General features: G+C 36.5%; 9 protein-coding genes, 1 long non-coding RNA gene and 2 pseudogenes across 24 annotated transcripts; 7 read left to right on the top strand and 5 right to left on the bottom strand.

Moving 5' to 3' along the window:
* The first annotated feature begins 1,018 nt into the window (after positions 1-1,018).
* LOC125602816 lies at positions 1,019-2,508 on the top strand (annotated as a pseudogene).
* A 536-nt stretch (positions 2,509-3,044) lies between these two features.
* On the bottom strand, positions 3,045-5,631 carry LOC125602814 (AT-hook motif nuclear-localized protein 14-like). The gene is made up of 6 exons (XM_048774225.1): positions 5,111-5,631; positions 4,604-4,656; positions 4,307-4,435; positions 3,888-4,034; positions 3,471-3,792; positions 3,045-3,349 (listed from the first exon to the last, which is right to left on the bottom strand). Exons 1-6 carry the CDS (start codon positions 5,541-5,543, stop codon positions 3,306-3,308), a joined length of 1,128 nt encoding a protein of 375 aa, XP_048630182.1. The 5' UTR covers positions 5,544-5,631; the 3' UTR covers positions 3,045-3,305.
* Positions 5,632-13,318: 7,687 nt separating this feature from the next.
* Positions 13,319-16,480, top strand: LOC125602813. 5 transcript variants are annotated; one of them, XM_048774221.1, is made up of 13 exons: positions 13,415-13,498; positions 13,592-13,697; positions 13,812-14,046; positions 14,129-14,188; positions 14,283-14,375; positions 14,447-14,611; positions 14,704-14,804; positions 14,895-14,960; positions 15,082-15,238; positions 15,736-15,807; positions 16,038-16,084; positions 16,209-16,329; positions 16,404-16,480. In XM_048774221.1, exons 3-13 carry the CDS (start codon positions 13,942-13,944, stop codon positions 16,470-16,472), a joined length of 1,056 nt encoding a protein of 351 aa, XP_048630178.1. In that variant the 5' UTR covers positions 13,415-13,498; positions 13,592-13,697; positions 13,812-13,941; the 3' UTR covers positions 16,473-16,480. The 5 variants fall into 5 exon arrangements, with proteins under 5 accessions (XP_048630181.1, XP_048630178.1, XP_048630177.1 ...); XM_048774220.1 differs by having other exon boundaries at positions 16,038-16,105; XM_048774224.1 differs by lacking the exons at positions 13,812-14,046; positions 14,129-14,188 and adding an exon at positions 13,319-13,390 and having other exon boundaries at positions 13,421-13,455; positions 16,038-16,105.
* A 1,343-nt stretch (positions 16,481-17,823) lies between these two features.
* On the top strand, positions 17,824-20,110 carry LOC106454646 (CBL-interacting serine/threonine-protein kinase 22). The gene is given in 10 exon segments (XM_048774231.1): positions 17,824-17,869; positions 17,914-18,015; positions 18,085-18,112; positions 18,392-18,454; positions 18,486-18,567; positions 19,239-19,658; positions 19,660-19,841; positions 19,843-19,988; positions 19,991-20,030; positions 20,032-20,110. Coding segments are annotated over 10 exon segments (1,188 nt in total).
* Positions 20,111-20,415: 305 nt separating this feature from the next.
* On the bottom strand, positions 20,416-22,184 carry LOC125602821 (CBL-interacting serine/threonine-protein kinase 22-like). Its single transcript, XM_048774230.1, has 4 exons — positions 22,085-22,184; positions 21,986-22,013; positions 21,531-21,612; positions 20,416-20,856 (listed from the first exon to the last, which is right to left on the bottom strand). Exons 1-4 carry the CDS (start codon positions 22,182-22,184, stop codon positions 20,416-20,418), a joined length of 651 nt encoding a protein of 216 aa, XP_048630187.1.
* On the bottom strand, positions 21,005-26,835 carry LOC125602812. Of its 11 annotated transcripts, none has more exons than XM_048774212.1 (21): positions 26,721-26,835; positions 26,656-26,690; positions 26,414-26,519; positions 26,062-26,323; positions 25,917-25,976; positions 25,730-25,822; positions 25,494-25,658; positions 25,301-25,401; positions 25,109-25,209; positions 24,865-25,022; positions 24,296-24,367; positions 23,997-24,064; positions 23,771-23,891; positions 23,631-23,696; positions 23,425-23,547; positions 23,194-23,353; positions 22,426-22,489; positions 22,085-22,353; positions 21,986-22,013; positions 21,531-21,706; positions 21,005-21,222 (listed from the first exon to the last, which is right to left on the bottom strand). In XM_048774212.1, the coding sequence occupies exons 3-16, from the start codon at positions 26,476-26,478 to the stop codon at positions 23,207-23,209; spliced, it is 1,602 nt and encodes a 533-aa protein (XP_048630169.1). In that variant the 5' UTR covers positions 26,479-26,519; positions 26,656-26,690; positions 26,721-26,835; the 3' UTR covers positions 21,005-21,222; positions 21,531-21,706; positions 21,986-22,013; positions 22,085-22,353; positions 22,426-22,489; positions 23,194-23,206. The 11 variants fall into 11 exon arrangements, with proteins under 11 accessions (XP_048630169.1, XP_048630166.1, XP_048630167.1 ...); XM_048774209.1 differs by having other exon boundaries at positions 22,085-22,339; XM_048774210.1 differs by having other exon boundaries at positions 22,085-22,284.
* A 7,659-nt stretch (positions 26,836-34,494) lies between these two features.
* Positions 34,495-37,034, top strand: LOC125602818 (AT-hook motif nuclear-localized protein 14-like). Its single transcript, XM_048774227.1, has 6 exons — positions 34,495-35,003; positions 35,462-35,514; positions 35,683-35,811; positions 36,085-36,237; positions 36,353-36,650; positions 36,773-37,034. The coding sequence occupies exons 1-6, from the start codon at positions 34,574-34,576 to the stop codon at positions 36,814-36,816; spliced, it is 1,107 nt and encodes a 368-aa protein (XP_048630184.1). The 5' UTR covers positions 34,495-34,573; the 3' UTR covers positions 36,817-37,034.
* A 586-nt stretch (positions 37,035-37,620) lies between these two features.
* On the bottom strand, positions 37,621-39,132 carry LOC125602817 (rubisco accumulation factor 1.1, chloroplastic-like). Its single transcript, XM_048774226.1, has one exon. It carries the CDS (start codon positions 39,055-39,057, stop codon positions 37,738-37,740), a length of 1,320 nt encoding a protein of 439 aa, XP_048630183.1. The 5' UTR covers positions 39,058-39,132; the 3' UTR covers positions 37,621-37,737.
* Positions 39,133-43,964: 4,832 nt separating this feature from the next.
* Positions 43,965-45,962, top strand: LOC125602820 (annotated as a pseudogene).
* Positions 45,819-46,985, top strand: LOC125602819 (protein LIGHT-DEPENDENT SHORT HYPOCOTYLS 1-like). Its single transcript, XM_048774228.1, has one exon. It carries the CDS (start codon positions 46,233-46,235, stop codon positions 46,809-46,811), a length of 579 nt encoding a protein of 192 aa, XP_048630185.1. The 5' UTR covers positions 45,819-46,232; the 3' UTR covers positions 46,812-46,985.
* A 5,584-nt stretch (positions 46,986-52,569) lies between these two features.
* Positions 52,570-53,890, top strand: LOC125602815. Its single transcript, XR_007335055.1, has 2 exons — positions 52,570-53,252; positions 53,347-53,890. It is a non-coding gene; the product is annotated as an uncharacterized LOC125602815 (long non-coding RNA).
* Positions 53,891-54,423: 533 nt separating this feature from the next.
* On the bottom strand, positions 54,424-57,186 carry LOC125602822 (protein NRT1/ PTR FAMILY 2.8-like). Its single transcript, XM_048774232.1, has 2 exons — positions 56,467-57,186; positions 54,424-55,427 (listed from the first exon to the last, which is right to left on the bottom strand). Exons 1-2 carry the CDS (start codon positions 57,009-57,011, stop codon positions 54,587-54,589), a joined length of 1,386 nt encoding a protein of 461 aa, XP_048630189.1. The 5' UTR covers positions 57,012-57,186; the 3' UTR covers positions 54,424-54,586.
* Between the last annotated feature and the right edge of the window lie 2,603 nt (positions 57,187-59,789).

The following is a 59,789-nucleotide window of genomic DNA, read 5'->3' as shown; positions in this document are numbered from 1 at the left end:
ATTCTATGAAAGATATTTTATATTCACAAATTCTATATAATAAAACCAATTAAATGTCGAATATTATAATTTAATTATTTGTATATTACACTTAAAATCAATTTTTTTATTTTAGAAAAATATATCTTAAATAGAAACATCTAAAAATGAAAATTTTAATAAATAATAAAATACATAGTCTCAACATATTAATTATTTATAGAGTTTTTATTAATATTGGATATGATCATTTATTGTTAAATGGCATTACGATTGCTTCAATCAATAAGCTATGAAAATCCACCTCCCAATGTTTTATGAAGTATTACATATATTACATCCCATTAAGAGTTTTATAGAAACGAGTAAAATCAATGACTTTTTGTCTGCATACGATTGCTCATCAAAAGCTAGATGCATCCCTCTAGTAATTTATTATCCATATACACAAGGCTATAGTAAACGAAAAAAACTTTTGCAATGCGGAGTCGTAGATAACAGTTTGGACCTTCCACATATCAAATACCCTTCGCTACAAGTACTAACATAAGCAATCGATTGCTTGTGACATGGAAAGAGGATGGAACAAACATGTGTGTTGTTTCCAAAGCACCCTTGATCTGATGGCAAATAAACTATTTAGACCCAAAAGAGTTTCATCGATATCAGATACATAATACAAACTTTCAGAGATACATAGGGTTTACATAGTTACATACCGGATCCTCGAAATGATATTTGAGTATATACTAGCAAAAAGATCATAAGAGTGTTAAAAAAAAAACTGATCATAAGAATTAACAATATCGATACTAGACAGTCAATCTTCAGTAGACGTCTATCTTTTTTGGAGATTTGAACTCCCTTCCTCAGCTGGTGAAACAGAAAACATCTATCACTCGCTCGTTTCCGGATTGGTCAAGAAAAATAAGGACTAACTATTGGCGGGAAAATCATAACGAGAAAGGAATATGCGATAACCGATCGGTTTAAATCCGGTTCAAAAATCTAATTTAATGTATATACCGCGTCTTATCTCTTTCCATCATCATCTTCTTCCTCTGCGACTCTGTTCTCACCACACACGAGCACACACAACCACCATGCTTTCCCTCACCGCAACCACTCTCAAACCCTCAATACTCTCCCTTTTCACCCAACCCAAACCCAATGGCTATCTCCCCACCCAATTACCCGACCCGCTAACCGTCACCCTTCACCGTCAGCGCCAACTTAATCCCCGCTTCGAACCGCCAAGCCCCAGCAAAAAGAACCTTTACCAACCCTTCCGCCCTCCACCGTCCCCAATCCCTCCAAAGTTCCGATCTTTAGACACCGCCGGCAAAATCGAGGTCCTCGCCGACCGCATGGGCCTCTGGTTCGAGTACGCCCCCCTCATCTCCTCCCTCTACACCGAAGGCTTCACTCCCCCCACCATCGAGGAGCTCACCGGAATCTCCGGCGTCGAGCAGAACTGCCTCATCGTCGGCGCCCAGGTCCGCGACTCCATAGTCCAGTCCAACGCTAAACCCGAGCTCATCGCCGCTTTCGAGACCGGAGGCGCGGAGCTTCTCTACGAGATCCGTCGTCTCAGCACGGTCCAGCGTGTTGCCGCCGCTGAGTACATCGTCGAGCACGGTTCGACACCAAAGGAGCGCACGATCTCGCTAGAGCTATTAAGGATTACCCTCACCGCCGCGGAGACAAAGGGTGGGAGGAGTTTGATTACAACTTGCCAGGGGATTGTCTCTCTTTCATGTTGTATAGGAAGAGCAGAGAGCATAGGAGCCCCTCTGAGCTTAGGACGACGCTGCTTGAGCAGGCGTTTGAGGTCGCTGTGACTGAGAAAGCCAAGAAAGCTGTGGGAGGGAGTTGCATGGATACAGCGATGAGGAGAGAGCTAAAGAAGAGGAGGTTAAGATCATTCGCGTTCCAGTGGTGAGGCTGAAGTTCGGAGAAGTGGCGGGAGCGAGTTCGGTTGTTGTGTTACCCGGTGGCGAAGCTGAGGAAGGAGTGGGGAAGATTAACGAAGCTCCGATGGAGTTTGAGTCGGGTGGGGAGTTTGGTGTTGTGGAGGCTGAGAAGGAATGGAGGAGATGGGTGGTTTTACCGGGTTGGGATCCGGTGGTGGCGGTTAGGGAGAGGGGGTTGCGGTTTCTTTTAGGGATGATAGGAAAGTGTTGCCGTGGAACGGGAAAGAGGAGGCGATCATGGTGGTGAGGATAGGGAGAAGAAGACGGTGGAGGCTGAGGATGGGTACTATCTGGTTGTGACTGGAGATGGGATGAAGTTGGAGAGAGGTTCGGTGTTGAAGGAGAGAGGAGTGGAGGAGTGTTTAGGGATGGTGTTTTGGTGGTGAGGCCGCCTAGAGATGATGATGATGAGTGGCAGATAAACGATGATGAATGGGACTAGAAGAGTGATACATTTGAGAATACTAGTGTTACCAAGTAACTTCCATTAAAACTATACTCCATGTTTTTGGCAAATATGTAATTTTGGTTTGATTATGTCATTGTTTTTCTTTCAGCCTCTGTTTAAATAAGAATCTGCATGTGATCCTCACCATAGTTTAGACTTGAAGCTACATTTTTGCGTAGCTAAGAATAAGTAGGTGGTGATAGAGATAACATTGCAGCTTCTACTTGCTTGATATGGCTGATACAAGTATTAGTGGTGCACTATTCTTACACGGTCAATAAGTGTAGATAGTTCTTGGTTACTTAATCAAGCCGATCCTTTTAGATCGTAGACTCTGTTAGGAGAGTGTCTATGAGCGTATGAAACGTTTGAGCATAGTCATCGCCAGTGCTCAGGCCATTTTGATTCTCCGCCAGTAACAAGGGGACGTTCCTGAAATATATGTAAGCAGCTCTTCATGGTCAACACTTGCCTGCACATGATTCCTGAATATAGACATGGTGGTTCTCCCAGTTTGGGGATTTTTGCTCCCTTGCCTAAACATTTAAAAACAATTTATATAGAACCGTTTGAAAAGAGTCTTTCTTTTAATTTTCACAAGAGAAAGAAAAAGGAACTAAACAAGTATAACTTAAACCAAAAAAAAAAAACTGATTATAAGAAAAAAAGAAACAAAATAAAAAAAAAAGGATGAAGTGAAACAGAATCCAGAAAAAAGATGTCAAAGTTTACTAATATTACACTGAACCAAGAAAACAAAAAGCATCACAGTCTAGTTTTGCCTCTCTGCCATTGCAATAAAAAATATCCTTGGGACATTGTATGATATGATTGATTCATGCTCAACTTCACTTTCATCATAAACCTCTACACACCTTCTTCAGAAACTAGTGTACTAGCTGCCATTACTCATAATCTCCATTTTCTGATGACCCATTTCCTCTCATTCCTGACCAACAACATCACAATAGTCCAAACACAAACAAAAACAGTCTTACTAAGCTAAAAGCATTGCTAAAAAGGAAAAAAAAACAAAATGAAAATAAACAAGTGGTTAGCTTTCTTATTACCTGACAAATCGTAACCAGCACCGCCCCATTCAGAAGGCCTGGCATGTGACATGTGCATGCCCTGAGGTGGTTGCATCATGAAATGAGCTCCACCACCCAACGCACCACCACTAGTCATAGTATGATGCTCATTGTTTAGATTTCTTCCGGAAGATTCCATACTTGGATGATAGACATGCAAAGATTCCGTGCCGCCAGAAGGAGAAGGCAGCAAGCTTCCACTTCCTGAAGCATCATCTCCTTTCACATCATTTCCTCCATCCTTCTTTTTCTCTAGCTGAAATGTCCCCACGATCACCTGTAAAGGAAAACCAGAGACTATCTCATCAAAGGTGCAAAATAATCAATGAATCTCCTTTCTAAATTCAGTATCTGGTATTAATTTAGTGGTATAGATAAAGAGGAAAGGTACTGAACTGGCCCAGCAGCCTTAAGGAGTCCCCCAACTCTTCCACCGATGATCTGACCATCTGAACCAGATAAACAAATGCTAAGGCCACCAGTTTTCCCACCGTGTTCGCTCCGAATATAAGATCCACTCAGTGAGAGGATCTCGTACTGACCCTGAATACAAGTTTGGAATTCTGAAACAAGTTAATAAAATTATATGCAACTCTCACGCATGTGTGTAAGAATCTTTAGCTGTAATGGAAGTTTGATTATAACAAAGTGAAATTAAATAGTCCCTAAAAGAGACCAGTTTTATAGGCTCTAAGTTACAGTGAACAGATAATTAACTCATCATCAGCTCAGAGAACAAGATAGCCCTTCCCAAAGTCCAATCCTTTTTTTTTTGGCGAAACCAATTCAAGAATTAGTAGGAACAAGAGAATCACCTGATAAGATACACTGGTTCCTGTCGCGATGTGAGACAAGGATGCACTAGAGATGGCGCCAGATGCAGAAAGAATGCATATCTCATGCTTGCTTTGCTCAGCGAAAAGTATAATTTTCTGAGCCACATCCTATCAAATTAATCCAGTTTGTAATATACCATCAGTGAAACAGCAGAATACCTTATGAACGAGCTCTATAGCAAAACCTGAAGCTAGATTGCGTTTAAACCAATAGTTTTAACCAAATCATAATATCAAAACCAGACCTTCAAATTAGTACCATAGAACAACACTCACCTCACCAGGAGTTATACTAACAATGTGTGGAGTAAAACTTTGCCCAGTTTTCCCTGCAACAAGAAATAAAAAAAACTAATGTGAAACTCAAAAATAACAACAACAACAACAAGAGAACACCACTCTAGAAGGTAAACTGATAATCAAAGTGATCTTAGAAACAAATAACTGCTGCAGATCAATGTTATTTGCAAAACTGAAATGATGTGTACCGCCACAAGCTCAAATGAACAAAGGCCAGCAAAATGATACAATATAAGAATCTGCCAATTCTTCAATGTTTATGGAAGCAAAGAGAGTGTTTATGGAAACTCACGAATATAAAGAAGAGCTTTATTACCAAAACTAAAGTTATTTACTTCGCAGATCAACCACCCTAGGAAGGAGAATCTAAACTAGATATCACACAGAACTCGAGCAATTTTACGATTCAAGATCAATTTCACCCATAAAGTTCATTACTTTACACAAAAGCGAAAAGGGTTTTCAAAAAGAGAGAGACTTTACGCACCGACATAGCCGAGAGGCCCTTTCTCGACCCGGATTTAGACGGAGGCGATACGCCGGCGGCGGCGGCTTGCTCCCTCCTCTCTCTAGCGGAGGAATTGCTCGCAGAAGACGCCAGTTTCTTAGCGGCCAGGGCCTGAGCAGGCGTATCGTACTTCCTGGGACGGCCTCTCTTCCTCTTGACGGGATCAATCGGAGCCGTGACGGCGGAGGACGGAACGGAGTGAGGGTAAACCGGGAGAGAGGAGGAAGATCCATCGTTCGACGGTGGCGGGGATGTCAGATTACCATTGTTGGTGGAGGTGGTTGGCGGTGCGGCGGAGACGGTGGTGGGATTGTGGTGGTGGAAAGGATGGTAGTAAGGAGGAGTGAGATGGTGATGGTGATGCTGCTGCTGCTGCTGCTGGTGGTGGTGCCTTTCGTTAGGTTCCATTGCTTTTTTAGATAAGAGAGGAAGAAAAAAATAAAAATTGTATTTTTTTCTTTTCTTTTCTTCTCTTAATTTTTCTTTTTCTTTTAGGGTTTTTATGCTTTACAGATTTTTTATTTCTTTTCTATGATGAAAAGGTTGTTGTGTTGTCGTCTTCTGGGGTTTTGATGTGTTCTCAGCCGTTGGATTGTACTTTTGACTTCGGTATGTTGACTTTTTGTGTGTTTCTTCTTTTTGGTTTAAGTTTATTAATTAGGGGTAAGCTGATCTTATCATTATATCTTCTTTAATTCTTTTACTTTGTCATTTCCAGTAGGCCTACCACCACCACCTACGGATAGGGTGGCTGGACCATTTCTTGTTTGGTTCATTTCGATTCAACTCAATTCAGATTTGGAGGTACAAAAAAAGTGTGTGGACTGTGAAGGGGTTGTAACATCATACTGACTTTGGTGATCAAGCAAGCGGTCAAAACCAGTGGCTCTAATGGTTTAGTGTATCGTGTATTACACTTTTGACGCCTCGATAAGATTTTATCTTAAAAGATCTTTTTAGTTTTCATAAGTATTGTTAATACCTTTGTTTTCAAAATAAAGATTTTATCTTATAAGATCTTTTTTGGTTTTTACAAGTATTGTTACAATGTAATCCTTCGTTTTCAAAATAAAGATTTTTTTTTTTAATATTCACACATATTCAAAATATAATGAATGTTTATAATTATATTTATTATGTATTTTTACTATGCACTTTCAATAGCTATCAAATAATTTGGCGATGATTAGTTCAATTGTGGTTGTAAAATTAACCTGTAAAATTTTAGTCGTAATTAAGTTGGTTGTAAAAGTATTATTGTAGATTTTTTATAAAAATTTTTGATGTATTCAAATTTGTTGTAGCGGTAAACTATAGGTTATAGATATTTTAAAATAAAATAAATATGTGAAATGTGTGATGTATATATAAGTAATTATTTTTACCAATTAAAATAATTTATATTATAATTTTTATAAATTGTCAATATTTACTGTTATTTAAAATGTGATATATAAATAATATTTATGTCATTTAAAATATTTCAAAATTTTAAAAACATCAAAATTAAATTAAAATACTTATAGATATTTTATTATGATTATCTAATTTATGTGATATTATAGATTATTTTATTTTATAGATTCTATAATCTATAAAAAATGTAGATTTTTTGCCTAAAATACATAAGAAAAAATTTGCTTTAATTTTTTTTATTGTGTCTTTAAAAGTAAAGATAAAATATAATTCGTAAAAATTAATAGAAACTTGTTGTAGGTTTTAACTTTTAAAGATAAAATTACAAGGTAAAATTTAATGCTTTAAAAATAAATAAATCTAAAGTAGATAGATAACCCAACCAATCACCCCCTTGAAATATTTTCAATTTTTTTTTTAAGTGTACAAAATCGTAAAACAAAAAAAAGTTTTAAAAGTTGTGATTTGTGAAAGCACCTAACCAACTGTAAATCACATTTAGTATATATAGGGTTTAGTTATTAAATTCAACTGTGTTCAACACCTAACATAATCTACTTTAAGCAAAACCTTATGGTTTAGGATTACAGCGGATACCAGACGAAGATTTAGTCATTTAATTATCTTGTTAATGTCTTTAGACTCTTTACCGAGACAATATATAGTATGATCTACTAAGCAATGCACACCCAGCAAGAGTTCTTGACTCTAAAATGGCTTTTAGTTTTAGAAGCCATTAGTTCTAGAGAGCTAATACGCAATGGATAGAAGACTTGTTGACTATTTGTCGAAGGTCACTGTAGATAAACGGCAAATGATAAAAGAAAAAAAAATTGAAAGATCGATACAATTATTAAAATAAAAAGAGGTTCGTTCTCAGTAGAGTTAAACCCATAGTTGCAAATGTAACAACAAGACAGGAATGACTATCCGTGCTCCTTGAGTCCTTGTGCATCAGCATATCGACTAGCTATGCATGTGATTAGAGGTGATGACTTATGAGAGTAACTTTTTAAGTATATACGCATGAATGCATGAGAACATTTTCTTTTTTTGGTAAAAGAACTCGAAAACTATTAATCTAATAAACGCCGCAGTAACGAAAAACGAAGCAGACACAGAGAGATCAGAGATGTATTCGAATGCATGAGAACATTCATTGTGTGATCATAGTTTCACGATTTATTTAGGATTTGGAATAAAGAATTTTTTACTTTTTATAGATTTTGTGCCATTTTGAACAAACTCCACTGGTTTCGATGTTTTCTCGTTTGGCATAAACGACATTTAATTTGTTTGATCTGTCCTTTATTACGTAGTTCATGCATTAAAACAAGTCTTTTACAACTTTTGCATAGACATTTGCTATCATTCATCAACAACTTTTTATTATCACTACCAAACATATATCCAAGTCCTAGTGGATGGAGGTTATCATTATTATACTTAATGTTAATTCAATCAATCTAGGATTGCTTGGCCAAGTAGCAGTTTCATTTTAATTTGGATCTTTGCATTTGGAGCAATATGAAACATAAGACGGAGTATAACCAAGAGGAACTTCGCATACGATAAATATTGTTAGGGCCATTTCTTGTAAGAAAATTTTGTCACTTGTTGTGTCAATTGAAGTCATTCTTCAAGGTACTAGCGATGGCGAATTTGACCATTTGGCAACATTTTCTTTTTAAAATCCATATTTAAAATCCGCGTAGTCTCTTCAAATCCAAAACCATATATCGATAACATTTTTGTGATGTAAAACATTATTCCCACTATTTAGAACTGGGGTAGACAAAGTTCAAAGAACCAAGTCATTTCTCCACCGGCCCATACTCATTTGGCAACTTACTTCATTTGTTCATACGTTACAACTACCACTTTAAATATTCTTAACAAAATTTTGCTTAAGCCTTTTAAATGTTCATTGCTGCCTCTGAGTTATAATAATGTTCGCAAGAGCTAATATATAAAAAACCCTCAAAATACCATTTGTTTTACTTAAAAGATTCTAAATCAATCAAAATATATAAACCAATAACACCTAAGTCAACTCGTTTCTAAACAAAAAAAAAGCACACTAACTAATGTTGTAGTTAGGCCATTAGTGTTTCAAAAAAAAAAAAAAAAAAACTAATGTTGTAGTTAGGCCATGTTCGTTTGTACATCTGTAAGATGCATCCAGATGGTCCATCTAGATGTCTTATCCAGATGCTCCATCTGGATGTTGTTCGTTTCTTCATTTCGTCCATGCATCCAGATGAATAATCTGAATGCAACTATGTTCGTTTGCTTTTCATTTTTTAACTTCCATCTGCATCCATGTGGACTTGTTAATAAAATGACTAAAATATATTTTTTACGTTTCGGCAGAAAAATATCATTTTTACGGTTTTGGCGGGAAAAGTTTTTACGCGATTTTTGGCGGAAAAGTTTTTGGCGGGAAAAGGTTTTTCTTTTCGCGATTTTTGGCGGGAAAAGCATTTTTACGGTTTCAAAGAGAAAATACATTTTTCCGGTTTTGGCGGGAAAATTCAGTTTTCCGGGTTTGGCGGGAAAAGTGTATTTTCCAGTTTTGGCAGGAAAATGTGTTTTCCAGTTTTGACGGGAAAATGTGTTTTCCAGTTTTTAAATGGGTTTTCAGTTTAGGGAAAATGCGGTTTTCGGAAGGTTTTGGCGGAAAAGGTTTTCTGGTTTTTCAGGCGGAAAATACGTTTTCCGGTTTTGGCGGGAATTGCTATTTTCCGGTTTTGTCGGGAAAATTTCGTTTCCAGTTTGGAGGGAAAATTCTGTTTTCCAGTTTTGGCGGGAAAATTTTGTTTTCCGGTTTTGGCGGGAAAATTCTGTTTTCCGTTTTGGCGGGAAATTGTGTTTTCTGGTTTTGGCGGGAAAAATGCGGTTTTCCAGTTTTGGCGGGAAAATTTCGTTTTCTGGGTTTGGCGGGAAAATTCTGTTTTCCGGTTTTGATGGGAAAATTCTGTTTTCCGGTTTTGACGGGAAAATTGTGTTTTCCGGTTTTAGCGGAAAATTGTGTTTTCCGGTTTTGGCGGAAAAACTGTGTTTTCCGGTTTTGGCGAGAAAATTGTTTTTTGCGGTTTTGGCAAGAAAATGTTTTTTGGAGTTTTGGTGGGAATATGCATTTTTGGGTTTTGGCAGGAAAATTCATTTTTTCGGTTTTGACGGAAAAATACGTTTTTCGGTCTTGGTCGAAAAGTGCAGTTTTACTGGTTTGGCCGAAAAATGGTTTTTATGGAAATGTGCGTTTTACATTTTTTGCGGAAAACGTATCTTGCGGTTTTGGCAGGAAAGTGTATTTTTCAGTTTTTGCGAGAAAACGCATTTTTTGTTATAGCAGAAAAATGTATATACAAAAAATTAGATTTTACGGTTTGAAAATATTATTTTGATTTTTAAAAAGTCATTTTTGTCATTTATCATTTTAGACTGAACTAGATGCATTTGCATCCAGATGCACCATCAAGACTCACCTTCATTTGGACGAGAATTTGAGAAGAATTTTAAAAATTTAGTTGAGTGATCCATCTGAATGTAGCATTATAATACACAAAACGAATATCAATTTGCATCTTCACCCAGATGGATCACATGGGTGAGCAAACGAACGGGACTTATTATATTCTCTTGACCAAAGTTGTAAAAGGAATGAACTCTTGTAGCTGCCTCAAAGGAAAGTTGTTTCAAATGAATTTCGTGAAACTAGAGAAGATGCTCAAACTGTATTACGTGTTACGACATTCTTAATCCTCTTGTTAAAATTAATTGTAATGTGACAATTGATGCACATGCAGACCAAGCTGCCGAATCTTTACCAATGAAATGGTGATGATGTATACGCTTCCGGAAACTACTAGTTAAAGACCGATGTGATGATTCTGATTCAGATTCAGTTCAGATGTTTATGTATGATTGATGGCAATTTTTTTTTTGGTAACCATGGTAAGACTTTATTACCATTTTCGATTTTTGACAGAAGTTTTTTGTTTTAAAAGGAATTTTCACAGAAGTTAAAAACAAATAAAAGAAAAAATATAAAATACCAAAGCAAAGAAAAGCAAACACTCCGAGCAAAGACCTAAGATCAACAATGGTTTTTGTTTCTTGGAAGTGATTCCTAAAGCGTTAGAAATTGTGAAGAAGGTTATGAGCAAGGAGAAAGTGATAAGGATTTGATGAATACCATATCCTCTACTTAGATTTTAGAGCATTTTTAATTCTACTACATTTTTACTCATTTGCTACTATTATTCTATTTATAGAGTAATGATTTTATTTTTTACTTATTACTCTATTTTTAATAAAAAATGTAGATAGAACTTAGAGTGAAAAGCAACACTATTATAGAGTTACTGCATTAAAAAAACACAAAATCGAGCAAAAAAATTGAGATGCTTTTGAGCCAGGTCATAAGAGACATTGTCGCATATACGAGCTATGGTTCATCTTCGTTACTATCTCTCAATCATTGCGAGTTTAGATTTTATAATTTCAACTTCGAAGTATGTTGTTACGTGTAAATAATTGGTCATTAAGAAAGGTTGTGGTTGAACTCGGTCTCCGCGCATTAACCACATCCTACTAAACCAAACCAATTTCAAATTCAAACTACGTCACATTTCACAAACAATGATCTCTAGAAATTATTGTTCTAAGAAATCTCCAATATATTAATTGAGAAACATTACAACTTCTTTTTGTATCCACGTGTCACCAATAAGATGATTTTAGAATCATTAGAAAAATAGGTTGGTCCATCTAATTATATAATAAACTTTATATTAAACTAACCATAAATTCATTATTAATGTTTTTTATTATTTTCTTAAATAAAAGTTATGGAATTTCCTAATATGTCTAAAGGATATATGACAATTAATGATTTTGAATAATAAAGATTTGATAAAAATTAATGTATCTTCTATCATATTTGTTTAATTTTAATCTATTAAAATAAATTAAACAACCACATTAACCATATAATAAAAATTTAGATTTTTCTTTATATGTTATATTTTAATTTTTTAAAAATGAATATAAATACGAAAACTGTTACAAGATACAAATGATTATTAAATAATATAAGTAAAATTTAATTTAATTATTAAAAGAAATATATATATATATATATAATATAATATATATATATATCGTTTTAAATTAAACTATATACCATATAAAATACATAAATATTTTAATTTCAAAATTTACTTTGAACAATTTCTTTTGATAAAAACTTTGAACAAACATTGACAACTTAATTTTTAAAAATTAAAAATTAATATACTATTAATCCACAATGAAATTTTTGTTATCGTTAATTTAAAGTTTTTGCTATAAAATATACAAATGATAAAAAAACATATGAGTAAAAAGCATCATTTAATAGACATTAATATTAAAAATATACTATATACGTTATTTAAATTTAATTATATATCGTATCAAATAGAAAAAAAATTGTTTGGATTCATAAAATTTATATGTTCGCACCGATTTAGTTACTGAATTTTTAGTTATTCAATATATATTTATTATTTCATAATATGTAAAAAACATATAATATCTAAAATAATTTATATCTAATGTTCATCCCGCGCAAGGCGCGGATCTTAACCTAGTAACATACTAAAATAAAACAAAAAATATTTAAAATAGTGTTAACCGTATAAAACATACATATGTCAGCTGAAAATAATATTAGCTGGCAGTAAAAAATGTTAGACGTCTAAATGAATCAGTGTCACCAAAGCTTGTTTGTGGACTGCTAATTTTATATTGCATTGCTAACACATTATTTTTCATGTATTTTAATAAGTTTTTTAGATGGTGAAGTAATACTAGAGATGGATAATATTGGTATTGCCGTGTAATGTTTAATAAACTAGCCGGTAAACAAATTTAATGTTACTGATAGTTATCTGCTATTCAAGCCTAAATTATTAACATGAGGAAGTAACAAATAAAACAATTCTTGAATCAGAGCCAAACAACAAAATACTAAATTGATTGAAGCATTTGTAGTTTTGTACAATCTCGTTGCATTGTTGATTAACCGTTATTGTATTAACACCAAGATTATAAACCTTATCAGCCAGAGCAATTTAATAAGTGGAAACAAAGATGTAAAACAATAAAAGAAAGTCACATTCTCTTTCTTCACTTTTTCTTCGTACTCATTTTTATCAAACCTCATCCTATCAAGAAAACAGAAGAGAGAGAATAAATGATTCATCAATCACTTAACTTATAATAAAAAGAATTAAGATTTAGAAATAAAGTTGACGAATTATACCAAATCAACGATGGTGAATCTAGTCTTCTTCTATTCTTATATAGCTTCTTCTAACAGCCCGTAAATTTCACAAATCAAAGTGATTCAATCACCAGTCCGAAAAAGGATGATGATTTTTATCGTCACCAAAGGCTTTACCTGCTGCTCTCCATTATTAAGATCACCGAGGCATGATTTCATAAGTTGTTTTAGTGGAGAAACAAAGGAAAAAGGATAAAGCAAGTTGTTGCTAAAAAAAAAAAAAAAGGATAAAGAAAGCATACCCACCAAGATAGATGAAAATGAAAATATTAAAAGATATTGCGGTGAATAAATCTTGGTAAATAGTATCAAACTAAAAGATATGAGTGATATAAAGTTTAACAGCTAAAAGGCAATAGGGTCAATAAAGTTTATGCACCGTTTGTAATATGCACAGTTGTAATAGTCAGTTTGTAATAGTGTAAATTGGTATTTAGCTAAATAGAATAAAATTCTCCTACCCCGCCCCTGTTCTTCTGCTTCTTCCTGGCTAGCGCCCCTCTCTAACCTCTCTCTAACCCCTCTCTAACCCCTCTCTCTCTCTCAAACTCGCCAGTCCTATCGATTCTCCAGGCATGTTCCTCTTGTTAACCCTTCTCCCGTAGATTCATTTCCAGTACGCAAAGTTCTCTAATTTTTCCTACCCTAATCGCTTTGGCTCGTTCATAGGAAGAGCTTTAACCTTTACAATCAATCTTCCTCTTACCAGGTTTGGTGGGAACTCCAGTACAAGTTCAAAAGCCGAGCGAGATGCCGGTCTCTCTTAAGCAGAATATGAATGTTGAGATCCGTGAGATGATCAATAGGGATCCATGGTACGCTTTCTGTTTATGGTTTTGACCTAGCGGGATGCCGATCTCCCTTAAACGGGATATGAATGTTTAGATCTGTGACATGATCGATAGGGATCTCTCTTTTGTGTGTTTCAGGTCATTGAAACAACCAATACACTTTTGGGAATCATCTTTGCTCTTGTGGCTTTCATCTGTGTTCTCGAGTTTTCGTCATTCCATCCCAAGATCACCTGTCTACTAACCTGAGATTCTTAGTTTCTGGAGCATGTCTACTCACCTGGGCTTCTACACTCAGCAGATCATTTGCATTCTACTTATATGTTCCCATTTATATGGTCTGTTCATGGCTAGCTTTCTTCTTTTCTATCAGGTTTAGTATATATTTTCTTGTTTTAACTGTGCATTTTGGCTAGAATTTGTTTTGATAATTGATTTTTTTTGTGTGTACGCAGGTAGTGAAGCGACTACCAAAGAAATTGAGCTCTTCTGCAGTGTTCCTGTACTCAACCCTGGTAAAAAATTTCTGTGTTTCTTTTATTGTCTCTCTCATTATCTAAATCACTGAGTCTTTTTCACAAGTTCTTTTCTTTCTTTATTTTTTGTCAGATTGGTCTTACTGTTGTCAGTCTTCCCTACATACCCGGTTGGTTTGAAGTTATCCGAGAAACATATGCAATTACACGCAAATTTAGGAATGTTGTAAGTTGAATTACATTTACTTTGGCTACTGATGTAGTTTTGTGGTATGCTAAGCTCGTATGGTTTTGCAGGGCGAGCTGGCTATGGTGATTAATATACGATTCTTTGAAACACAGTTTGGATTGATTGCTATCAATTCAGAGCTCCTCTTGGCTTACGATGGGTCTATTGACATAGGCATATCTCGTGTCATGTCTTGGTTCATTCGGATTTGGGCTACGGTTTTGATTATTCAGGTATGAATAATTAAGAATAATAGGTCCTTTGTTTTTGCTTTGATTAAGAATAATTGAAAGTCATCTTGTTTGAACAACATTGTTGTCTCCAGAGCTCAGAAGATACTCGCCTTGCTGTAGGAGCGTTGGTATGTGTACTTGTTGTCTCACCTTTACTGAGGATGATCACCAGATTAATTTTCCCAGATCGCGGGTAAGTGACAGTCAGTTGATCACGTATCTAATAAGCTATATTCCCTGATATATCACAGATGCAAATGACTTAATTTTTTTTCTTGTGCAGGACTCTGATGGCCAAACTACTAATCATGAGGGATGCAATTAGAGATGCTGTAGGACCATTTGTCTGGTGTTTAATCATCGTACAGATTTACTCTCATAGATGTTGGTTACTAATTATTAGTCATTGAACCTTAATGTGCTTGAAATGAAACATAAAACTTAATGTGGTTGTTCAATGATTTTTTCAGTAAAGGAGGGATTTGTAAGAAGCTATGGAAAATCGGTACGAAAGAAGATGAAGATGAAGATGAGAAGAGACTAGAAACATCTGTTACTGTTGGTGAAAGTCATACTCTTGTCTCGCATTTTCCTACTCCCCCTAGGATCAAATTCTCCAGTGGCAAGGTATGCAAGTCTTAAAAGAACGCCGTTTCTGTTAGTTCGTTGTTTGCTTGTGCATCTACCGGTTATAGTATGTGGATGTGTGTATATCTACAGCTTTAGTATTTGTTGCTTTATGATTTATGATCAAGTAGATTGAACAGGTATATGACCCTTTTGTTCCTAATAGCTATCCAAGTGGCTCTGTGCTTACTGTTCTTTTAGTTGTTTTGATTATTGAAGAGAATTGGTTCAAACCACAGTACCACCAGTTTTCCTCATCGTTATGGGAACACTGTCTGGTTCACCCTTGGTTCTTGCCTTCTGAAATATGATTAGCAAGTCACTAGTTCACTCTCTCTAGTCGTTGGACGTACTTTTTATATGCTTCACCCCTCATTTTATGCCTTGCTACAACTCTTACTCGCTAGATGTGTAACTTGAGATTATTTTTCTTTAATAGATTCACGTTTCCCATACTTCTTTCATTCTACTTCATCTTTTCATGCTTATGGTGGCAGGGGCCAGGACCTGATGCACGTGTAGTCTACATAGCTGGTGCGTTTGATCTTTTCCATGCTGGCCATGTTGAGGTATTGTATTAAATTCCAAGTCATTATGCTCAGTATGTTATTCATTTCAAGACTGAGTTTGTATTTCTTTTGTCGACATATCTGAGCGCTAACTATAAATCAGATACATATGGATGCTTATCATATATGTTTGTCGACTAGTGCAACTAGAATGGCATAAATAATATTGAGCGACCATATTTATTCTGCTAATGTGAACTCTTGTTCTTGATTTATTCAATTTTGTACAGATTCTCAGGCGTGCTAGAGAGCTTGGCGACTTTCTTCTTGTTGGAATACATAATGACCAGACCGTGAGGTAGTCATAAAACTCAAATCATCATCCAAAAAAAAAAAGTCTTGGTTGTGTTGAGAAGTTTAGATTTGCATCTTTGCTTAAAATCGTTATTATTGCTGTGCAGTGCTAAAAGAGGAGGGCACCCCCCAATCATGAGTATGCAGGAAAGGAGCTTAAGTGTTGGGGCATGCCGCTATGTAGATGAGGTGATATTTGGTGCTCCATGGGAAGTGTCAAAAAATACGGTGAGCTTCTCTGCTCTCTAATTAATAATATACCCAAATGGCTTTTAGTTTTAACAATGATTTGGGTATTGCAGATCACGATCTTTGGCATATCATTGGTGGTTCATGGGACAGTAGCCGAGAGCGACAATTTTCAAAGGTAAAACTAGATTCAGATATGAGCAAGTGTATATAGAGACAATAGAGCTGCGTTTTCTAAGAATATGGTTGATGATTTGACAGAAGGAAGAGAATCCGTATGCAGTACCAATTAGCATGGGCATATTCCAAATCCTAGAAAGCCCTCTTGATATCACAACTTCCACCATAATGGGGAGGATTGTAGCGAACCATGAAGCTTATCAGGCAAGTTGCTATTCTTCTTATTGTTGGTATACTTCACCAATGTCTGACACAAAATCTTTCGTATTGTATAGAAACGTAATTTGAAAAAGGAAGCTAGTGATGACGAGCAGATGGAAAAGGAAGCTAGTGATGACAAGCAGGCTTTGCGACGGGGGACTGACAGGGCCGGCTCATTGGGGGGGGGGGACAAGCTGTGCGACCGCCACGGGCCCAATTAAGCATGTGTCCCCTGTATAATACTAATTAAGGGGCCCAATTTTTTATAAATCTATATTTTTATATATAAAAAATTATAAATATAATAAATAAAATTGAAAAGGGCCTAAAATTATTTGATATGTATATAGTTTTATTTTCATTACAAAATATACAAAATATTACTGATTAAATTTTAAAAATATTTTAAACATTATCTGTATATAAATTTTAGAGCGTAAAATTTTTTTTTCTTGCCCTAGGACCCCTCTAACAGTGTTGAGCCGGCCCTGGAGACCGATAAGAATCAAAATCTGTAAAGCTTAGAGCTTTGGATGCAGTTTCTATTTAGGATGTTTCTGGATGAGACTACATTCTACATACGACATTTCTGATCTCTAGTTTAAAGTTTACATAAAGAGAGGCAATTGATGGTTTTTAGCACCCAATAGCCTTTCTTTTAGTTTCTTTCACTTTTGGATTTCATCAGTTAGAGCATCATTATCGGGGTTTGTTTAGGAGGTTTCTTAAATTATTTGTGATTTTAAAAAAAAAATATTACCTTTTAGCAGAAGAACCGTCGCTTAATTAAGGGGAGGAAGAGACTGTCTCTTATGGGACACTCGTCCTTCTCTCTCATGTCTCCTCTGTTCTTCTTGGCCGGTGTGAATCATCGCCGGTATCATCAATCCTCAATTTCATTTTACTATCTCTGTACTGAGCTTGCGTTCCTTTTGGTATAGATTTGAAACGCAAGAGAAGTTGATCATCGTCGGAACCATTCACAACAAGCCCAAACCAGACCATGTGAGTTGATTTCGTCTCTCCTTCCTCTGTAATTCTCAGATTTTGAATGATGAATCTGATTCTCTTCTGCAGCGATTAATTCTCAGATTTTGAATGATGAGATCTAACAAAAAGATCTCTTCTTTCTTCGTTATAATTAAGGCCCACATGCTACGTCTTGGTAACGCTTCTCTAGCTTCAGCTTCCCACTCCGGTCAGATTCAGCGAGGTGAGCTTGTACTCCCGACGGATATCCAGAAGATGGCCTCGTATGTTTTCAACAAAACTACTTGAAGAATGGACTCGCTGACGAGGCTTGTAGTTTCAACAACAACGCTGCTCTCACTTCCATCAATCCCAGTAAGTAAAGGTCTTTTTTTGGTTAAAATTTGAGACTTTGGAATCATCATTCAGTGTGTGTGTTTTCAGGTCAAGGAACTTGTAGATACCATTCAAGGTACAGCGTTTGAGTGATGTTTCATACTGCTTTGTAAATCAATAGGAATTTTCCTTTGTGTTGATTTGAATTATTTGAAGTTTCCTTTTTTTTTTATTATGTTCATCGATTTCTTTAGAATGAGCAAATATTGTTTGAGTATGAGTGAAGTTAGTAATAGGTTTGGTTCTTGGATTGTTTGCTGCTTTGTTCTCAGATAATTCACATATTTGTTTTATTTGTTCTGTATTCTTGCGTAACTTAACCAATATACTTTGTAAACACTCATGGATGTTGCAGTAAGAGAGTGATCAGCAATGGTCGAGTTGTGGATGACAACTTCAATGGGTGCAGAACAAGCAGATATGAGCCGTGGCTGACGGGTTTCCAGCAGATATGAGCCGTGGCTGACGGGTTTCCAGCAGCTGTATCTTGTTGGTCTTTTCACAAACTCAGAACCAAGAAGAGGTCAATTGGTAAGTGACAAACACATCTTGATGAGACCGAAGAAGCTTTCTTAATATTCATATTTTTTTTGACAAGCATGAACTAGATAGGTGTTGTTTCATGGTAGAGCTTATCAATGTAGGTTGTTAAGGGATCCTAAAAGGATTTTTGGGATAATGATGCTTTTAACTAAGTCTCTTAATTCACTTTTCCTACTTAAAAGTATTAAAGAATAACTAAGAACCCCTAAAATGGGTATATGGGATAATGATGCTCTTATGTTTTCTAAGTTTCGTTTTTGCGTACTCATGTTATATCACTCACTGGTATCGCAGTTAACTAGCTTCTTTGTGACTTGCTCAAAGCATCCCATTGCACAAATTTCTTAACAAACAAGGATTAGAGAGACTTGAAGCAGTAAGCATGTTTGTTTTCTTGATAAGGTAGGAGGAATGAGCCTCTTTCTTACTAACCCGGTTATTAGCATATTCCTAACTTAGTTCCAGTTAGTAAAATTATAATAGTATGGCATTGAAATTGTCGTATATGATGATTAATTTCACATACCAAGAAAGTCAAATAAAAATAAAAATAAAAATCATTTTTTAAAATATAGATGACGTGGCAATTGAGAATTTTATGAAGAGAGGCACCGCGCGCATGTCTTTTCAATTTGTATCACTGTTTTAAAAAATGTCAGGCGAAGACTTCTGATTCTATCATCCTCAACGTCGACGGAGACGATAACAAATCAGCTATATTCGGCAAACACGACCTCGGAAAGCTTCTAGGCAGTGGCGCGTTCGCCAAAGTCTACCAAGCGGAGGATCTTCACAACGACCGCGAAAGCGTCGCGATCAAAGTCGTCCAGAAGAAGCGTCTAAAAGACGGACTCACGGCGCAAGTCAAGAGAGAGATCTCCGTCATGTGCGGCCTCCGCCACCCTCACATCGTCCTCCTCTCCGAAGTCCTCGACACCAAGACGAAGAAGATCTTCGTCATGGAGCTCGCCAAGGGCGGCGAGCTGTTCCCCCGAGTCTCGAGCAACCGTTTCACTGAAGGTCTCAGCCGGAAATATTTCCGGCAATTGATCTCCGCCGTAAGGTACTGCCACGCGAGGGGGAGTTTACCACAGTGATCTCAAACCGGAGAATCTCCTCCTCGACGAGAATCGAGATCTGAAGGTTTCCGATTTTGGTCTCAGCGCGATGGAGGAGCAGATCAAATCCGACGGGATGCTACATACTCTATGTGGGACCCCTGCTTACGTGGCACCCGAGCTTTTAACGAAGAAAGGATACGACGGATATATGGTCATGCGGCGTCGCTTTGTTTCTTCTCAACGCAGGCTACTCACCGTTTCGAGATTCAAACATCTCGGGACTCTACCGGAGAATCCGAACGGCTCAATACACCATGCCGGAGTGGACTTCTCCGGAGCTAATGAATCTTCGGAGAAACGGATCACCGTGGAGGAGATTCTGAAGGATCCTCTCTCACAAAGTGGATCCGAGCGAGAGAGATCCTTCAAATCTTGGTTCCAAGGTGATCCGTTTGTCCCAAGCGCATTAGCTCCAAGGCGATGCCCCACTCCGGGCACATGGTGTATTGAGCCGTTCGGATCTCCGGTTAGAGTCCGAGATGTTTGAATCTCGAAACGGTGAGTAGCCTGCGTTGAGAAGAAACAAAGCGACGCCGCATGACCAATACCGTCGTATCCTTTCTTCGTTAAAAGCTCGGGTGCCACGTAAGCATGGGTCCCACATAGAGTATGTAGCATCCCGTCGGATTTGATCTGCTCCTCCATCGCGCTGAGACCAAACTCGGAAACCTTCAGATCTCGATTCTCGTCGAGGAGGAGATTCTCCGGTTTGAGATCACTGTGGTAAACTCCCCCTCGCGTGGCAGTACCTTACGGCGGAGATCAATTGCCGGAAATATTTCCGGCTGAGACCTTCAGTGAAACGGTGCTCGAGACTCGGGGAAAGGAACAGCTCGCCGCCCTTTGCGAGCTCCATGACGAAGATCTTCTTCGTCTTGGTGTCGAGGACTTCGGAGAGGAGGACGATGTGAGGGTGGCGGAGGCCGCACATGACGGAGATCTCTCTCTTGACTTGCGCCGTGAGTCCGTCTTTTAGACGCTTCTTCTGGACGACTTTGATCGCGACGCTTTCGCGGTCGTTGTGAAGATCCTCCGCTTGGTAGACTTTGGCGAACGCGCCCATGCCTAGAAGCTTTCCGAGGTCGTGTTTGCCGAATATAGCTGATTTGTTATCGTCTCCGTCGACGTTGAGGATGATAGAATCAGAAGTCTTCGCCTGACTTTTTAAAACAGTGATACAAATTGAAAAGACATGCGCGCGGTGCCTCTCTTCATAAAATTCTCAATTGCCACCGTCATCTATATTTTAAAAAATGATTTTTTTTTTTATTTTTATTTTTGACTTTCTTGGTATGTGAAATTAATCATCATATACGACAATTTCAATGCCATACTATTATAATTTTACTAACTGGAACTAAGTTAGGAATATGCTAATAACCGGGTTAGTAAGAAAGAGGCTCATTCCTCCTACCTTATCAAGAAAACAAACATGCTTACTGCTTCAAGTCTCTCTAATCCTTGTTTGTTAAGAAATTTGTGCAATGGGATGCTTTGAGCAAGTCACAAAGAAGCTAGTTAACTGCGATACCAGTGAGTGATATAACATGAGTACGCAAAAACGAAACTTAGAAAAACATAAGAGCATCATTATCCCATATACCCATTTTAGGGGTTCTTAGTTATTCTTTAATACTTTTAAGTAGGAAAAGTGAATTTAAGAGACTTAGTTAAAAGCATCTTATCCCAAAAATCCTTTTAGGATCCCTTACCAACCTACATTGATAAGCTCTACCATGAAACCAACACCTATCTAGTTCATGCTTGTCAAAAAAAAAATGAATATTAAGAAAGCTTCTTCGGTCTCATCAAGATGTGTTTGTCACTTACCAATTGACCTCTTCTTGGTTCTGAGTTTGTGAAAAGACCAACAAGATACAGCTGCTGGAAACCCGTCAGCCACGGCTCATATCTGCTGGAAACCCGTCAGCCACGGCTCATATCTGCTTGTTCTGCACCCATTGAAGTTGTCATCCACAACTCGACCATTGCTGATCACTCTCTTACTGCAACATCCATGAGTGTTTACAAAGTATATTGGTTAAGTTACGCAAGAATACAGAACAAATAAAACAAATATGTGAATTATCTGAGAACAAAGCAGCAAACAATCCAAGAACCAAACCTATTACTAACTTCACTCTACTCAAAACCATATTTGCTCATTCTAAAGAAATCGATGAACATAATAAAAAAAAAAGGAAACTTCAAATAATTCAAATCAACACAAAGGAAAATTCCTATTGATTTACAAAGCAGTATGAAACATCACTCAAACGCTGTACCTTGAATGGTATCTACAAGTTCCTTGACCTGAAAACACACACACACTGAATGATGATTCCAAAGTCTCAAATTTTAACCAAAAAAAGACCTTTACTTACTGGGATTGATGGAAGTGAGAGCAGCGTTGTTGTTGAAACTACAAGCCTCGTCAGCGAGTCCATTCTTCAAGTAGTTGTTGTTGAAAACATACGAGGCCATCTTCTGGATATCCGTCGGGAGTACAAGCTCCACCTCGCTGAATCTGACCGGAGTGGGAAGCTGAAGCTAGAGAAGCGTTACCAAGACGTAGCATGTGGGCCTTAATTATAACGAAGAAAGAAGAGATCTTTTTGTTAGATCTCATCATTCAAAATCTGAGAATTAATCGCTGCAGAAGAGAATCAGATTCATCATTCAAAATCTGAGAATTACAGAGGAAGGAGAGACGAAATCAACTCACATGGTCTGGTTTGGGCTTGTTGTGAATGGTTCCGACGATGATCAACTTCTCTTGCGTTTCAAATCTATACCAAAGGAACGCAAGCTCAGTACAGAGATAGTAAAATGAAATTGAGGATTGATGATACCGCCGATGATTCACACCGGCCAAGAAGAACAGAGGAGACATGAGAGAGAGAAGGACGAGTGTCCCATAAGAGACAGTCTCTTCCTCCCCTAATTAAGCGACGGTTCTTCTGTAAAAGGTAATATTTTTTTTTAAAATCACAAATAATTTAAGAAACCTCCTAAACAAACCCCGATAATGATGCTCTAACTGATGAAACATCCCAAAAGTGAAAGAAACTAAAAGAAAGGCTATTGGGTGCTAAAACCATCAATTGCCTCTCTTTATGTAAACTTTAAACTAGAGATCAGAAATGTCGTATGTAGAATGTAGTCTCATCCAGAAACATCCTAAATAGAAACTGCATCCAAAGCTCTAAGCTTTACAGATTTTGATTCTTATCGGTCTCCAGGGCCGGCTCAACACTGTTAGAGGGGTCCTAGGGCAAGAAAAAAAATTTTACGCTCTAAAATTTATATACAGATAATGTTAAAATATTTTTTAAATTTAATCAGTAATATTTTGTATATTTTGTAATGAAAATAAAACTATATACATATCAAATAATTTTAGGCCCTTTTCAATTTTATTTATTATATTTATAATTTTTTATATATAAAAATATAGATTATAAAAAATTGGGCCCCTTAATTAGTATTATACAGGGGACACATGCTTAATTGGGCCCGTGGCGGTCGCACAGCTTGTCCCCCCCCCCCAATGAGCCGGCCCTGTCAGTCCCCCGTCGCAAAGCCTGCTTGTCATCACTAGCTTCCTTTTCCATCTGCTCGTCATCACTAGCTTCCTTTTTCAAATTACGTTTCTATACAATACGAAAGATTTTGTGTCAGACATTGGTGAAGTATACCAACAATAAGAAGAATAGCAACTTGCCTGATAAGCTTCATGGTTCGCTACAATCCTCCCCATTATGGTGGAAGTTGTGATATCAAGAGGGCTTTCTAGGATTTGGAATATGCCCATGCTAATTGGTACTGCATACGGATTCTCTTCCTTCTGTCAAATCATCAACCATATTCTTAGAAAACGCAGCTCTATTGTCTCTATATACACTTGCTCATATCTGAATCTAGTTTTACCCTTTGAAAATTGTCGCTCTCGGCTACTGTCCCATGAACCACCAATGATATGCCAAAGATCGTGATCTGCAATACCCAAATCATTGTTAAAACTAAAAGCCATTTGGGTATATTATTAATTAGAGAGCAGAGAAGCTCACCGTATTTTTTGACACTTCCCATGGAGCACCAAATATCACCTCATCTACATAGCGGCATGCCCCAACACTTAAGCTCCTTTCCTGCATACTCATGATTGGGGGGTGCCCTCCTCTTTTAGCACTGCACAGCAATAATAACGATTTTAAGCAAAGATGCAAATCTAAACTTCTCAACACAACCAAGACTTTTTTTTTTTTTGGATGATGATTTGAGTTTTATGACTACCTCACGGTCTGGTCATTATGTATTCCAACAAGAAGAAAGTCGCCAAGCTCTCTAGCACGCCTGAGAATCTGTACAAAATTGAATAAATCAAGAACAAGAGTTCACATTAGCAGAATAAATATGGTCGCTCAATATTATTTATGCCATTCTAGTTGCACTAGTCGACAAACATATATGATAAGCATCCATATGTATCTGATTTATAGGTTAGCGCTCAGATATGTCGACAAAAGAAATACAAACTCAGTCTTGAAATGAATAACATACTGAGCATAATGACTTGGAATTTAATACAATACCTCAACATGGCCAGCATGGAAAAGATCAAACGCACCAGCTATGTAGACTACACGTGCATCAGGTCCTGGCCCCTGCCACCATAAGCATGAAAAGATGAAGTAGAATGAAAGAAGTATGGGAAACGTGAATCTATTAAAGAAAAATAATCTCAAGTTACACATCTAGCGAGTAAGAGTTGTAGCAAGGCATAAAATGAGGGGTGAAGCATATAAAAAGTACGTCCAACGACTAGAGAGAGTGAACTAGTGACTTGCTAATCATATTTCAGAAGGCAAGAACCAAGGGTGAACCAGACAGTGTTCCCATAACGATGAGGAAAACTGGTGGTACTGTGGTTTGAACCAATTCTCTTCAATAATCAAAACAACTAAAAGAACAGTAAGCACAGAGCCACTTGGATAGCTATTAGGAACAAAAGGGTCATATACCTGTTCAATCTACTTGATCATAAATCATAAAGCAACAAATACTAAAGCTGTAGATATACACACATCCACATACTATAACCGGTAGATGCACAAGCAAACAACGAACTAACAGAAACGGCGTTCTTTTAAGACTTGCATACCTTGCCACTGGAGAATTTGATCCTAGGGGGAGTAGGAAAATGCGAGACAAGAGTATGACTTTCACCAACAGTAACAGATGTTTCTAGTCTCTTCTTCATCTTCATCTTCATCTTCTTTCGTACCGATTTTCCATAGCTTCTTACAAATCCCTCCTTTACTGAAAAAATCATTGAACAACCACATTAAGTTTTATGTTTCATTTCAAGCACATTAAGGTTCAATGACTAATAATTAGTAACCAACATCTATGAGAGTAAATCTGTACGATGATTAAACACCAGACAAATGGTCCTACAGCATCTCTAATTGCATCCCTCATGATTAGTAGTTTGGCCATCAGAGTCCTGCACAAGAAAAAAAAATTAAGTCATTTGCATCTGTGATATATCAGGGAATATAGCTTATTAGATACGTGATCAACTGACTGTCACTTACCCGCGATCTGGGAAAATTAATCTGGTGATCATCCTCAGTAAAGGTGAGACAACAAGTACACATACCAACGCTCCTACAGCAAGGCGAGTATCTTCTGAGCTCTGGAGACAACAATGTTGTTCAAACAAGATGACTTTCAATTATTCTTAATCAAAGCAAAAACAAAGGACCTATTATTCTTAATTATTCATACCTGAATAATCAAAACCGTAGCCCAAATCCGAATGAACCAAGACATGACACGAGATATGCCTATGTCAATAGACCCATCGTAAGCCAAGAGGAGCTCTGAATTGATAGCAATCAATCCAAACTGTGTTTCAAAGAATCGTATATTAATCACCATAGCCAGCTCGCCCTGCAAAACCATACGAGCTTAGCATACCACAAAACTACATCAGTAGCCAAAGTAAATGTAATTCAACTTACAACATTCCTAAATTTGCGTGTAATTGCATATGTTTCTCGGATAACTTCAAACCAACCGGGTATGTAGGGAAGACTGACAACAGTAAGACCAATCTGACAAAAAATAAAGAAAGAAAAGAACTTGTGAAAAAGACTCAGTGATTTAGATAATGAGAGAGACAATAAAAGAAACACAGAAATTTTTTACCAGGGTTGAGTACAGGAACACTGCAGAAGAGCTCAATTTCTTTGGTAGTCGCTTCACTACCTGCGTACACACAATAAAAAAAATCAATTATCAAAACAAATTCTAGCCAAAATGCACAGTTAAAACAAGAAAATATATACTAAACCTGATAGAAAAGAAGAAAGCTAGCCATGAACAGACCATATAAATGGGAACATATAAAGTAGAATGCAAATGATCTGCTGAGTGTAGAAGCCCAGGTGAGTAGACATGCTCCAGAAACTAAGAATCTCAGGTTAGTAGACAGGTGATCTTGGGATGGAATGACGAAAAACTCGAGAACACAGATGAAAGCCACAAGAGCAAAGATGATTCCCAAAAAGTGTATTGGTTGTTTCAATGACCTGAAACACACAAAAGAGAGATCCCTATCGATCATGTCACAGATCTAAACATTCATATCCCGTTTAAGGGAGATCGGCATCCCGCTAGGTCAAAACCATAAACAGAAAGCGTACCATGGATCCCTATTGATCATCTCACGGATCTCAACATTCATATTCTGCTTAAGAGAGACCGGCATCTCGCTCGGCTTTTGAACTTGTACTGGAGTTCCCACCAAACCTGGTAAGAGGAAGATTGATTGTAAAGGTTAAAGCTCTTCCTATGAACGAGCCAAAGCGATTAGGGTAGGAAAAATTAGAGAACTTTGCGTACTGGAAATGAATCTACGGGAGAAGGGTTAACAAGAGGAACATGCCTGGAGAATCGATAGGACTGGCGAGTTTGAGAGAGAGAGAGGGGTTAGAGAGGGGTTAGAGAGAGGTTAGAGAGGGGCGCTAGCCAGGAAGAAGCAGAAGAACAGGGGCGGGGTAGGAGAATTTTATTCTATTTAGCTAAATACCAATTTACACTATTACAAACTGACTATTACAAACTGTGCATATTACAAACTGTGCATAAACTTTATTGACCCTATTGCCTTTTAGCTGTTAAACTTTATATCACTCATATCTTTTAGTTTGATACTATTTACCAAGATTTTATTCACCGCAATATCTTTTAAATATTTTCATTTTCATCTATCTTGGTGGGTATGCTTTCTTTATCCTTTTTTTTTTTTTTTAGCAACAACTTGCTTTATCCTTTTTCCTTTGTTTCTCCACTAAAACAACTTATGAAATCATGCCTCGGTGATCTTAATAATGGAGAGCAGCAGGTAAAGCCTTTGGTGACGATAAAAATCATCATCCTTTTTCGGACTGGTGATTGAATCACTTTGATTTGTGAAATTTACGGGCTGTTAGAAGAAGCTATATAAGAATAGAAGAAGACTAGATTCACCATCGTTGATTTGGTATAATTCGTCAACTTTTATTTCTAAATCTTAATTCTTTTTATTATAAGTTAAGTGATTGATGAATCATTTATTCTCTCTCTTCTGTTTTCTTGATAGGATGAGGTTTGATAAAAATGAGTACGAAGAAAAAGTGAAGAAAGAGAATGTGACTTTCTTTTATTGTTTTACATCTTTGTTTCCACTTATTAAATTGCTCTGGCTGATAAAGGTTTATAATCTTGGTGTTAAGATACAATAACGGTTAATCAACAATGCAACGAGATTGTACAAAACTACAAATGCTTCAATCAATTTAGTATTTTGTTGTTTGGCTCTGATTCAAGAATTGTTTTATTTGTTACTTCCTCATGTTAATAATTTAGGCTTGAATAGCAGATAACTATCAGTAACATTAAATTTGTTTACCGGCTAGTTTATTAAACATTACACGGCAATACCAATATTATCCATCTCTAGTATTACTTCACCATCTAAAAAACTTATTAAAATACATGAAAAATAATGTGTTAGCAATGCAAATATAAAATTAGCAGTCCACAAAACAAGCTTTGGTGACACTGATTCATTTAGACGTCTAACATTTTTTACTGCCAGCTAATATTATTTTCAGCTGACATATGTATGTTTTATACGGTTAACACTATTTTAAATATTTTTTGTTTTATTTTAGTATGTTACTAGGTTAAGATCCGCGCCTTGCGCGGGATGAACATTAGATATAAATTATTTTAGATATTATATGTTTTTTACATATTATGAAATAATAAATATATATTGAATAACTAAAAATTCAGTAACTAAATCGGTGCGAACATATAAATTTTATGAATCCAAACAATTTTTTTTCTATTTGATACGATATATAATTAAATTTAAATAACGTATATAGTATATTTTTAATATTAATGTCTATTAAATGATGCTTTTTACTCATATGTTTTTTTATCATTTGTATATTTTATAGCAAAAACTTTAAATTAACGATAACAAAAATTTCATTGTGGATTAATAGTATATTAATTTTTAATTTTAAAAAATTAAGTTGTCAATGTTTGTTCAAAGTTTTTATCAAAAGAAATTGTTCAAAGTAAATTTTGAAATTAAAATATTTATGTATTTTATATGGTATATAGTTTAATTTAAAACGATATATATATATATATATATATATATATATATATATATTTCTTTTAATAATTAAATTAAATTTTACTTATATTATTAATAATCATTTGTATCTTGTAACAGTTTTCGTAATTTATATTCATTTTTAAAAAATTAAAATATAACATATAAAGAAAAATCTAAATTTTTATTATATGGTTAATGTGGTTGTTTAATTTATTTAATAGATTAAAATTAAACAAATATGATAGAAGATACATTAATTTTTATCAAATCTTTATTATTCAAAATCATTAATTGTCATATATCCTTTAGACATATTAGGAAATTCCATAACTTTTATTTAAGAAAATAATAAAAAAACATTAATAATGAATTTATGGTTAGTTTAATATAAAGTTTATTATATAATTAGATGGACCAACCTATTTTTCTAATGATTCTAAAAATCATCTTATTGGTGACACGTGGATACAAAAAGAAGTTGTAATGTTTCTCAATTAATATATTGGAGATTTCTTAGAACAATAATTTCTAGAGATCATTGTTTGTGAAATGTGACGTAGTTTGAATTTGAAATTGGTTTGGTTTAGTAGGATGTGGTTAATGCGCGGAGACCGAGTTCAACCACAACCTTTCTTAATGACCAATTATTTACACGTAACAACATACTTCGAAGTTGAAATTATAGAAATCTAAACTCGCAATGATTGAGAGATAGTAACGAAGATGAACCATAGCTCGTATATGCGACAATGTCTCTTATGACCTGGCTCAAAAGCATCTCAATTTTTTTGCTCGATTTTGTGTTTTTTTAATGCAGTAACTCTATAATAGTGTTGCTTTTCACTCTAAGTTCTATCTACATTTTTTATTAAAAATAGAGTAATAAGTAAAAAATAAAATCATTACTCTATAAATAGAATAATAGTAGCAAATGAGTAAAAATGTAGTAGAATTAAAAATGCTCTAAAATCTAAGTAGAGGATATGGTATTCATCAAATCCTTATCACTTTCTCCTTGCTCATAACCTTCTTCACAATTTCTAACGCTTTAGGAATCACTTCCAAGAAACAAAAACCATTGTTGATCTTAGGTCTTTGCTCGGAGTGTTTGCTTTTCTTTGCTTTGGTATTTTATATTTTTTCTTTTATTTGTTTTTAACTTCTGTGAAAATTCCTTTTAAAACAAAAAACTTCTGTCAAAAATCGAAAATGGTAATAAAGTCTTACCATGGTTACCAAAAAAAAAATTGCCATCAATCATACATAAACATCTGAACTGAATCTGAATCAGAATCATCACATCGGTCTTTAACTAGTAGTTTCCGGAAGCGTATACATCATCACCATTTCATTGGTAAAGATTCGGCAGCTTGGTCTGCATGTGCATCAATTGTCACATTACAATTAATTTTAACAAGAGGATTAAGAATGTCGTAACACGTAATACAGTTTGAGCATCTTCTCTAGTTTCACGAAATTCATTTGAAACAACTTTCCTTTGAGGCAGCTACAAGAGTTCATTCCTTTTACAACTTTGGTCAAGAGAATATAATAAGTCCCGTTCGTTTGCTCACCCATGTGATCCATCTGGGTGAAGATGCAAATTGATATTCGTTTTGTGTATTATAATGCTACATTCAGATGGATCACTCAACTAAATTTTTAAAAATTCTTCTCAAATTCTCGTCCAAATGAAGGTGAGTCTTGATGGTGCATCTGGATGCAAATGCATCTAGTTCAGTCTAAAATGATAAATGACAAAAATGACTTTTTAAAAATCAAAATAATATTTTCAAACCGTAAAATCTAATTTTTTGTATATACATTTTTCTGCTATAACCAAAAAATGCGTTTTCTCGCAAAAACTGAAAAATACACTTTCCTGCCAAAACCGCAAGATACGTTTTCCGCAAAAAAATGTAAAACGCACATTTCCATAAAAACACATTTTTCGGCCAAACCAGTAAAACTGCACTTTTCGACCAAGACCGAAAAACGTATTTTTCCGTCAAAACCGAAAAAATGAATTTTCCTGCCAAAACCCAAAAAATGCATATTCCCACCAAAACTCCAAAAAACATTTTCTTGCCAAAACCGCAAAAAACAATTTTCTCGCCAAAACCGGAAAACACAGTTTTTCCGCCAAAACCGGAAAACACAATTTTCCGCTAAAACCGGAAAACACAATTTTCCCGTCAAAACCGGAAAACAGAATTTTCCCATCAAAACCGGAAAACAGAATTTTCCCGCCAAACCCAGAAAACGAAATTTTCCCGCCAAAACTGGAAAACCGCATTTTCCCGCCAAAACCAGAAAACACAATTTCCCGCCAAAAACGGAAAACAGAATTTTCCCGCCAAAACCGGAAAACAAAATTTTCCCGCCAAAACTGGAAAACAGAATTTTCCCTCCAAAACTGGAAAACGAAATTTTCCCGACAAAACCGGAAAATAGCAATTTCCCGCCAAAACCGGAAAACGTATTTTTCCGCCAAAACTGAAAAACACACTTTTCCCGCCAAAACCGGAAAACCGCATTTTCCCGTAAAAACTGGAAAACACATTTTCCCGTCAAAACTGGAAAACACATTTTCCTGCCAAAACTGGAAAATACACTTTTCCCGCCAAACCCGGAAAACTGAATTTTCCCGCCAAAACCGGAAAAATGTATTTTCTCTTTGAAACCGTAAAAATGCTTTTCCCGCCAAAAATCGCGAAAAGAAAAACCTTTTCCCGCCAAAAACTTTTCCGCCAAAAATCGCGTAAAAACTTTTCCCGCCAAAACCGTAAAAATGATATTTTTCTGCCGAAACGTAAAAAATATATTTTAGTCATTTTATTAACAAGTCCACATGGATGCAGATGGAAGTTAAAAAATGAAAAGCAAACGAACATAGTTGCATTCAGATTATTCATCTGGATGCATGGACGAAATGAAGAAACGAACAACATCCAGATGGAGCATCTGGATAAGACATCTAGATGGACCATCTGGATGCATCTTACAGATGTACAAACGAACATGGCCTAACTACAACATTAGTTTTTTTTTTTTTTTTTTTGAAACACTAATGGCCTAACTACAACATTAGTTAGTGTGCTTTTTTTTTGTTTAGAAACGAGTTGACTTAGGTGTTATTGGTTTATATATTTTGATTGATTTAGAATCTTTTAAGTAAAACAAATGGTATTTTGAGGGTTTTTTATATATTAGCTCTTGCGAACATTATTATAACTCAGAGGCAGCAATGAACATTTAAAAGGCTTAAGCAAAATTTTGTTAAGAATATTTAAAGTGGTAGTTGTAACGTATGAACAAATGAAGTAAGTTGCCAAATGAGTATGGGCCGGTGGAGAAATGACTTGGTTCTTTGAACTTTGTCTACCCCAGTTCTAAATAGTGGGAATAATGTTTTACATCACAAAAATGTTATCGATATATGGTTTTGGATTTGAAGAGACTACGCGGATTTTAAATATGGATTTTAAAAAGAAAATGTTGCCAAATGGTCAAATTCGCCATCGCTAGTACCTTGAAGAATGACTTCAATTGACACAACAAGTGACAAAATTTTCTTACAAGAAATGGCCCTAACAATATTTATCGTATGCGAAGTTCCTCTTGGTTATACTCCGTCTTATGTTTCATATTGCTCCAAATGCAAAGATCCAAATTAAAATGAAACTGCTACTTGGCCAAGCAATCCTAGATTGATTGAATTAACATTAAGTATAATAATGATAACCTCCATCCACTAGGACTTGGATATATGTTTGGTAGTGATAATAAAAAGTTGTTGATGAATGATAGCAAATGTCTATGCAAAAGTTGTAAAAGACTTGTTTTAATGCATGAACTACGTAATAAAGGACAGATCAAACAAATTAAATGTCGTTTATGCCAAACGAGAAAACATCGAAACCAGTGGAGTTTGTTCAAAATGGCACAAAATCTATAAAAAGTAAAAAATTCTTTATTCCAAATCCTAAATAAATCGTGAAACTATGATCACACAATGAATGTTCTCATGCATTCGAATACATCTCTGATCTCTCTGTGTCTGCTTCGTTTTTCGTTACTGCGGCGTTTATTAGATTAATAGTTTTCGAGTTCTTTTACCAAAAAAAGAAAATGTTCTCATGCATTCATGCGTATATACTTAAAAAGTTACTCTCATAAGTCATCACCTCTAATCACATGCATAGCTAGTCGATATGCTGATGCACAAGGACTCAAGGAGCACGGATAGTCATTCCTGTCTTGTTGTTACATTTGCAACTATGGGTTTAACTCTACTGAGAACGAACCTCTTTTTATTTTAATAATTGTATCGATCTTTCAATTTTTTTTTCTTTTATCATTTGCCGTTTATCTACAGTGACCTTCGACAAATAGTCAACAAGTCTTCTATCCATTGCGTATTAGCTCTCTAGAACTAATGGCTTCTAAAACTAAAAGCCATTTTAGAGTCAAGAACTCTTGCTGGGTGTGCATTGCTTAGTAGATCATACTATATATTGTCTCGGTAAAGAGTCTAAAGACATTAACAAGATAATTAAATGACTAAATCTTCGTCTGGTATCCGCTGTAATCCTAAACCATAAGGTTTTGCTTAAAGTAGATTATGTTAGGTGTTGAACACAGTTGAATTTAATAACTAAACCCTATATATACTAAATGTGATTTACAGTTGGTTAGGTGCTTTCACAAATCACAACTTTTAAAACTTTTTTTTTGTTTTACGATTTTGTACACTTAAAAAAAAAATTGAAAATATTTCAAGGGGGTGATTGGTTGGGTTATCTATCTACTTTAGATTTATTTATTTTTAAAGCATTAAATTTTACCTTGTAATTTTATCTTTAAAAGTTAAAACCTACAACAAGTTTCTATTAATTTTTACGAATTATATTTTATCTTTACTTTTAAAGACACAATAAAAAAAATTAAAGCAAATTTTTTCTTATGTATTTTAGGCAAAAAATCTACATTTTTTATAGATTATAGAATCTATAAAATAAAATAATCTATAATATCACATAAATTAGATAATCATAATAAAAATATCTATAAGTATTTTAATTTAATTTTGATGTTTTTAAAATTTTGAAATATTTTAAATGACATAAATATTATTTATATATCACATTTTAAATAACAGTAAATATTGACAATTTATAAAAATTATAATATAAATTATTTTAATTGGTAAAAATAATTACTTTATATATACATCACACATTTCACATATTTATTTTATTTTAAAATATCTATAACCTATAGTTTACCGCTACAACAAATTTGAATACATCAAAAATTTTTATAAAAAATCTACAATAATACTTTTACAACCAACTTAATTACGACTAAAATTTTACAGGTTAATTTTACAACCACAATTGAACTAATCATCGCCAAATTATTTGATAGCTATTGAAAGTGCATAGTAAAAATACATAATAAATATAATTATAAACATTCATTATATTTTGAATATGTGTGAATATTAAAAAAAAAAATCTTTATTTTGAAAACGAAGGATTACATTGTAACAATACTTGTAAAAACCAAAAAAGATCTTATAAGATAAAATCTTTATTTTGAAAACAAAGGTATTAACAATACTTATGAAAACTAAAAAGATCTTTTAAGATAAAATCTTATCGAGGCGTCAAAAGTGTAATACACGATACACTAAACCATTAGAGCCACTGGTTTTGACCGCTTGCTTGATCACCAAAGTCAGTATGATGTTACAACCCCTTCACAGTCCACACACTTTTTTTGTACCTCCAAATCTGAATTGAGTTGAATCGAAATGAACCAAACAAGAAATGGTCCAGCCACCCTATCCGTAGGTGGTGGTGGTAGGCCTACTGGAAATGACAAAGTAAAAGAATTAAAGAAGATATAATGATAAGATCAGCTTACCCCTAATTAATAAACTTAAACCAAAAAGAAGAAACACACAAAAAGTCAACATACCGAAGTCAAAAGTACAATCCAACGGCTGAGAACACATCAAAACCCCAGAAGACGACAACACAACAACCTTTTCATCATAGAAAAGAAATAAAAAAATCTGTAAAGCATAAAAACCCTAAAAGAAAAAGAAAAATTAAGAGAAGAAAAGAAAAGAAAAAAATACAATTTTTATTTTTTTCTTCCTCTCTTATCTAAAAAAGCAATGGAACCTAACGAAAGGCACCACCACCAGCAGCAGCAGCAGCAGCATCACCATCACCATCTCACTCCTCCTTACTACCATCCTTTCCACCACCACAATCCCACCACCGTCTCCGCCGCACCGCCAACCACCTCCACCAACAATGGTAATCTGACATCCCCGCCACCGTCGAACGATGGATCTTCCTCCTCTCTCCCGGTTTACCCTCACTCCGTTCCGTCCTCCGCCGTCACGGCTCCGATTGATCCCGTCAAGAGGAAGAGAGGCCGTCCCAGGAAGTACGATACGCCTGCTCAGGCCCTGGCCGCTAAGAAACTGGCGTCTTCTGCGAGCAATTCCTCCGCTAGAGAGAGGAGGGAGCAAGCCGCCGCCGCCGGCGTATCGCCTCCGTCTAAATCCGGGTCGAGAAAGGGCCTCTCGGGCTATGTCGGTGCGTAAAGTCTCTCTCTTTTTGAAAACCCTTTTCGCTTTTGTGTAAAGTAATGAACTTTATGGGTGAAATTGATCTTGAATCGTAAAATTGCTCGAGTTCTGTGTGATATCTAGTTTAGATTCTCCTTCCTAGGGTGGTTGATCTGCGAAGTAAATAACTTTAGTTTTGGTAATAAAGCTCTTCTTTATATTCGTGAGTTTCCATAAACACTCTCTTTGCTTCCATAAACATTGAAGAATTGGCAGATTCTTATATTGTATCATTTTGCTGGCCTTTGTTCATTTGAGCTTGTGGCGGTACACATCATTTCAGTTTTGCAAATAACATTGATCTGCAGCAGTTATTTGTTTCTAAGATCACTTTGATTATCAGTTTACCTTCTAGAGTGGTGTTCTCTTGTTGTTGTTGTTGTTATTTTTGAGTTTCACATTAGTTTTTTTTATTTCTTGTTGCAGGGAAAACTGGGCAAAGTTTTACTCCACACATTGTTAGTATAACTCCTGGTGAGGTGAGTGTTGTTCTATGGTACTAATTTGAAGGTCTGGTTTTGATATTATGATTTGGTTAAAACTATTGGTTTAAACGCAATCTAGCTTCAGGTTTTGCTATAGAGCTCGTTCATAAGGTATTCTGCTGTTTCACTGATGGTATATTACAAACTGGATTAATTTGATAGGATGTGGCTCAGAAAATTATACTTTTCGCTGAGCAAAGCAAGCATGAGATATGCATTCTTTCTGCATCTGGCGCCATCTCTAGTGCATCCTTGTCTCACATCGCGACAGGAACCAGTGTATCTTATCAGGTGATTCTCTTGTTCCTACTAATTCTTGAATTGGTTTCGCCAAAAAAAAAAAGGATTGGACTTTGGGAAGGGCTATCTTGTTCTCTGAGCTGATGATGAGTTAATTATCTGTTCACTGTAACTTAGAGCCTATAAAACTGGTCTCTTTTAGGGACTATTTAATTTCACTTTGTTATAATCAAACTTCCATTACAGCTAAAGATTCTTACACACATGCGTGAGAGTTGCATATAATTTTATTAACTTGTTTCAGAATTCCAAACTTGTATTCAGGGTCAGTACGAGATCCTCTCACTGAGTGGATCTTATATTCGGAGCGAACACGGTGGGAAAACTGGTGGCCTTAGCATTTGTTTATCTGGTTCAGATGGTCAGATCATCGGTGGAAGAGTTGGGGGACTCCTTAAGGCTGCTGGGCCAGTTCAGGTACCTTTCCTCTTTATCTTATACCACTAAATTAATACCAGATACTGAATTTAGAAAGGAGATTCATTGATTATTTTGCACCTTTGATGAGATAGTCTCTGGTTTTCCTTTACAGGTGATCGTGGGGACATTTCAGCTAGAGAAAAAGAAGGATGGAGGAAATGATGTGAAAGGAGATGATGCTTCAGGAAGTGGAAGCTTGCTGCCTTCTCCTTCTGGCGGCACGGAATCTTTGCATGTCTATCATCCAAGTATGGAATCTTCCGGAAGAAATCTAAACAATGAGCATCATACTATGACTAGTGGTGGTGCGTTGGGTGGTGGAGCTCATTTCATGATGCAACCACCTCAGGGCATGCACATGTCACATGCCAGGCCTTCTGAATGGGGCGGTGCTGGTTACGATTTGTCAGGTAATAAGAAAGCTAACCACTTGTTTATTTTCATTTGTATTTTTTTTCCTTTTTAGCAATGCTTTTAGCTTTAGTAAGACTGTTTTTGTTTGTGTTTGGACTATTGTGATGTTGTTGGTCAGGAATGAGAGGAAATGGGTCATCAGAAAATGGAGATTATGAGTAAATGGCAGCTTAGTACACTAGTTTCTGAAGAAGGTGTGTAGAGGTTTATGATGGAAAGTGAAGTTGAGCATGAATCAATCATATCATACAATGTCCCAAGGATATTTTTATTGCAATGGCAGAGAGGCAAAACTAGACTGTGATGCTTTTTGTTTTCTTGGTTCAGTGTAATATTATAGTAAACTTTGACATCTTTTTTCTGGATTCTGTTTCACTTCATCCTTTTTTTTTTTTTTGTTTCTTTTTTTCTTATAATCAGTTTTTTTTTTTTGGTTTAAGTTATACTTGTTTAGTTCCTTTTTCTTTCTCTTGTGAAAAATTAAAAGAAAGACTCTTTTCAAACGGTTCTATATAAATTGTTTTTAAATGTTTAGGCAAGGGAGCAAAAATCCCCAAACTGGGAGAACCACCATGTCTATATTCAGGAATCATGTGCAGGCAAGTGTTGACCATGAAGAGCTGCTTACATATATTTCAGGAACGTCCCCTTGTTACTGCGGAGAATCAAAATGGCCTGAGCACTGGCGATGACTATGCTCAAACGTTTCATACGCTCATAGACACTCTCCTAACAGAGTCTACGATCTAAAAGGATCGGCTTGATTACAGTAACCAAGAACTATCTACACTTATTGACCGTGTAAGAAATAGTGCACCAGCTAATACTTGTATCAGCCATATCAAGCAAGTAGAAGCTGCAATGTTATCTCTAATCACCACCTACTTATTCTTAGCTACGCAAAAATGTAGCTTCAAGTCTAAACTATGGTGAGGATCACATGCAGATTCTTATTTAAACAGAGGCTGAAAGAAAAACATAATGACATAATCAAACCAAGAATTACATATTTGCCAAAAACATGGAGTATAGTTTTAATGGAAGTTACTTGGTAACACTAGTATTCTCAAATGTATCACTCTTCTAGTCCCATTCATCATCGTTTATCTGCCACTCATCATCATCATCTCTAGGCGGCCTCACCACCAAAACAACCATCCCTAAACACTCCTCCACTCCTCTCTCCTTCAACACCGAACCTCTCTCCAACTTCATCCCATCTCCAGTCACAACCAGATAGTACCCATCCTCAGCCTCCACCGTCTTCTTCTCCCTATCCATCACCACCATGATCGCCTCCTCTTTCCCGTTCCACGGCAACACTTTCCTATCATCCCTAAAAGAAACCGCAACCCCTCCTCTCCTAACCGCCACCACCGGATCCCAACCCGGTAAAACCACCCATCTCCTCCATTCCTTCTCAGCCTCCACAACACCAAACTCCCCACCCGACTCAAACTCCATCGGAGCTTCGTTAATCTTCCCCACTCCTTCCTCAGCTTCGCACACCGGTAACACAACAACCGAACTCGCTCCCGCCACTTCTCCGAACTTCAGCCTCACCACTGGAACGCGAATGATCTTAACCTCCTCTTCTTTAGCTCTCTCCTCATCGCTGTATCCATGCAACTCCCTCCCCACAGCTTTCTTGGCTTTCTCAGTCACAGCGACCTCAAACGCCTGCTCAAGCAGCGTCGTCCTAAGCTCAGAGGGGCTCCTATGCTCTCTGCTCTTCCTATACAACATGAAAGAGAGACAATCCCCTGGCAAGTTGTAATCAAACTCCTCCCACCCTTTGTCTCCGCGGCGGTGAGGGTAATCCTTAATAGCTCTAGCGAGATCGTGCGCTCCTTTGGTGTCGAACCCGTGCTCGACGATGTACTCAGCGGCGGCAACACGCTGGACCGTGCTGAGACGACGGATCTCGTAGAGAAGCTCCGCGCCTCCGGTCTCGAAAGCGGCGATGAGCTCGGGTTTAGCGTTGGACTGGACTATGGAGTCGCGGACCTGGGCGCCGACGATGAGGCAGTTCTGCTCGACGCCGGAGATTCCGGTGAGCTCCTCGATGGTGGGGGGAGTGAAGCCTTCGGTGTAGAGGGAGGAGATGAGGGGGGCGTACTCGAACCAGAGGCCCATGCGGTCGGCGAGGACCTCGATTTTGCCGGCGGTGTCTAAAGATCGGAACTTTGGAGGGATTGGGGACGGTGGAGGGCGGAAGGGTTGGTAAAGGTTCTGTTTTGCTGGGGCTTGGCGGTTCGAAGCGGGGATTAAGTTGGCGCTGACGGTGAAGGGTGACGGGTTAGCGGGTCGGGTAATTGGGTGGGGAGATAGCCCATTGGGTTTGGGTTGGGTGAAAAGGGAGAGTATTGAGGGTTTGAGAGTGGTTGCGGTGAGGGAAAGCATGGTGGTTGTGTGTGCTCGTGTGTGGTGAGAACAGAGTCGCAGAGGAAGAAGATGATGATGGAAAGAGATAAGACGCGGTATATACATTAAATTAGATTTTTGAACCGGATTTAAACCGGATCGGTTATCGCATATTCCTTTCTCGTTATGATTTTCCCGCCAATAGTTAGTCCTTATTTTTCTTGACCAATCCGGAAACGAGCGAGTGATAGATGTTTTCTGTTTCACCAGCTGAGGAAGGGAGTTCAAATCTCCAAAAAAGATAGACGTCTACTGAAGATTTGACTGTCTAGTATCGATATTGTTAATTCTTATGATCAGTTTTTTTTTTAACACTCTTATGATCTTTTTGCTAGTATATACTCAAATATCATTTCGAGGATCCGGTATGTAACTATGTAAACCCTATGTATCTCTGAAAGTTTGTATTATGTATCTGATATCGATGAAACTCTTTTGGTCTAAATAGTTTATTTGCCATCAGATCAAGGGTGCTTTGGAAACAACACACATGTTTGTTCCATCCTCTTTCCATGTCACAAGCAATCGATTGCTTATGTTAGTACTTTGTAGCGAAGGGTATTTGATATGTGGAAGGTCCAAACTGTTATTCTACTATCCACATTCAGCAAAAGTCAGTTTTTTACTCGTTTCTATAAGCTCTTGATGGATATATGTAATATATGTACATACTTCATAAAACATTGGGAGGTGGATGCATCATAGCTTTTGATTGAGCAATCGTATGCCAGATTTAACAAATAATTGATCATATCCAATATTAATAAAAACTCTATAATAAATTAATAATGTTGAGACTATGTATTTTATTAATTTATTAAAATTTTCATTTTTAGATTTTTCTATTTAAGATATATTTTTCTAAAATAAAAAAAAATTGATTTTAGTGTATATACAATAATTAAATTATAATATTCGACATTTATATTGGTTTTATTATATTACTTGGTGAATATAAAATATGTTTCATAGAATTTAAAAGTGATTTTAGATATAATTTTACTAAATCTTATCAAAATATATTAAGTGTTATTAAAATATAAATTATTAATTTATAATTTTAATGGGACCATATATTTATATAGAATTTTCTAAAAATATATTATCTTATTATTTTATCGATTTGTGTCATATTTTGAACCGATCTAACTTGAAACCAGAAAAATTTATTAATTTATCGAATATTAATTTATAGAGTTTTTACTGTATTAAAAGTATTTTTCTCAGGTTGGATCATATTATTGGACACTGCATGGATAATTACTACTCTCACTTCTTTGTTTTATGTTTTTGCATAGCCCATGAATGTTATAATATGAATAACTTGTTCTACCCTATCTTTTATAAAAAATATCAAATTGTAGATCTACCACGTTCATAGAATATAAATCAACACTCCTGTTCTGTCAGAATCTGAACACTTCTTGCTATGTCTTTAAAAACTTACCCATGACATGTTTTAAATATAAGAAGGAGAAGTAGAGAGAGAAAACATTCTCACTTCTCTCCAAACAAAAATAGTGACCAAAAAAATAAGTTCGTCCTATCCGCTTCGCTTCTCTTGCTTCCGCCTCTCTGCTGCCGTTTTCGACTTCTATCTTTCCCGACTGAGGTTGTTTGCATGGAGACGTTTTGGGACCTGTTCGTTTTACCGTTCAGAGATGGTCCATTTAGACGAAGATGAGATTGTTGTTCGTTTAGATTTAAAATTACAAATTATATTAATGATCCATCACGATGAGTTTTAAAACTTTAGTCTGAAATGAGATTTATTTACATGGCTCATTGAGATGAGTTTAATTGGTGCATCTGGATGTAGAAGAACCTGCTCAAATAACAAATGACAAATTTACTCTTATTCCAATAAATATTTATATTTACGTTTAGATATATTTTTGCCAAAAATGCTAAAATACATTTTTTTGCGTCAAAACCGTAAAAGACACATTTTTTCTCTAATATCACAAAAACACATTTTCGCCAAAAAAACAAAACCACAAAAACTCACTTTCCCGCCAGAATCTCAAAACACATTTCCTGCCAAAACCGGAAAAATGCATTTTCTCGCTAAAACCGCTAAACGCACATTTTCCGCTAAAACCACAAAAACACATTTTACGCAAAATCGCAAAAACGTATTTTTCCGCAAAAACCGCAAAAACACATTTTTTGCCAAGACCGAAAAACACAATTTTCCGCCAAAACTGTGAAATCATGTTTCTCTTCAAGACCACAAAATCACATTTTCTCGCCAAAACCGAAAAATGTATGTGAAATCATGTTTCTCGTCAAGACCACAAAATCACATTTTCTCGCCAAAACCGAAAAATTTATTTTCCAGAAAAAACCCACAAATTATGTTTTTCTCTAAAACCGCTAAATTATATATCCCACCAAAACCATATTTTAAAATTACTATATTTAATTAATTAATTAAAATTAATATAGTTAAAAATAAAAATATGATTAAATCAAAATAAGGGTATATACCATTTGCTTACTAAAATTATCTAGATGAAAAAAGGAACATAAATTCATTTAGATGAACTATTTAGTTGGAGAAACGAATAGTCCGAATAACATCAAGATGAATATCTAACTGGATTATCTAAATGAATCATCTGAATGGACGATGACATACGGACAGACGATGTTGTTGTTTTGGTGACACTGATGATTTTCCTGCTTCTTTGAGGACGAGTGGCGATGGCCATTTCCCTTTTTTCATGTTTGTCATCTTTTTTTAGAGTCCGGTTTTGAAGCTTGGTGTTCTAAAGCGGTGGTGGCCATGAAGTTGAGTCTGGAGCGATGGTGTGTGGGCTAGCCAGTGGAGGTCGGATGTAGATTTCAGTAAATAAATCTATTTGGGGACAATAGATTTGCCTCTCTTCGAAATTTTTCGGCATCTTCTCTTCCTCCGAGAGTCTTTTCTCCCTCTTTCTCTGCTTTTTGTTGCCTGGAGTAAGTTTTAGTCTCATTTTCTCTTTGACGATGTGGCGATCTTAGGTTGCTTTGCTCTGATCGGGTTGTGGTTTATTGGCGATTCTGGTAAGGGTGTTTACAGTTAAAAAAATACAAAAACATATTAATACAATTAAAAATTTTTTGGTAAGGGTGTTTACAGTAAAGAATACAAAATATATTAATACAATAAAAAAAAATTTAAAACAATCAAAAGTTTTTTAAATAAACACGTTTGATATGATCTATCAAAGCTTAACACCTTAAATTGGCAAGTACATGATCTATTCGATATTTCTATGCCTACTACAAGCGTTATACTTGTACACGCGTGTAATGTACTAACAAATAATTTAGAGATAAGTTTTTCGGTGTTGATGGACCAAAACATATTTATGGACAAACTATGACACAAAAATATAGGAAAAGTGAAGTTCAAAAAAAAATATATATGAAAAGTGATAATTTATAGTACAAATTTGTAGAAACGGTGGATCTGAAAAAACAAAAATCTTTAAGGATATGATAGGGATGTTAACAAGTTCTTTTAATATCTCTTTACCTTTTTGTTTGTCAACAATATTGTGCTACCTTACTTAATTGTCGTGCAGATAGTTCGTGTTTTGTTACGCCTGCGTGTAACATCTATTCTCGCCTGTCATACGTAGTTCGTTGCTTCCTTCACTATGGAATATACATTACGCACTTATATATATATATATGTATACTTACATGTGTATTAAATTATTTATAAGTAAACTTACATGTGTATTTAATTCTTTAATGTTACGACGATGAAATGTATTTATCATTGTTAAAGAAATCACTAGATGAAGCGATTTGCATAGACCTAACATCTAGTCAGAATCTAAGCGTAATTAAAATTTATGTTTATTTATTATATATCTTATTTTATTTTACATAATTTAAAATTTTGTGTGTTTAATTAAAAATTTACTTTGATAAAATATAAAATATAAAAAATAAGATAAACATGTGAATTTATACTTAGAAACAAAATTAGAGAAAAATATCATCGCCTGTTTATATACAGTAAATATGATATAACGAAATTAGTTATAATTCACTCTGATATTCATTATTTAACTTGTTTAGACTAATTTAGATTATTTTAAATCAGTTTAAACCGAATTAGATAAATTTTAACTGTATAAATCAGATTTTAAGAAAATTGGTTCGGTTATAGTTCATTCTGTCTATAGTGGTAATTAGTACTATATTGGTACTTATACATAATTCTCATTTAATGGACATAAGTGTCAAGTTTGCATAGAATATGGGATGTGTACCGTCGCTGGGGAAATTTTGATAATTCTTTAACATAAAAAAATGTAAGCTAATTAATTAATAGACAAAGAATTATAAACAAGTGATGAATGCACCCTGGGAGAGAAACATGAAGGGAGGAAGGGAATCATAAGTGCATGTGAAGAGACTATACTACTACTGTTTTGCCAAATATGGAACAAGTGTATTTTGCTACAAATGGGAACGACAATTTTGAAGTTTTAGATGAATATTAAAAAATATATAGCCTTGGTTTAACCAACAAAAAGGTCTTAAAAGCTTAACCCTATATGGATCCATGGTAGTATGGTACCGATAGGGCTTTCGTTTCCAAATGCTGGAACTCCGTCCCCTGTACGATGTTCTCTCTCTATTATCATATACGGAGATCTCAAAATATAATACATGTGTGTTTCGTGATTTAGGGAAAGATTGGTTACAGAAAATGGTAGAATCTCCTTTTTAGGGTCATTGGGTGTCAAGAAAAGGTAAAATCTATGCAAGAGGTCAAAAACTAGTTGGATAGTCAGGGACTAAAAGAAATAGTAGTACAATAGCTTCTATTGGTGGTGAGGTTAGAGGCTAAAAAGTATATAGAATGTGGAATCCATCTTAATCTAGTGGTCGATTTAGAGCTTAGTGTTTTCATGCCATGTATGCAATAATTAACATCTTTTTTTGAAATCGCATTTCCAACTTGGGGTAGAACCACTAAACCTTAGTTAATCGACCATGATGATTTGTTTATTGTAGTTGGTAGTTAAAACTTTAACCAAATTTGGAATATCTCTTTCTCAAGCCGAAGCTGAACTGGAAATAACCGAATGCCCTCGTCCATATATTAAGGTTTTGTAAAAAAGTAACTAAATAGGTTGACAACACAATAACACACGGTCTAGAAGCATATACCTGGAAATATATGATTCGCCAAAAAAATCACATACAGTGAATCGAGATCAAAGGAGATTGTATTCAGATCAATAAGTGTGATGTTGGTGCCAAATCAAACCACTGTTTCTTGCTTTCCACTGACAATGATGGATTCCAAACGCGTAATTTATCACGCGCCATTCCGTGTGGCTCTATCTCTCCTTTAAAAGGCGCCTATGTTTGATGCTATACATTATATTGTTATGATATTAGGTACTTTATCTATTGATAATTCGATCTTTTTGTTATCTTCCCTCTCTAATCTCATAAATGCTAAACTTGCTGTGTTGGATGATGATCTAATCTCATAAATGCTAAACTTGTTGTGTTGGATGATGATATCATTTTCCAAAAAATACATCTGTTAGATACACTTGATTCTGGCTGTTTTTATTAGGTTAAATTGAATTTATACATTAATCTGTCAGCTATAGTATGACGAAAACGAAAGGACGACAAAATAATTATGACGAAAATGAAGGTTTAACAAACATTCACACGAGATAAGGTCTTGTAGAAGAGAGACAAACGGTGCGTTCAAATAAACAACATCTGAAGACTCAACTTCTTCCCTTTAGCTGCGATCGTTTTATTCAATTTATTATAGTTCAAACATTGTATGATATAAATTTCTTAGACAAAATCTTTTAAACTTGGTCTGAATAGTTTGGTGCTAGAATTACTGTGGGAGTTATTGCCACGATCACTAATACCGCTGCTCAACTGGCATGCTTTTACCATTGTGATGTACACATAAAAACTTTACTAGACTTTTTTTTTTTTGAAAATAACTTTACTCGACTTGAAGCAAACAAAACACGAGTTTAATTACTTGATGTGTTTGTTTTCCTCACTCAGGAATTTAATCTTAATTAGGAAACGACTAGGTCTTAAAAAATGTAATTCTGAGTTAATAACCCATGATTTCCGGAAAAAAGAAAAGATAATATATGTTAATGAAGTCATTTTCAAAGTAAAAAATAAAGTGAAGGAAGGGAACACGAATAATGCGAAACAAAAGTATATAAATGCAAGGTAACGCATAAAGTAAAATTTTAAAAGTAAAACAATGAAAAATGTCGCTGCAAATTGCAGGCAAGGAACACAGACTATTCCTCCTCATGTCATGTCAATGTTCAACTTCAAGTTCCCCACTTGACCCATTGCCATTGGTCACACTCTCTTTCTCTCTCTCTTTGGCTATGAAATTACTCTTTTCTGCGCTGTGTAACACTCAGTCCCCCTTCTTCTTCTTCTCTCTCTACTATATTGTACTCATCTCGTTAGACCACCATTGACCGGGTTGTTTACCCCGGTTTTTAACCATTTAAAAAAAAAAAAAATGGAAAAAATAAATAGCACCGTTTGAACAAATGCAGTAAGCGTCGGTTGTTCCCATTGTTCGTGGATCCCATTGACACGTGGCGACTAGCGATTAGTTCATTTTTAATTTTCAGAAAAAAACCAAAAAAAAAAATTATGCCCTTAGCCTCTCTCTCTCTCTTTAAATGACCTTGTGCTCTTCAGTCTTGAAATTACACTCTTTGAGTCTAGACAAGTGTGATTTTGTGAATCCATCGTCTCCTAAAGTAGAAAAGCTAGAAAATAATAAAATAGAGAAAAGAATCCCACTTTTGATAGCTTCCACTTGTATATCTTCTCTCATCTTCTATAGGCAGCAATAAACTTCACTTCTCTCTCTCTCCTTTTTTCAGTTTATTCTCCCTTTGCCTCACTATTTCTGCTCATATATGTTTGTTTGATTTGATCTGCCAAAGTTGTATCTATCCCTTTTATAGTACCATTTTCACCAAGACAACCAGTTAAGTCCCTCTTTCTCTCTGTTTGGTTTTAATTTATGATCTAAAAAACCCTAATCTCGATCATTATAAGAAAAGCAAAACCCTATATCAGATTTCATCCTCTTCTTACCAAACTCAAAACAAGATTAAGCTATGGAACTGATCTCTCACCAAGGAAACAAGAACCCTATTACCTCAACACAATTAACACCTCCTTCCCCAAGCCGGTACGAGAATCAGAAACGCCGTGACTGGAACACCTTCTGCCAGTACCTCCGGAACCACCGTCCTCCGCTCTCTCTCCCCTCGTGCAGCGGCGCACACGTGCTCGAGTTCCTCCGCTACCTCGACCAATTCGGTAAAACAAAGGTTCACCACCAAAACTGTGCCTTCTTTGGTCTCCCTAACCCTCCCGCACCTTGCCCCTGCCCTCTTAGACAAGCTTGGGGTTCACTAGACGCCCTCATCGGCCGCCTCCGTGCCGCCTACGAGGAGAACGGTGGCCCTCCCGAGGCTAACCCCTTCGGCTCACGCGCCGTCAGGTTATACCTCCGTGAAGTAAGAGACTTCCAGGCCAAAGCTCGCGGTGTTAGCTATGAGAAGAAGAGGAAGAGAGTTAACAGGCAGAAAACGCAAACGCTATCGCAGACGCAGCCGCCTCTACCGCTGCAGCAACCGCAGCCACAGCAAGGTCAGTCTGTGATGGCTAATTACTCCGGTGCAATAGTATGATCATATTATATAAATTTCTCTACTTCTTATGTATTGTATTGTTTCGTATTCGCTTCTCTATTTGTATAATCTATTGTCTTATCTGCGTTATCTACATATGCTGTTGTTTCTCTTTTAGTTGTTTGTGAACAAGATATGTTATGATTGTTCACGCTCAAGTGTTTGATCCTTTTATGTTTTTGGGGTTTTAATTTGATTTAAATTATAACCATCAGTTTGAGGGTCATCCCACACAGTTAGGGCTCGTGTGTATAACTCAGCTAGACTTTAGATGATAGATTAATCATTTCTTTTCCATGTGATGATGGTTGAGGTTTTAGGGAACATTTGTCGATGCTTATTTCATTTCCGTGATTAGATATGAATCTGATTTATAGATTGACATGAATGTGTGTGTGTATGTACATGGTTACTTTATGGTTAGTCATTGTGATATATACTAATTACTAACGCGTCTCATTGTAAAAACAAATCCATATACTAGTAATCGCAACTTTGTAAATGTATGCTTCTCAATCAATTGCAGATACTCGTAACCGCTAATATTATTACTGATTAGTCGTTGATAGCTATTGTAGTCCCAAATTTTTATGAACATAGCCATATGACATGATTTCTCATTTTTTGCTTACTATTGGTTTCCTTGTCATGAGCAATGTATTCACTGTTTTTTTCACTTTCAAGGTCACTTAGCGCGAGTCACCTCATAAATTTTTAATTCTACCTTTTCTGTGGATTATTCATTCGTTCACTTTCAAGCTCACTTAGAACATGATTAACCTTGGTCTCTTAGCTTCGGCTAAGAAACGGTTCTTAACTTTTCTTAGATTTTAACTAAAAAAAAGCTAAGAACCGTCTAAGTCGTCTCTTAGTTGAAAAATGTAAAAAAAAAAAAATGTTAAATCATGACTGAACGGTGTATAGAAAATTGGCTAATTGGCTCTTAAAGATAGGTTCAACATCAGAAAATTTCGGCCTAACCCAGAGAATAATGATTCACGAGCACAGACTATGCAAACTTAGCTGTCATTTAATCTATACGCAAATGGTAATGGTATAATAGTTAGTCATATGAGTCATGACCAAATGATATTTTGAAGATTAAATATAATATTCATTTTAGTAGATAAATTTGGAAATATTTTCAAAACATGTAAAGTATATACAGTTATCAAATTTCTCACATGTTTTCAAATGTACAACTTTCTAATATGTGACAAAGCTTAAATTGTAATATTTAATTTGTAGTTCGCAAACTATTTACTTTTGAAAGTAACTGTTTAGAATATGCCTTTACTCAAATTGAAATTTTCGTTTTGGATGTACTTTATAGAATATTGAAGACCAGTGATATTTTCTTGAAATTCTTTGATGGAAATTTCTGGTTTTAAGAAGAAAAAAAAAACGCCAATATGTGTTTTACACTATGTTAACAAACATTAAGATTTTACATTTTATGTACATTGATTTTTATATATACATATAGGCTTCCAGATAGTGGAACTTGGATAGGTTGTAGATGTTTACTATCAAAATTCAAATCCGTAATAAACAAATGTGCTTAGACAATGTGGTATAACAAAATTAAAACCTAAACCTAAAATGGATCTATATTCAAAAGAAAAAAACATGCACAGCAAGCAGTTTTGGCCTTTGGGATTGGATTTCTTCACGTGACATATTTAACAAGTCTGCTTTTTTATTTTCTTTTAATGTGGAATCGCAAAATTTCACATTATCATACAAAAATACAGATAATTATTAGCAAGAAAAACAACAAAAAAGTTAATTAATTATCCTTAGGATTCAGATATCAGAGAAGATCAAACCCTTTCGATAAACACAAATAGGAATTCCCAAACAGCAGACAGGTTGGTACGATGTTCTCATATTTAAATGTTTAAGCAAAAGTGAACGGTTTCGATTAAAAAACTATCAAAGAAGTGCATCCGATGCTTACCAGGTGTCCACCGGTTTTACTCAAAATAGTGGTCCCGGTTAAAAGCCAATCGCACGTGGAACCGAGTGAGTTCTGTCCGGCCCGGTCTACAATAATATCGACTGGATCCACTTTATTTCCTTACTGTAATTTATCATAAAACATTTTCTACTTTTGGGTTATAGTCTTTTAGACCTACTGAAAAAATCATGATTCATTAGTTTCATTATCTATAAAATCCTCAGCGATACATCTTCTTCTCCGTTTCTTCTGGTTTGTGCTCCGGTGACCGGCGCGTGGTGGCTTCGTTAGCACCACCGCCGGTCATATCTGTTGTAGATTACCTTTTTTTAAAGCTGTTTGGTTTTTCATTTTATTTTTGGAGAGTTTTGGGGCTGATTTTCGGGATGAGTTACGATCAGGGTGAGCTATGCTGTTTTTCTATGGCTTTGGTCGACGTTTATGTCGATTTCGTGTCTCATCTGTGTAGTCTAGGCGATTGTGGCTGGGTCCGTTTGTAGCAGCACAAGTCGTGGTTTCAGATCTAGTTACGGTAGTTCATCGGTTTGTGACTCAGGCTCATTTTAGTCTTTCCCATCTTTCGTGTCTTTCGGGTGTGATATTGAAAGGTTTTGAATTTAAGGCGTCCTTGTTGGTGTTTAGTGTTTGTTTTCTGTATGGTTTCAACAACGATATGAGTGGTGGTGTGATGGTGGCGTGGTTGTGTGATGAGCAGAACATGTCTATCATTCTTTAGAAGTTGCAAGGTTCTTTGCACCTCTCCATCTCTCAGGCATGAAGGAGTCCTTCTCGCGGCCTTTTAATAAGTGTGATTTCCGGATTTGCTTCTGATTCTCTCTGTCTTCGGTGGCTTCGATGAAGCAGTATAATGAAGTTGAGATTTTAGGCTTTCCGATGAAGGTTCGCTTGAGGAGGAAGCTTTAGTTTCGGGTGTTTTGTCTCTTCTAGATTTGGAGTTTCTTGTTAGGCGTATTGGTTCTGGCTTAGTACCGTGAACTGATGGTTCAGGTATTTTTGGTCCGATGTTGTTATGTTGGACACTTCATCGCTTACTCTCTCTTGTGCTTGGTTGGTTCTTGGCAAGAGTGCCGGCTGTTCAATGATTGGACGACTTATTTCTATTATCCTTCACAAGGATTGTCTTCGGTTTCGGTTGTACGAGTGTAGTCTCCTCTAGTGTTTGTTGTAGTTGTTGTATTTGTTGCCCGTTGTTTGGGTTTGAGAATCCCGTTTGTTGGCTATGTTTCCGGGGATTGTAATGTGTTTCCGCCGGCTTCTGGATATCATTCTTGTATGTTCTCAGTTTCATCAATCAAATTCAGAGGGGAAAAAAAAGACAACATCACACTTTCAAAAATAACATCCAGATCTATATGAGCTCCACTCTCTCTCTTATCTCTCTCGTATCTTTCAAAGAGAGAGCGTTGAAATTTTGTTCGTCGGATCTATTCTGATTCAGACTCCCGATGGTTGGGCTTATGGCTCTGGAAAGCGGTGGATATTTTATCACCATCTTCGCCGGCTTATGGTGATACGCCCAAAACGGGAAGGATGGCTTTGGCCGAGTGTTTGATATGAACCAAGAAGGCGATGGCACTTCTGGAACTGGAATGGAATGAATGGATCGTCAAGAGATGCGGAATGACTCTTGATATACCACGATCTAAGGCTAACCACCTAAGAAACGATGAAGGTGTGTTGGCTAACCACCAAACGACACAAAGATGATTGGCTGACTACCAAATCAACAAGCCGGTTCAAACCGATGAACTAGCTAAGAACTCTCTCCCTCACTCAGAGAAAAGAAGAACCGAAAATAAACAACCAAAAATGAACTGATTTTATTCATCAAAGGAACTACATATTTATACTACTTGTAGTCAAAGAGAATTAAAGAGAATTGTGGGAAAACAAGGCATAGAAAATAGAAACATTGACTAGAATATTATTAATGAGTCAAAGACTCAGTCTTCCATGCAGATTAGTCACAGATGACCATTCGGTTCACGTTCTGGTCAAGGAAACCCTTCGGCTACTGTCCAGGTTCATCCGAACCAGATGGATGCACGGGGTAAAGATAAGGACGCTTGCGGGACTGTCCGGATGGTCCGCCAGATAAGAATGCATGTCCGTCTTTGGTTTCTTCACGACCCAAGCTAAGTCTGGCTCGACCGTGGGTTTTAGAATGTCGAGTTGGTCAGGGAAGACGGGCTGTGGTTCGGTCGGTTAGGTCGTGGTTCCAGCCGAAGCTCCAATCGGGAAGCACACGGGACGGCTCGGTCAGTCTGATCGGTACGGTCGGATGAACGAACCTCGGTCAAATTGTTCAGAACGTTCTGATCTCCATGCTGGTTGGCTCCAATGGACTGATCCACGAACCAGGGCACATCATTCCCTTCCTCTTCAAAAAGATTTGTCCTCAAATCAGAAACATTAAAAGGAAAATGATTATAAGCAAAAGAACCATAATCAGCACAATGCTCACCTTGAGTTTGGTCCGGTATTTGAATTGGCAAAGGCTCTTCCTTTTCTGGCTCGGTTTCAAGGTTCTCATTCTCCAAAGTCACCAATGGTTTTTGCTTTTGACACTTGTTAGCATAATGACCGATCCTATGGCATTTGAAGCACCTGGTGGAATGAGCTTTGCTTGTGGGTTTCACAGCTTTGCTTTTATCAAAAGAAATCTCATTAGTTTTCAAATCAGAATTTGAAAGATAAGAAGACTTACATTGCTGTTTTGGTGCCGAAGAAGTGTTGGTGTTTCCCTTCCTTTTGAGCTGTCGGATAGCATGAATTGCCTTATGCAACATCTTCTCCAAACTAGCATAAGTTTGAAGCTCGTTTTGATCAAGCACTACACGGTTGCTTCTCTTGGCTTTGGTGAAGGGACGATCACCACTTCTGACCCACTTCTCATCATTGGACTTGTTTTGTCTCTTCCTTTGTTTCTGCACAAAATCAAATTCATTAAAAGCAAACTGTCTCTTGTCGAAAATCAATTGCTTCTTTTCAACAACAGTTTTAAAAGGAAAGTAGACATCATCTTATAGTGGTTTTGATTTCTTGAGAAGTCCAAACATTCTGAAACACTTAACAAAGTTAGCAAATAAAAATCCTCACACTCTCAAAGTGTTTAGCTCACGATTTTTAGATGGTCACTCAGAGTTCTTTCACTGGTTCAAAGGATGATAGGCAATCAAAATTCAGCAATCAAAACCCAAAACAAACTTTTGTGAGAAAAAGAAAAGAGAAGGTAAGATGAAGAGATTTTTGATATGGATCCGCCTTAACTGTCCTAAGGCTGGATTTCTCTTCAACCAGCAGGGTTTCTCTTCCACCACTCCCCCTGGATTTCTCTTCAGAAGTGATTCACGCCAAAACTTTTTTTTTTTTTTTATCGATTTTTTATTTTTTTATTTTTTATAATAGGCGATCACAAGGGAGTAAAGGAACAGCCCGGATCCAAGAAATAAGAAAAGAAAAAACGTGGAGAGATGAGAAGATGAAAGATGAAAGAAAACAAACCAGCCAAAGTGGCTCTGATACCAAGTTGATACGCCCAAAACGGGAAGGATGGCTTTGGCCGGGTGTTTGATATGAACCGAGAAGGCGATGGCACTTCTGGAACTGGAATGGAATGAATGGATCGTCAAGAGATGCGGAATGACTCTTGATATACCACGATCTAAGGCTAACCACCTAAGAAACGATGAAGGTGTGTTGGCTAACCACCAAACGACACAAAAGATGATTGGCTGACCACCTAATCAACAAGCCGGTTCAAACCGATGAACTAGCTAAGAACTCCCTCTCTCACTCAGAGAAAAGAAGAACCGAAAATAAACAACCAAAAATGAACTGATTTTATTCATCAAAGGGACTACATATTTATACTACTTGTAGTCAAAGAGAATTAAAGAGAATTGTGGGAAAACAAGGCATAGAAAATAGAAACATTGACTAGAATATTATTAATGAGTCAAAGACTCAGTCTTCCATGCAGATTAGTCAAAGATGACCATTCGGTTCACGTTCTGGTCAAGGAAACCCTTCGGCTACTGTCCAGGTTCATCCGAACCAGATGGATGCACGGGGTAAAGATAAGGACGCTTGCGGGACTGTCCGGATGGTCCACCAGATAAGAATGCATGTCCGTCTTTGGTTTCTTCACGACCCAAGCTAAGTCTGGCTCGACCGTGGGTTTTAGAATGTCGAGTTGGTCGGGGAAGACGGGCTGTGGTTCGGTCGGTTAGGTCGTCTGGACGTGGTTCCAGCCGAAGCTCCAATCAGGACGCACGCGGGACGGCTCGGTCAGTCTGATCGGTACGGTCGGATGAACGAACCTCGGTCAAATTGTTCAGAACGTTCTGATCTCCATGCTGGTTGGCTCCAATGGACTGATCCACGAACCAGGGCAAATCATATGGTCTCCGGGAAGGGATGGCTTCCATAGCATCGTCGTTCGCCGGCTTCTCACTAGGGTAATCCGATTGGTTTCGATTTGCATTTTTGGTTTTTCTAGTCCAATCAACTCTTGATCTGAAGTTGTGATGTCTCTTTCCTCTCCTTGTTTAGGGTCGTAGCCATTTTCAAGCTTATTTGAATCATTAAAGATAGAGTTCGCTCATGCTGGAAAATTAGTTCTCGGATCGATTGAAGATGATTGATGTCTTTTTCAAAAGAGTAAATCTGCTAGTTAAGTTTTTCGACTTGAACTTCCTTGAAGGCCGCTTTGATTGGTCGGTTTTTCATTGGTTTGGCTTCTTCGTTGACCGAGCGCCGTCGCGCCTCTTCGCTGGCACCAGAGGAAGAAATACGGATCCACGTCTTGACGCGTGTACTTTTAACGCATGGCGTCGTACACGTGGTGGCGTCGTGTATCTTTATTTCCCAACGGGTTCTTTTCTTGTGGGCTTACAGCCGCAAGCTACTGTGTTACTGGGCTTTGTGTTCTGGGCCATTTAGTTTTATGTTGTTTATATTTTGAACCTTATGTTAGATCTTTTACGTTTAGCTGCACCTCTGTTTAGACCTTTTGTAATATATTGTGTTGGGTTTTGTCTGTCCCATTAATAAATTTACCAGTGAAAAAAAATAACATCATACTATATTCATCAAAGGCAACATAAATTCTTTTTTTTTATCTACAGTTATGATTATATGAAGTTTTGTTATGATTTTTCCATATGACATTAGTTGAGTCAAGTGCCATTATGCACGTAGCTTTACAAACACTGTGTGATATATTTACAACCAGTAATGTTTACAACGATGTAGTTTTCTCTTCGTTTGTAATAAATACTGCAAACGTATCTGCTTCTTAAAACCAAAATCAACATGCCCTGTTATTCCTTCTCTCCTTTGTCTCGCATGTACACATAACGCTAAATATCACGAATCATAATTAGAAGGTGGGTATATAGCAAAACAATAAGTCTGCTCTTAATTATACAGATGGCTATACATAAAACTTACTTTCTAAACAATAAGTCTAGCTATTACAAAGGCATATTAAATTGATTATTAGTACAATACTAGAGTTCAATAGAATTACTCAATCATTGATAAAAAAGTTAACAACAGAAAATTTTGAATAATATCATCAAAAAAGCAATGGAAACCAAACTTTACCGAATCTATAAACCAATAACATTAAAATCTCAAAACTGTAAAACTCTTTAAGACACCAAAAACCCTTTCAATACGTCAAAGGAAACAAGGCACGATACACATGAAATTGATTAAACAAAATAAAAACAAAAATGTAACCCTCTAAACTAGTAAAAGAAATAAGAAATAGTGATCGACCACTAGACTAAAAATCTCTATTATCCTTATCCTTCTCAGTGACAAACCTGGAAGCAAAGAACCTAAAATAGATCAGATTCACGACTTGAATGCCTCCTATTATGAAAAAATAGTTCTCGAGCCTGTTCTTGTTCAAGTCTTTATCACCTAACCACGAATGCCCTTCCTCACGTGTCACCTTATCAATCACATTAATAAGAAGCGTGCATATGTAACTCGCAACCGACGAGCTTAAAAAGAAGATAGCTCCAGCGACGGCTCTCATATGCTCAGGCATCTTAACCGTCAAAAACTCCATCAAAGCCACAGCTGAAAACGCTTCGGTTAAACCCGCAAGCACGAACTGAGGAAGCAACATCACTATCGAGACAGGAGACACGAACGAGCCGTTCTTTAGAGCAGACGCTCTTCTGTCCTTTTCCAAGAAACCCGCGACGATCATGCAAGCTATCCCCATAACGATACCTATCTGGATCCTTTGTTTCATCGTTAACCGTTGTTTACGTCCTGTGATTTGTCTAGCTATTGGTAGGATGACGCATTCGTATAGCGAGATCCAGATGGCGAGAGTGATCATTGAGACAAGATTCATCCATCCTGCTGGAACGTTGAAGTTATGTCCGAACGTTTTATCCATCTGAATGGCTTGTAGGATCCCGTAGATGTTCTGTTGATCGGTCAGCATGAAGCACGCGATTCCTGTGACCCAAACCGGTAAAACAGCGGTCACGCACTTGAGGTTCTTCACCTGCTGGAGACTGCATAGTCTCCAGTTGTTCTTCGTCTTACCTTCGTCGTTTAACTCGTTCGGATCAGTTATCACTGCTGCTTTGTCAAAAAATCCTAATCTGTCACACCAAAGCATCAAAAGAATATTGGCAGAATTTTTTTGCCAAAATATTAGCGGATTTTTGACATCTTTGATGTATTCTGCTAGTTTTTTTTCTTTTAAAATAGTGAAATTATATAATAAAAATATAGTTTACATATATTTTTTAAAAATACAGAGTCAAAATAGAGATTGTTATTTCTCTTCTTAATATAGAAGAAAAAATATATAAATCTCTATTTGAGAAAAAAGTGAAAAGTTGAAATATTTTTATTATAGATGCTATTATAAAGACAAAAATAACAATGATTTGGAGATGTTTTATAACAGCTTTGTGGTTGGCAAAAGGGTAATTCTCTCAAATAACATTTTTTAAGTTTTTGTCAAAAAAATAGTCAAAAAAATGATTAAAATAGTTTTTTTTTATTTTGAAATTTTTAATTTTGTTTTTAAAAAATTTGAAACCCTATCTCCAAAACTCTATCCCTTAACTCTAAACTCTAAGTTTATATTAGTTAACCCTAGGGTTTTGTGACAATCTATTGCGGACATGTGTTTTTGCAAATAGAAATTCCGTATGATAGTTATTTTTAAGTTTTTGTCACAAAAATAGTCCTCAATGAAAAAAAAACCAAAATAAGTTTTGTTAAAGGGTAAAAATGTATTTTTGTCACAATATCCTAGGTTAACTAATCTAGACTTAAAGTTTAAAGTTTTTGGGATAGAGTTTCAAATTTAAAAAATTAAATATAAATATTAAAATTTTTAAAATAAAAATGAGTTATTTTGGTCATTTTTTTTTTCTTGAGTGCTATTTTTATGATAAAAACTTAAAAATAGCTATTTGAGAGAATTGCCCATCTAGATATACTAAAAGCAGTGGAATGATCTGAGAAAACCATTTTAATAACCAGTTTACAAAATTATATATATTTCTTTAAAAAAGTGGTATTGAATATTATAAGTTTTTAGATTCAGCTGACAAATTTTTTTTAAAGATTCTATAACCATGTAAACGCAAAAACAAATAAAATGATTAAATGTACAAGACTACAAACCTTTGTCTGTTTTGTATCAAAGTGGTGGAGGATCCATCAGTGGAAGGGCCTAAGTAGAATGATACACCTTCTCCAGATTTTAGCTTACGTTTCTTAGAAGCCGCGGCAATAACCTTAACCATGTCTGCGAACACACTGCCCTTAGGCTTTTGACATATGTAAGTGTGTTGGCCGATGACAAAGGTGGTGACAGAGAGTGCAAGACAGGCCGTGGGGATCACGAAACCAATGACCCAACTAACGTTAGTCTGTATATATACGACCCCTGTCAATGCAATGACAAGAGCCACGGTGAAGGAGAAATACCACCAGTTAAAGAATGTTTCAAGCTGCGCTTTGCCCTTTTTAGTGCCTGTATCGAATTGATCTGCTCCAAATGCGATGTTGCATGGTCTGATTGCTCCTGCCCCGATGGCTAGTAAACCTAGACTAGAGAATAGAACCGCGAGCTGCCACTTCGTGGGTGGGTTTGAACAATTTGTTGGATCGTTGCAAGCCTCTGGTCTTAAACGCGGAATAGCCGCGGTTAGAGCCATTACTCCCATCCCCTATCAAGTGAAATTAAAAAGGATCAATCACTATTTGCCTCCACATTTACCATCAGCATTGGTCGTACATGAATCAAAACCATATGTAGTGTTACAAAAATCGGTATATATTGACCAGCAGATCTATCATAAACGAAACCATTTTTCTAAAACAATTTTTATTAAAATCAGAGCACTAAGAGCATAATTATCCGAGTCGCTTAGAGGGTTGCTTAGCGTAATTTTGATTAAAAAAATAAAAAAATTACACATTAAAGGGAAGAGGCGTCGCTTAATTAAGCGACAGAAGAAACGTCGCTTAAGGACACGCGTCAGACGTGTATTCTGCCTCTCTCTCTCATCGCGATCTCTCTCCAGAAGGCGATGAAAGTTGGTTTCGATTCCGAAACTTCGTGAGATTGATCTCTCCGATTCCGCCTCTCCTTCTTGATTTCTCTTCAACGATGACACAATCGGCGTCTCTTTTGGTGGCTCCGCCTCTCTTTCGTGATCTGTCCTCGACGAATCCGGCTCTCTTTCGTGATCTCTTCTCGATGATGAATCAGTCGATGTCTCTCTGGATTGCCCTCCTCGACGATTACAAGCCTATCATCTCTCTCTCGACGGTTCTCCTCGACATAGAATCACTCCTCGAAAGGTAAAGAAATGTTTTCTTTCTTTTCGTGTCCGAATCATTCAATGCATGCATGTCTTGCTTAAGAGGAGTGAAACAACGTTGGCTTGTGTCTGTTGATTCAGTGTCTTGTCTTTGGTTATATACTTCGGTTTCTTTGTGAGATTTTTGTGTCTGTTGATTCTGTCACTGTTGATACCGTGTCTTGTGTTCGGTTTGTGTCTGTTGATCATGTGTTTTGTGTTTGGTTATATAGTTCTGATTGTTTGTGTCTTTGGGAGATGGATGGATCGTTGAAGAGATATGAAGGTTCGTCAAACCAGAGAAGGAACCACAATTGCGACAGAGGTAAATCATATTTCTTTGATCTTTTAAATTGATTGAAAGTTTGATAAAAGAAAGCATTGTCTAGTTTGTTGTTCCTTTACGTTGGCATTGATGTTGATTTCGAATCTGGTTAGGTTCTGAATCGGGTCTGAATTGAATTGTTGGTAATAAATGGTGTGGTTAGCGTTACATTACGGTTGTTTAGGCAATAAATAGATGTCATTGGTAGATAGAAATGGATGGTGAAGTGTTATGAATGTGTTAGATAAATGTCAACTCATTTTGGTTGGGGCGAGCTCTTAAACTCAATGCTTTTGTCTCTCTTCAATCTCTATAAAACACATTTCTTTTTCTCTTCAATCTCATTGTCAAAAACACCGTATTTTTCTGTCTTTTCTTTATGTTTCTCTTGCTGTCTCTCTTTCTGTATCTCTTTTTGTCTCTCTTCTCTGTTGTCGTCGGATATGGATTCTCACCTATATTTGGCAAACTTTGTTGAGCTTCTTAATAGCCAACAAAATGTTGTCTTCGGTTTATCTGGAGATAGCGTCCAGCTATGTTCATTACCAGACCCTCTTATTGCCACTCAACCAACTGAAGCTTCAAGCCGTGGTGAGGAGACGCCTGCAGAGCGTAGAGAAAGGAGGAAATGGACGCATGTTGATGATGTTGTCCTCATCAGCTCCTGGCTCAACACAAGCAAGAACCCTATTGTGGGCAATGAGCAAAAATCTGGGGCATTTTGGAAGAGGATTGCTACCTACTTTGCAGCTAGTCCTAAGGTCGCAAGAAGTGATCACAGAGAGGCGGTCCACTGTAAGAAACGTTGGCACAAGATCAACGACCTTGTCAACAAGTTCTGTGGGGCTTATGAGGCTGCAAGTAGAGAGAAAAGTAGTGGGCAAAATGAGAATGATGTTCTCAAACTAGCCCATGAAATCTTCTTCAACAATCACAACAAGAAATTCAAACTTGAACACGCATGGAAGGAACTGCGCAATGACCAGAAATTGTGTGATCTTTACACTTCTAAAACTGATGGCAGCGCTAAGAGGAGGAAGCTTGATGATGGGGTAAAATTCAGCAACTTCTCACGCATCTGAAACCAGGACTTGTGAAGGCACCACTCGTCCACCGGGTGTTAAGGCTTCTAAGGGGAATGGTAAGCAACAGACTAAGGCAGAAGGGAAGGCTCTGGCAGAGTTTCAGAGCATGTGGAGCATTAAGAAGGAGGATTTGGCCATCAAAGAAAGACTCTCTAAGATGAAGCTACTAGATAGTCTACTTGCAAAACAAGAACCGCTAGCAGATTATGAAGAAGCTTTGAAGAAGAAGATTATCACCGAGTTGTTGTCTTAATTAGTTTAAGGAGTTCAAGTTCAAGTTCAAGTTCAAGTCTAAGTCGTTTCTTGTTGTTGTTAAGTTCAAGTCTAATGACTTCTCTGTTTTTGTTTCTTGTTGGTGTTAGGGTAACTTCTCTGTTTTTGTTCCTTGTGTTTCAAGTCTAATCAAAATGCTTGTGTTTCTTGTTGGTGTTATTGTCCTCATCACTTGTTTACTGTCTTTGTTATTGTTCTCATCGCGTGGCTTTGTTGTTTGGGTGTCACGGAGTAGTCTTGTTTGTCATTATTGTTCTGTTGTGTCACGGGCTGACTTTGTTGTTGTTCTTTCAGGTCAAAAAGGGAGTGCTCGAGTGGACTATTGGAAGTGAAGCTTTGTGTACTCTTGTGTCACGGACAAGAAGTGAAGCTGTGTGTCTTCATGTGTCCGGATACAAGTAGTGAAAGCTTTGTGTTCTTCTTGAGTAATTCACGGACCAAGATTGTAAACTTTAT

Source organism: Brassica napus, unplaced genomic scaffold, assembly GCF_020379485.1.
Source record: "Brassica napus cultivar Da-Ae unplaced genomic scaffold, Da-Ae ScsIHWf_299;HRSCAF=487, whole genome shotgun sequence".
Classification (NCBI taxonomy): Eukaryota; Viridiplantae; Streptophyta; class Magnoliopsida; order Brassicales; family Brassicaceae; genus Brassica; species Brassica napus.
This window is presented reverse-complemented; position numbering and strand designations above follow the sequence as displayed.

Coding starts and splice junctions, on each gene's coding strand:
- LOC125602822 (XM_048774232.1), bottom strand. CDS start 57,011: ATGGGAGTAATGGCTCTAACCGCGGCTATTCCGCGTTTAAGACCAGAG. Junction 55,428..56,466: donor TTGATACAAAACAGACAAAG/GTTTGTAGTCTT, acceptor TTGGTGTGACAG/ATTAGGATTTTTTGACAAAG.
- LOC125602818 (XM_048774227.1), top strand. CDS start 34,574: ATGGAACCTAACGAAAGGCACCACCACCAGCAGCAGCAGCAGCAGCAT. Junction 35,812..36,084: donor GAACCAGTGTATCTTATCAG/GTGATTCTCTTG, acceptor ACTTGTATTCAG/GGTCAGTACGAGATCCTCTC. Junction 36,651..36,772: donor TGCTGGTTACGATTTGTCAG/GTAATAAGAAAG, acceptor GTTGTTGGTCAG/GAATGAGAGGAAATGGGTCA.
- LOC125602813 (XM_048774220.1), top strand. CDS start 13,942: ATGTCTACTCACCTGGGCTTCTACACTCAGCAGATCATTTGCATTCTA. Junction 14,376..14,446: donor CACGCAAATTTAGGAATGTT/GTAAGTTGAATT, acceptor ATGGTTTTGCAG/GGCGAGCTGGCTATGGTGAT. Junction 14,805..14,894: donor TTAATTTTCCCAGATCGCGG/GTAAGTGACAGT, acceptor TTTCTTGTGCAG/GACTCTGATGGCCAAACTAC.
- LOC125602817 (XM_048774226.1), bottom strand. CDS start 39,057: ATGCTTTCCCTCACCGCAACCACTCTCAAACCCTCAATACTCTCCCTT.
- LOC125602821 (XM_048774230.1), bottom strand. CDS start 22,184: ATGGCCTCGTATGTTTTCAACAACAACTACTTGAAGAATGGACTCGCT. Junction 22,014..22,084: donor TCTCACTTCCATCAATCCCA/GTAAGTAAAGGT, acceptor GTGTGTTTTCAG/GTCAAGGAACTTGTAGATAC. Junction 20,857..21,530: donor AACCAAGAAGAGGTCAATTG/GTAAGTGACAAA, acceptor TTAAAAAGTCAG/GCGAAGACTTCTGATTCTAT.
- LOC125602819 (XM_048774228.1), top strand. CDS start 46,233: ATGGAACTGATCTCTCACCAAGGAAACAAGAACCCTATTACCTCAACA.
- LOC125602812 (XM_048774212.1), bottom strand. CDS start 26,478: ATGCCGGTCTCTCTTAAGCAGAATATGAATGTTGAGATCCGTGAGATG. Junction 26,324..26,413: donor ATGATCAATAGGGATCCATG/GTACGCTTTCTG, acceptor CATGATCGATAG/GGATCTCTCTTTTGTGTGTT. Junction 23,892..23,996: donor CATAATGACCAGACCGTGAG/GTAGTCATAAAA, acceptor ATTGCTGTGCAG/TGCTAAAAGAGGAGGGCACC.
- LOC125602814 (XM_048774225.1), bottom strand. CDS start 5,543: ATGGAACCTAACGAAAGGCACCACCACCAGCAGCAGCAGCAGCAGCAT. Junction 3,793..3,887: donor TCCTTAAGGCTGCTGGGCCA/GTTCAGTACCTT, acceptor ACCTTTGATGAG/ATAGTCTCTGGTTTTCCTTT. Junction 3,350..3,470: donor TGCTGGTTACGATTTGTCAG/GTAATAAGAAAG, acceptor GTTGTTGGTCAG/GAATGAGAGGAAATGGGTCA.